Source organism: Dermacentor variabilis, chromosome 4 (assembly GCF_050947875.1).
Source record: "Dermacentor variabilis isolate Ectoservices chromosome 4, ASM5094787v1, whole genome shotgun sequence".
Classification (NCBI taxonomy): domain Eukaryota; kingdom Metazoa; phylum Arthropoda; class Arachnida; order Ixodida; family Ixodidae; genus Dermacentor; species Dermacentor variabilis.
This window is the reverse complement of record NC_134571.1, coordinates 126,864,471-126,925,418: the sequence shown is the minus strand read 5'-3', so window position 1 is coordinate 126,925,418 and position 60,948 is coordinate 126,864,471. Positions and strand designations below refer to the sequence as shown.

At 47.0% G+C, this 60,948-nt stretch overlaps 3 protein-coding genes and 1 non-coding gene across 6 annotated transcripts in view; 1 reads left to right on the top strand and 3 right to left on the bottom strand.

Moving 5' to 3' along the window:
* Nucleotides 1-811: 811 nt before the first annotated feature.
* On the bottom strand, nucleotides 812-4,698 carry LOC142579732 (uncharacterized). 2 transcript variants are annotated; one of them, XM_075690241.1, is made up of 4 exons: nucleotides 4,545-4,698; nucleotides 3,058-3,145; nucleotides 2,662-2,761; nucleotides 812-2,302 (listed from the first exon to the last, which is right to left on the bottom strand). In XM_075690241.1, exons 1-4 carry the CDS (start codon nucleotides 4,568-4,570, stop codon nucleotides 2,118-2,120), a joined length of 399 nt encoding a protein of 132 aa, XP_075546356.1. In that variant the 5' UTR covers nucleotides 4,571-4,698; the 3' UTR covers nucleotides 812-2,117. The 2 variants fall into 2 exon arrangements, with proteins under 2 accessions (XP_075546356.1, XP_075546355.1); XM_075690240.1 differs by having other exon boundaries at nucleotides 812-2,305; nucleotides 4,545-4,697.
* A 1,373-nt stretch (nucleotides 4,699-6,071) lies between these two features.
* On the top strand, nucleotides 6,072-27,148 carry LOC142579731 (glutamine amidotransferase-like class 1 domain-containing protein 1). The gene is made up of 7 exons (XM_075690239.1): nucleotides 6,072-6,238; nucleotides 6,858-6,934; nucleotides 9,638-9,743; nucleotides 13,163-13,270; nucleotides 15,860-15,954; nucleotides 23,173-23,266; nucleotides 25,531-27,148. The coding sequence occupies exons 1-7, from the start codon at nucleotides 6,184-6,186 to the stop codon at nucleotides 25,674-25,676; spliced, it is 681 nt and encodes a 226-aa protein (XP_075546354.1). The 5' UTR covers nucleotides 6,072-6,183; the 3' UTR covers nucleotides 25,677-27,148.
* A 16,608-nt stretch (nucleotides 27,149-43,756) lies between these two features.
* On the bottom strand, nucleotides 43,757-43,955 carry LOC142580663 (small nucleolar RNA U3). The gene has a single exon (XR_012827811.1). It is a non-coding gene; the product is annotated as a small nucleolar RNA U3 (small nucleolar RNA).
* A 10,667-nt stretch (nucleotides 43,956-54,622) lies between these two features.
* LOC142579729 (glycoprotein 3-alpha-L-fucosyltransferase A-like) overlaps nucleotides 54,623-60,948 on the bottom strand; it is a 104,302-nt gene continuing 97,976 nt past the window's right edge. For both annotated transcript variants that reach the window (XM_075690237.1, XM_075690236.1), the window contains exon 8: nucleotides 54,623-54,946. In XM_075690237.1, coding sequence (XP_075546352.1) covers nucleotides 54,637-54,946 — 310 coding nt within the window. In that variant the 3' untranslated portion in view covers nucleotides 54,623-54,636. The remainder of the gene's footprint in view (nucleotides 54,947-60,948) is intronic.

The following is a 60,948-nucleotide window of genomic DNA, read 5'->3' as shown; positions in this document are numbered from 1 at the left end:
GCCATTTTGTTGACGTTGTTGCGATCAACAAATCTGCAACAGCACTAGCCTCCGATATGTATGCAGAGGTCATCACACTGAAATCTCCACGAGGACCTCTCGCAAACTATCAGACATGTAACCCTATAAACTACGAACTAGGTTGCAGAGATGCTCCCTATTGATCCTCACGCATCCAATTTTGCAGCATGCAGTGCATAGCATCAAAGATTTCCTGGCTGAAGTTGTGGTTACAATTCATAAAATTGTGTGCAAGGCAGGTTTGGTGGAGAAAGGGGAGAAGATATCGCCCAATTTTTCTTGACTGCCATTAACTCAACCTCAAGTGTAGTCTGTCGGGGACATGCATGGACCCCAGTAATGATGCTACATCTTTAGATGCAGCAAACTTGAAACAGCAACTAGTGACTTGGCAGCGAACTGTTTTTAGATATTTTTCAGTGGCTTGTAAATTTCCCTATTAACGATAGTATCCTTGCTTATTTGCACTACAGAAAACCTTGCAACTGAAAGTTATCATGTGGAGACCCAATGTGCAATACATTCCTGCAAACATATTTATAAATCTTGATGGAACAAAAAAATGGGAGTCTGCAGGTATGCAAACAAAATGCTAATGATTAGAATTTTATCTTTTAAAAAGTACCTGGAATTTTATATACTTGCTTGGATACTCGCATGTATGATGTACTCTTTGCCTACCGTAAAAAGCAAGAAATCAACACTGAAAGCAATTGTGCTACATGCGCAAACTTATGCTAGCATTGCATGGGTATGAACATGGCTCAGCCAGTTCAAAGAAACAGTCTGATAATGTGGATATATACTGTATTTTAGTGCTTGTAATATGCAAAAGGTACCAGCATCGCAATTCGAAATGTGTTGCATGAAATACCAAAGCTGCTTATGGACATTTTACATAAAGAAAGCAGTATTACAAGAGCAGGAACGACATTTTTGGCAACCTTTAATTCAAGTGGAGCTGATGTCTTTGGCAGCATTGTTTTGAAAAGCACACTGGAGTGCAACTAGTGGATGTTTTTGAACATTGCATTTTATCACTTCAAGTTAATGGCAGTGCTTTAAACAGATAATAGGCCTTCCCCAAACCACCAGAGCACAAATATAGAACACTCATTCCTGTAAAATAGTGAACACATTTGATTTCACAACCATTCCAATGCCAAATGGCATGCACAAGATTTACCAGTGCACTTCCCATATTAATGTTGAACTTTAGCAAGCTTGCTGTTGAGCAAGTCAAACTATTCTTGTAATTGACTAATCACAAGATTGTCACATTCACTTCAGAAAGACTAACAAATAGGTGGTGTAGGTCAATTTCTGCCTTCTTACATTTCAAGCTTTACACTGTCACACTTCCAAGTTGCACATTGCTGGGCATGCATAATATGACCAAGCACAATGACCACCACACAAAAATTACACGAGCGATTTTACGAGTCAGCTCAAACCAGTGCCTTTACAATCGCACAAGTGTGAAATTTACAGCAGAGAACATTTCCTAGAGCCAAGGTATATACAGCCAAATTCCGTTCACTACACAAGGTTTCACTGCCACCGAACACACTCCACTCGCACATCGTACATCACATTCACGCACCAAAAGCAGCACAGGCAAAGATTTGTGACGATGAGAAGAAAAATTTATTCTTTGAACCTGACAAACTGTACAACCAACTCTATATTAAGTTCTTTACAACAAATGACAGTATGTGTGGTGTGTCAGAAAAAAGAAACAAAAATGTGAACTTATCCAAAAACGAATTTTGACAGCACAAGGATAAAGGGCGCAGAGAAGAAATAGCAGAAAAAAAGAGAGGGGGGGGGGATGGGAAAGATACCACTGGGTAGGGAGAGTACACAATGCAGGGGGATGTCTTTGTACATCAGTCCCAACATAAGTTAAAGCAGGAATAGTGGTGCTGGTGGCAGCAGTAGTAGTAGTAGTAGTCTCGGGAACTGCTTGGTCCCCACGTACATGTGGTGAACGGGGATGGTGGTGGGATGAAGGAGGGGGAGCTTTTCCTCTTTCCGTCCTTATGTCTTTGCGCACTTGGTGGGGCGTGGCGGCTGGGCGCTTGAAGATTGGCATCTCATGCCGCAGCCTCCTCTGTGGGCGCTTCCTTGGCAGCCTCTTCTTCCTTCTTGCTCTCCTCTACCTTGGCCTTCTTCTCGGGAGTGCCGCTGACCTCATCCTCCAGTTTGTGCTTCTCGGCCTTCTCTGTGGTGGCATCGGACTCCTTCTCGTCTTTCTCAGGCGTGGCAGCAGCAGCAGCAGCTTCTGTGAAAGCAAGAGTAGTTGCGTGAGAGAAAGGAATTGAGTCCTACATCCTTGCCTTCATCAAACATTGCTGCACTTGCGAAGTGTATGAGACAAGCAATTAGTACACAATCATGATAAAGCTACAGATCAAGATGTCAGCCACAAACTTAATTCATGCATTTACAATTATTTCATCAAGGTAGTGCAGTTGCCCCTCAGACTTCAGGCTAAATCAGTCCATGACTTGCTACAAACACTGAATGGTCATTGAAAGGCCTCCATTGTTTTAGCCATGCATGGCAGCAACTAAAAAAGCAGGTACGGTAACATTTCATGCCACGAGTTGTGTACAACTACTGAGCACACGCACACACCTCCATTTGCCTTGGGGGCCTCCTCGGGAGTCTTCTCTGGCTCTTCCTTAGCTTCCTCTGCACTGTCGCCCTTCTCTTCAGCAGCAGGCTTGGTCTCCTCCTGAAACAAGTGGTCAGCATTATGGATGGAACCACGGCCAAAGCTTTTGCACTGCGACGGCAGCAGGGTTGCACAACAAACGGACAATACTTGTACAATGGCAAATGTAAAGGTTTGCATTGCAAATCAAGAAAAGGATAAGCCTTTGAAATAGTGACGTTTTCCTACTGCAACAGCACTCTGCTTCACTGCAATAAAGCACCTACATGACCAGCATTAACGCGCGCTTCGAAACGACTCGCCAAAAATTGGCGAAATCCTGCCTTACGGGCAAAACGTAACGAATCACTAGTTACCGTTTTCGTCTCCGCCACCTTCTCCTTTACTGGCGACGACTCGACGTCCTTCTTCACCTCCTCAGAAACCACCTCGGCTTGCTCGGTGCTGCAAAAAAAAAAAAAAGTAACTATTGGTTTTGCCTTTTCTATCTCCCTCCCTTAATTCCGTTAGGATAACGTGCGGAATCTCACAAATGTGCTCGCTCGTATGACTCGGCGGCGCAGATGAGTTTACGTGGAAAAGCAAAAAAGAAAAGGGTCGGCGCGACGGGAAATCGCTCAGACTGCACCGCTCAACACGGAGCGAGTAACCAAACAGCGGCGAGACATCACACGATCGCGGCGGCACGACGCAACGTGTGCTTGCGCCGGCGGCATCAAGGCCAGACGCATAAGTTACGCCGAACGGCTATACCTAGCTAGCGAGCTGTCGCTCGGTGCCGTGCGCAATGCCGGACAAAAAGAAGGGTAAAAAACAAAAAACAAATTATCCACTGACGCACGCAAGGCTTCGCTCCTCATGCTCCTGCACGTGTATGCAGGCAAAAGCGGCTCCAGCAGACGACCAATATGGACCTCCGAAACGCCGCTGCCGACCGCGCACGTTGCTTCCGCAACCGATTTACGGGGCCCACATCCCCCTCACCCTCGAAAGCAGACAGAGTTGGCGCGCGCGCACGCTTTTCAAAATGGCAGAATAGAGCGAAGGCTACAGCACAAAAAAAAAGGGGGGGAGGAAGAATAACAAGAAAATAAAGCGACCCGAGCCCCGGTGTTCGACTTGGCGCCAAAACGCGGCAGCAGTGGTCGGCGAAACGCCGGCCGGCGAGGCTTAACGATCGCGCGCGCCGGGGCACGACGATGCAACGTCTGGCTCCGTAAAATGCCCCCGTCACGAATGGCACCGCGGGCAGCTGTCGCGCGAAAAGGGCATTCCAAAACCTGTCCGCCGGGAACACATGCGTCGCAGCAGCTCTCCGCGGACGTCAGCGGCAGAAACAATGGGCCGCCGTTTGCAGCAGCCGTCTCGCTAAACCGGTGTGCACCCAGTGGCGCGTGGTCGTTACCTGGTGCGAGGCTCGAACGGCGCTCCACCGGGCCGCGCTAGGTTTTGCTGTACTATCGTTACTGGTCACGACCACGACGTAGCTTTCGCATCGGCCGGCCGCTAAAAGGGCCGGCGAAGTAGCTCCGCGGATTCTATCCCTCTCGCCTTTACCGCTCGGCCTGCCGCACAATGAAATAAGTGGGTCAAACGAAGCCAGCGCTACCGCAACGGCGCGTATTTACTGCCGCACGAAACTTCCCTGAATTAACAGCAATTTTAAGTTAACGAGAGTGCCGGGAACAAGTTTGAAGAGTGGGAACTGACAAAGCACTTTGTCCCAGCATTAGGCCTAGCTGCCGGTCGCGCCGGTTCTACTGTGGACCCGGCCGGTTTTTTTTCGCATAAATGTCACAAATACGCGATGATTGCGACTTTCATCGACTTGAAATCAACTTACCTGGGCCTGGAGCGTGTGGCTGGCATTTTCTGGCTGAAGATGCGGAATAAATAATGCGAATAAACGAAGCACACTCAAACCAACGCGACGGAGCTACGCACACACACGTATCACACTGTCGTCACTTGAATGCTTCACAAAATGGCGGGACAATGCTTTTATACCTGAACTCACGTGGTCGATAGACTCCAATCAGCGACGAGCCGGTAACCTCGGCCGTCCAATCAGCGCTCGGAAGGCTTCGCGCCAAACGCTGCGCTATGAATTACAAGCGGTGAGGCCGGTGAGGCCAGTGGGGAGGTTTGTAGAAGAGCGAAAAAGAGAGTGAAAGCGGGACGGGATGCGGAACGCACGCGCACTCCCTCTTGCGATCCTTGCTCTCCTCCTCCACCCGAGCTGCGCTATGCCTCTTCACCTATGCCCTTGGGGCAGCGGAGCTTTTTTTTCCAGTCTCTCTCACCTTATTCCTTCTCCCACTGTGCTGGTTTCTTGAAAGACATTCCTCCTTTCTTAAGTTCTCCCTCCTTTTTCTGATACTTCCTTTCTTTTTTGCAACGCCAGCGTTCTTTCTTTGCGTTTTCTAGTTTTCCCCCCCACTTCTTTCTGTCGCTCGCTCTCCCGTCAACTTTCATATCCTTTCGCTCTGTCGTGCGCCGCGCGCGCGCGCGCGTTTCTTGCGGAACAGGCACGACATGCGCGGAACATCTGCCGGTTCCTGTTGCTTGCGAAACTTTTTTAGCTGCTCTTGCTCTTTGCCTCCTCCCCTCCCGCAGCGCGCGGGGGCAGCGGTGAGATGTTCCCGCTGCTGTCTCGAACGTCACGTGGTCGATTCCCTTTTGCCTCGTCACCGGCGAACACTTTGCCGCTCGCTCTACGACACCTTTTTCTCTTTCACCCCTCCTCAAGCTTTCTTTCATGCTTTCTTTAGATCCGGAGTCGGTCGCGCCGCTTCTGTTTCGTAACTAGCCCCTTTTACACGAGTGGAAAACTACCGCCCGCCCACGTAACCAATCAACGTGTTCGCAGTGGAGTGTCGCGTTGCTGGCGCGAAATCGCGCGCTCCTTTGACTGCACTTAACAGAATGAGTCGGCCTATTTTAAAATAGTGCGACAGTAGACGTCACAGTTGCCGTTCGCTAGTGATTGTGCGATTGAAATTTGCGCAGCCATGCACACAAGCACGTGTGTGATAGGGTTCAATTATTCGCCTAGTCTACGCGTAAGGAATAGTGACGAATCCAATGCATTGTTTAAGTTTATTTTTGCGCAGCGAGACATATCCGAAATAGAGCCAATGATAGAGGACACACATATCGTCGAAGAACTAGTTTACTAGCGCTTGCGGGGAGAAAGATGATAGATCCACAAAATCTATTTGTCTAACGGTAAAAAAAAAAAAAATTCTCATTGAAGTGGCATATAGAATGTTCGCAGGGAAGAGCTCCCGCACATTTTTTTTTTTGTCACATTTTGTTTCGTTTCGACAGCGACTACTTTTGCGCCGCCACGCCGCCGTTGGCTCTGCCGTCAACCCTGCGAGTGCATTGAACCCGCCGCCGCCAAGGGAGCCGCGCTTTGCGGTTTTTGCGGCGCGCATGTTACTGTTGACTCGTGGAAATACTATGAATCTGCCTGAACCATGTCCACAGCACCTCGTTTAAGCTGCCTCATCGTCTTGAGCGGCTCTAAGGATGGTGAGTACGGACTCCCGCGATCCGGGCGTATTTTTCGCGGCTTGACGTGTACGGCAGCGGCGGCCTACTTGAGCTAGACGGGGGTAGACGGCGATGCGTAAAGGGGGAGTGCGCTTCCTACTGCCTAGGCCTAAAAGAGCGCAGACGAATTCTCGCGGTTCACCTTCGTTTCCTAGGACAACCAGTGTAGCTTTGTGTAGAGACGCTGTTGGAAACGTTTGCTTCGATTTCCCTGTAGCCTGCTCACAGCGACGGCCGGTGAAGGTGCATCGCCGGCGCTTTGAACTTTCGGCGTCTGCGATGAACTCCGCGTGAACTCGGAAGGCTCGGAATCCCGTCGTCCCATTTCCCACCAATGCGCGCGGCCGAATTGTTGGGACTGCTGCGAGGCTCGGCGCCTTTTCGCATTTCGTTGCGCGCGAGCTTCCTGCTGCGCATCAGAACTATAGTAATAAATGGAGCAAGTGCCAATCTCACGATGTTGTCGTCTGATAGTATATGCGCGGTGCTAAGTTAGCGGTGCTTATCGCGCACACTACCCGAACGCTCGCATGCTACGCCGTTGTTGACAAGTGTTTAACCGTCGCTGAAGTATGCGTTTACGCCTTCGTTTTTGCAGGAAACTCGGCGCCATCGTTTATTCAAACCTTCACTCTACTGCACAGCACGTTCACGGTCCAAATAGCCACGCCAGGGGTGAGTTGCGATAGCAAGCCGATAGTGCGCAACTGAACGTTGCGTCGCACATCTAACTGGGTTCTGGCCTGTGTGTTGCGTACGTTGAAGTGCAGCGGGCCGACGACGACGATGATGTTAATGGTGATTGCATCTGTGCCCAGCAAATAATTGCTTGCTTTATTGCACAACGAGTCAAGCCGCGTGATTACAGTCGAACTTAAAATTGTTGCCTTCAAAACATGCGTCTAGTAACATTCTCAAAGAATGCGCAGAATTCTGTTGCTCATATATTGTGTAGGCCACTTTTCTTCATATGGGCACGACTTCTGTCTGCTGTTAGGAATAACATTTATTTCTCATACGTACTCTTGTTAATACAAGTCTGGTTATTTATGTGAACATTAACACCCACCGAGTGTCTGGAGCGAAGTCTGTCCATCAGTATTGGCCAACATAACTTGCCGTCTGCCATCGAAATCAAACCAATTGTTGTAAACATAGTCTCAGAGCTTGTTTATCTAGAGTTAATGAAGTCAACAATAAAATGAATCTTGTAGCATAATCGTCTAATTGGTTTTTCCCATTGTGGTGTTTTATTTGGTCATTTTAAGTTAAAAGTAGCTATGGCATGACTGTGGTGCTAACTTGACACACTTCTTCATTTTTGTGTTTAGGAAACATACACTTCCATGTTACAAAGCATTGCTATATTTGTGCAGCATTTAATGTTACTTTTTATGTTTGTATCTACTTTATAATATCAATGTATAGCAAGCAGCCTTGCATGTGGCCGACCTCTTCTGCTACTACATACAAGAGGGCAATATGTTGCTTTTAGCAAGAAGCTGCAGTACCGCACACATAAAAAAATTTTGTTGCGGCTGCAAAAGTGAAACATGCCCACTTGCTTTATTCCCCTGTAACAGTATGTTGCAGTCACTTTATTCAAACAAAGGTTGCTGCCTGGCTGGGCCAGTACACAATTTAGTTGAAACTGAGTTGACATTAATGCAACTTCTTTTTGTCAATTCACTTATGATCCCGTGTTAGATTTTGTGATGTATTGAGAAACAAGAAAACTTTTGTGCGGTGAAATCTTGCCACAGACTAGGCAGAACATTGTGGCATTATTTCGACTCTCGTTCATAGCATTCCAAATATGATTACTGTCGTGAGGAGGTCCTGGGAGCTGATACAACACTTAAAAGACGTCAAGTTCAGCTTCCCACTTGCCTTTTCTTTCTTTTTTACTCATCTCATGCGCCGTCCCTCCTCCACGCAATAATTGCTTGAGTTTGTTGAGGATTGTTCAAGTAGGTGCATTGCCTTTGCTCAGTACAGTTGGTCAGTGCATGTGGTGTTCGGCTGCTCATCACAAGAACACTTGTTCAATTCTTAGATGTGACAGCTGCATTTTGATGGGGCAGAATGCACACATGCTTGTGTGCCAAGCCTCGGATACATGTTAAAGAAGCCTAGGTAGCCAACATTAATGGAGATCTCCCCGCTAATGGCATCTTTTGTAGTTTCTTTATTTATTTATTCATACCTCAAATACCCCAATTGGGGTTTTACATGACAGGTGGGCATATTTAGGTCATATTTTCAATGAATGCCTTGACCGATGAATGACTGGAGTGGTGCACCGCTTCAGCAGGTAGATGATTCCAGTCTTTGGCCGTTTGAACGAAGCAAGTGTTAAGATGAGCGGTGGTGCGAGCTGGAACAGCCTTTGAATGGCTATGATGGTATTCACATTGCCTTGGATGGTAAGCCCAATCATTCGACTTTGCTACCATTTTTGTCTCGTGGCAATAAATGTATGCATTGTTGGTTCCACATCAGCACTGTGTAGTCAGTCACAAGTGAAGAATTCAAGAGAGGATTCTCCCAAAAGGTGTGATGCGCCTACCATCCAGGCCTGGACGCTTCGGGAAATTGTGCACCAATAGTTGCCGCTGCCACAAAGAGGGAGAGTCTGAATTTTTTCAGCACAGTTGAACACGCCACGGTCGCTCACCGCGCTCACAGACAGCCAAAACTGCAAAGTGTGGGTACCAGAAAGGATCTCGTCCACGCTCTAAATGTTTGTAAACGCTGTAATGAAGAGCAGCACAGTCAGCGGCATCGTGAATGCATGGCTCAAGAGGGAGCACTCGGACTTGGACTTTGCATTGTCGTTGGGTCTCCTACCAGCGGCTGCTCATCTGGTGCAGTAAACACTATTTTAACAGGAGCACTACAACATCTCTGACGTGCGTGTGCATGAGTTGAGAAGCGCCACCCTCTTGTTTTATGGTTGCAGCAGCTTCATTCGAGGCTGCAATAATGTGTGACTTAGGCAGCTTTTTATTCCAGTAAGGGGCCTAGAACGACATAGAAAATACTATGCAACTGTTGGACGTGGTTGATGGCATGTCATTAGTGGTAGGTGATGATCGGCAGCTATCTTGGGTGTTGCAGAGGCCTGCAGTGAAGGGGGAGGGGTGTGCCACGCCCCCCCCCCCCCCCTAACGTCACGGAGTGCTAAGTGATGGAGTGCCTCTGCACCTCCCACAAAAAGGCAGAATCGTGCTCTGCCTTCGCCCCAACAGAAAAATCCTCATGCCGCTCCTGGCGTGCACGAGTAGCCTTTGCACCCTGCATAATGTTTTCGTTTTCATGTTAGGTTAGTAGCAAAGCTCAGTGATGTCAAAACAACCCCCATTGTCTGCTTGGCAGGGGCGTCCTTTGGAGTTCGTTAACCAAGATGACCAAAGCCGACGCTGGCTGAATGACTTTCGCATGAAAGTCTTTGCAATCCCCATTGGACTTCACACTGTAGACCGTAAGTATGAAATCCACATTTTGTGTTCTCACTTGCCTTATTTGTGAAGATGGGTGGGTTGATTGGTAGTTGCACATTTTTCTTTGTGAAAGTGCACAGCGATTTATTTATGCTATAGTTGACAGCTTACAGTCATATGTATGCCAGAATATCAGCTTATACACAAGCAGAAGTGCCCGCAGTGTTGGGCTGTAACACTTTAACCAAAGCGCATTCGGAACTTTTACTGCAGCTGTCAGTGGCATTCCACTAGTTGGCTGGCATAAACGTATTGAAAATCTTTCTTTTTCTCTTCTTTTGATCCTTCCACAAATGTCTTTTATTTATTGACTTTTGAATATCATTGCCTTTTTGTACTACTTGTGCATGCTTGTCAGTTCTAAGACGTCTCGTGGCTACATGGTGCCGTCTAGACAGGAATCGTAAATTATCTGTATTTGTGACATAAAGCAATGATGATGGTGCTGCCTCTGGTGTGATCCACTTTAGGGTACAGTGATGCTTCTTAGGGTGAAAATGTGTCCATCAACACATTATTCACGTGCCAAAGTAAGATGTACACCAGCACAAATTCAAACATGAACAGGAAAATATGTAAAATAGAAGTGAGGCGTGCAGACAGGACACAAGAGTAGAGAAGTGGACAACACGAACGCGTTCGTGTTGCCCACTTCTCTACTCTTGTGTCCTGTCTGCACGCCTCACTTCTATTTTGCATAATGAATCCTTACCAACTAGCTCAGCTTTCTGTCATTCTAAGGAAAATATGTCTTGTGAATTTTGCTATCTATGATGTAACTTTACAAGCATAAAGCTTTTCCAAAATTTCATTTCCTATACTTGGAAAAAGTGGTTCTGTGAACAATTCACACGACCAGTTATTCCACTTGCATGCCCCTTTGTTGACGTGGATGTCTTGTGAAATTTTGCAGCTGGAAATTATCCTGAAATTTCTGCATAGAATGAAATCAGAGTTGAGATAAAGAAAACAGTAATTTATAGTGCTTGAGCATTCAAGCACTGCAGGTTCAGTTATTGAACATGCTGTTAACCTATAACTCTGTATTTGAAAATACGTTTTGTGAATATGAAACCTACACTGGCAAACATATAAATGGTATGTTTTGGCATTTTTTATGTATGTTTTATTTTCTGGAATAGGAATGTCCGAGGCAGAAGTCTGTGGCTACCATAGCAGCTGTGAAAAAGCAGCACTTTTCTTTTTTGCGACTTGTAAATGTGGCATTGAATTTGAAATTCTATTTTTTGTGCCAATTATAGATCTAGGGCCAGATCTAGGTTCTCTGTATGTCACCCATAATGAAAAGCTTGGTTTCTATATCATCATCATCAGATAAACTGCATTGGTTTTACTCTGAAGTAGAAACATTTTTTTTCTCATACCAGAACATTACGATTCTTTTTTTTTGTTTCACTCCGGAACGAAATCTAAAGGAAAAAAAATAATGGTATTCAGTTTTCGGACTTCCCACCTTTTCTGGAGTTCATCATCCATGCATTGCCTGCACTTGTGGTACAACTGTGCCACCTTATTTGTAAATACACGCCACCTCCCTGCGATTTTAAATGTAGCAGCACCGTTGATATGCTTCTCGGTGTATTGGGCCTGAGGGAGGACTAGATGTTGTGTTAATGCAGCAATGTTTGCATCGCATCAGACCCGTGGACTCTCCATACTGTGATGCGTGCAAAGTACCTGCTCCTTGTCCCTCGTGTGACTGCAAATGGCAGGCATTGATTTCCTTGTTAGCACCAATTAACAACAGGCCTTTCTGTGAAAAAGCGTTGCTGGGCCATTGACCGCCACTTACCGGCCACATCAATGAAGTGAGCCGTCAAGGCTGTCTTAGAGGATTTAACACAGCCTTAGATTCGAGGCTGTGAATGGGTCCTTCAGACACGAATGTGTACATGATTGCATGCTACTGCCTGTCCTCGTCATTAATCCTCGTCCTTCGTTTTTCTTCTTTTCCTTTTCCCACTGAGCCGAGTAGCAGGCTTGGAGGACTCCCTGCATTTCCTTGATATATTCTCCTCTCTCTCCCTCAATAATGCTTTGCTTCACGTAGATTCCAGAATTGGCGTTGGATCTGCATAATTCTTTTGTAACTATGTGTGACCTGAAGAACAAACAACAAGTGTTATCTCTCAGTACAGCTTAGCAGCATCGCATTCTTGTAAAAAATGTTAATTTGCACTGTTTTCCTGTAAATATTTTTCCGTTATGCAAATGAATCTGAACCAGTTTGAACATTATTTTGGTTCCGGAGTGGAACCAAAACGAAAACTGGGACGAAAGAAGTTTTGGTTCGACACTCTGTTTAACACACCTCTGCTGCTGCATTGTAGCGACTGCTAAACTGCTGTTCTTTAGGGAGAAGGGGTTGGAAAGGAAAATTAAATTTTTTTTTTAGTGCTTCGTATGCGGTGTGTATTGCCGAGTAGATGCACAGGATAGTGCGATTCAGAGAGTGAAGCTTTTGACTTGCTTGAGCAAACACAGTTCTTTTTGAGCTCATAATTTCATGACATGGTGCTTTCAGTATGCCTTCAATAGGTTTGTTTACATGAACTCAACATGAGTGTGTCAGCCCTCAGCCCGACCCAACCATGTGCACATGTCTTTCCCAGCAGGTTGGGCGAGTCTTACCACCCCTTGCAATCGGGTTGACTGAACTCGCCTTGCCTCTAGCTCAGCCCTACCTGCTGGTGTTCAGGTACATGAGTCTGAGGACTTGTTTTCAACCTGACAAGCTGACTTGGTTATACTAGAACGCCAGCAAACTTGAAGAAGGGCGATAGAAAAAGTGGCTGGACTTAGTGGCTGGATGAGTTGTTAGTCCAGCCACCTTCCTGTCGCTTTGTCTATGTCTGCTTCTATATTTTTTTTCCCTTCAAGTTTCCTGGCATTTTTCTGGTGTAACCATGTACCAACTAGCCCAACAAGCCACTCTTATGAAGCTAACTTGACCCACCTTTGTCGGGCTCACACAAACAGAAAATGTAAAGTACTCGCACGGTCCAAAGATGGCAAGTGTAAGCCGTGGTAGTTGAACAGGTGCCTAAAGAAAGCTGTTCATGAGGACCACCTGCTGAGCTGTCACTGCGTAGTATTACACAAGTTGTAAAAGTCTTCACATTTTTTTCCCTTCACATGTGATGGGACCCTAGAAAACTGGCCTGCCCATGCAAGTCTGTGATGTCGGATGAGCAGCACAAATGGATACTGCTTGGACTAGCGCGCACTAGTGGCGGAGTGCGAGTTAATGTGGTCGATGTTCGCAGCAGGGTGACGTTATCAGATTTGTGCCGTCTGGAAGTGTGCCTTGGGCCAAGGTTGCTCGCCAAGGTTTTAATGTTTCTGCCGAGAGGCTGAATGGGTGCCTGTTTCCGTGCAGCCAATCGGTACTCCTGCCTGATTCTGCCTCACAGTCCAGGAGCAGTCCATGACCTCTGTGAGAACAAAGACTTGGGTCACATCCTCAGGCATTTCATCCAAGAGAAAAGTGAGTTCCTTGCTTTGGATTGGTGCTTGAACTTGAATGCCCAAAGAGGGGCAGCGGAGGCCATTTGAATGAGATTTATCCCCTTGCGCGTATCCCATTGTCCCAATAGAAAGAACAGTGGAAATTGACTGCTATCGGGGTGGACCAAGGTGAATGAGAATATGGTATCTCTGTTAGTGTTCCTATCAGACACGGAAAGTTGGGTCGTGTTATTTGTAGCCAGTAATTAAACGGTTATATGCTTTGGCACTCCATGATTCAGAGGTGAAAAACATTAGTTCGTACAATTTTTATTGGTGTTAACCGTTCTGTTGGATAACTTGGCGCCTTTGCATATAATGCACGATTGTCATTGAATAAGCACAGCAAATGGCGCACACATTTATAAGAAAATTAATAGACGTGGACAAATATTCAAAGTTTCAAATACGAATTGAATATCAAATGCTACCTATTCATATTCGAAAATGATCTATGGTATTCAGTATTTTCGAATCCTCAAAGCCAACTGAATATTTCACAACTTACTCCTTGTCTTGCTCTGTTCTCTGTCTGCTAAACAAATTATTGCAAATTATCAAAAGTAAAACAATGACAAATGTTTTGAAGCAGTGCAGATGAAAAATGTGTAATGGAAGCTTTATTTTCGGGGTTGCAGTGGAGACATGCACAATCGTAATTTTTGCTTGTAGTCTGCCTTTTAGTGTTCTTGAAATTCTGCTCGTGCAGCAGTTTTATCTCTTACGCTACAACCAATGATGTTTTGCTTGCAACTAGCTCGTTTACTTGTGTTTGCGACTAAGGCCTTCAGCAGAGCTTGAGTTTTTTTTTTCTTTTTCCACAACTCCAGACTTTTTAGATTTTTTTTAGGTAACTATTTTTTCCACATTTTTGGAGAGCTAGTCATTCAGCAGCCACTTATTCTTGGGAGGCTTGCATGTAATCGGGCTCTAAATATATTTAGAGGCCTTCATGCAGCTTTTTTAATAACAATTAGCAATCCTATGTTTAAACTTGATCCTTTGTCCATGATAGTGAATTGATCCTTTGTCCCCAGTAGTCGTGGTCATGGGATCGAATCCCGGCCATGGTGGCGGCATGTCAATGGGGGGGAAGTGTGAAACACCCGTGTACTTAGGTTTGGGTGCGCGTTAAAGAACCCCGGGTGGTCCAAATTTCCAGAGCCCCATTATGGCGTGCCTAAAAAATAGATATTCCTGCTGTAAATACTACATGCATACGCATCTGAGTATTTGATATTTGATTCAATATTTGAGACTAACTATTTGTATTAGACTTGTATTTTAAAATGTTGATGTTTGCCTATGTCTAACAATTAATTTAGCAACATTAGTCTTGTGTAATGTACTGAATGTTTCATATGTGCACACACTAAAGAGTAACTCTATATAACCTAACAGTAAGAAGAAAACTTGTTTTATACTCAGACCAATTGTAAACACATCCTTTGCAGTAGGGAAATCTTGCAGTGATCGTCAGACATTGTCATACTGTTCGCACCGTGGTGTTAACACTGCTAAAGAAATGCAGAATATTTTTCTTTATCAGAGTCTCAGTTACTTAGCATTACTGTGCTTTTTTTTATTGTGCTGTGATCTTTAGCGGCCATGCAAGGATCAAGGAAGCAAGCTTGCTGAATTTTATTTTTTATGTAGTAGACTCAGCAAAACTTTCTGTTGTTTCATCTTATCAGCGCATTCTGTGAGGGAATATGGGACCAAATTTCTGTTTTAATTAACCTCATGTGAGATTATAAAGCAGTATATCTATGTAATTGAGTATCACCACTGTGATGCCCATGGAAGCAGTTTGTCAGAACCTGTGGTAACATTATGAATATGACTTTGACTGAGACTTCTTACCTAATTTCAGGTTGGGCCAGTGATTTTCTCATGTTAAGGTAATGTGTCATATATTTAGAAACATTGTAATTGTTGCACTGTTTTCATTGTTTGTGCTTGTTCCTAGGTATCTTGTGTTTGAGGCTGTTTTGGTAATGAATTGTGGCGTAAGCTCTGGCACAAATGTCTCGCTTGTTTAGGTAACCAAAGCTAACTACCTTGATATATACATGGAGTCCACCTGCTTGTGCATAAGTGCTGCGGGTGGCATGGTTTTAACCATATGAATACTGTGCTGAAGACATCATGTTACCTGCCAACGGTATTAAAGCTGTAAGCAGCCCTTTAGCTCCAGATTTTTGCTGAAGTTGTGTAGTTGTTAACTGAATTGGCCAGCCTGTAGATCCTCTGGTAACTGTAAAACTAGCCTTCCCACAAGCCTCCAAACTAGTTGCAGCGCAGATGTGTCTCCTGTGATGATGCCATGCACATTTCACACTTTCTTTACATTTGAATGATGTCTGGTGGTACCATAAGTTTGGCGAATATGTGGAGTGGTGAAGTAGGCTGGCAGATTGGTAAAAGGGTCTGTTACACACCCTCCCTTTCTGATCCGGCAAAAACAACCCATTGTCCTTCGTTTTATACTTGAGCCAGGAGATTGCCTGCGCTTTTGGGTATATGCAAGGACACTGTGCAACCATCTGCTCCTTCTGCTCTTTGCCAGAACCAATCTGTGCCATTGGTATGGGAGTTGCCGGTCTCTTCTCTGCTATGGATGACTCCGACGTGTGGAGCTTCCGCCGATGCACCTTGACTGCAGTGAGTCCATTTCACCCTTGAGCATATGCCTCCAATGATCACTTATCCAGTCAAGCCATTTATCTCATTCGCATGTGCTAAATCCAATCCAAGTAAAATACATTGTAAAACGAATTAATATTGGTTTATTCTAGTAGTATGTGCCAAAGATATTTTGGTATACTGAAGGTGACGTTCATCCATTGAATAGCCGTGTCTGTTAACTTGGCTACAATGCCTTTCTGTTCTTCCTTATTACAGTCCCACTAATTATACTTTGTAAATGTGCACATGTACTCGCCGTCGACAGCTTTCATAAGCACTTGATTAGTGGTAACCGAATCTGTTGGTGTCCCATAGCACCTCTGCAGCGTTCACGATCATGCTGTCATCTCTTCACATACTTTCAGTATAGAATGTTAGTTTTTGTTTACTTTGCTGTACTATTCTCTGGTGTGACCAAAGCAGAACTGGTGACGTCCTTAGGCCTTTCCTTCAGTGCGAGAGAACATCCCTCTTCGGTTTGACGCGCAATAGTATAGGCATACATGCTGCTGCTGTCACCTGTGATTTCGAGTAGGTACCCAAGTGGGTTTTTAGCACACAGACCAGCAGTGGCATAGCCAAAAATTTTCTTTGGGGGGAACACGCACTTGACCAGTAAGAGGGCTGCCCGTGCGGCATCCCCTCCTGGCTTACACCCTGTTGGGAACTCAGCGCGGACGCCCGTTGTTGCACCTGGGTCGCAAGCCCCAAGGGTAGCGTTGGCCTGGCGGCCTGGGGCACAACTGGAAGCCTCCGAAGGTCCCGGCAAAGCATGAGTCGACAGGTAACAGAACAACTTGTTTATTCTAGCATCGTAAAAGAGCGGGCGGTCAGGTCGACCGAAGTGGAGAGACGGGAGAGCACGTAACTCAACTGAAGAAATCGGAGCCTCTCCCTTGGCGTCCGGGGGCAGCTGCTTTTATACTCTCGCAGTTGAGGGCAAGAAGGAACGCCTCTATAGATGCGCACGTGACTGTGCCGCTCGGGCACGTTGGGATGAGTAGGTGGCGCATCCGCCGGGCCGGCGCCGCTCGGGCACGTTGGGACGAGTAGGTGACGCATCCGCCGGGCCGGCGCCGGTCAGACCTCCTCGCCTCACAGTTGGGGGAGCTCCTCTCCCCGGCTGCCGCGCTTTGACAAGCGTGGGCACCAACATGCACACACACACACGCACACCGAAGACACGTGGCATTGGAACATGCCTGGACGCGCTTGGCGGGGAGGCGTAGCAGCGGCGCCGAACGGGCCAAAATGTCTGCCGTTTTGAACGAAGCCCCAGCGTCCGTTGCATCCGCGCCGGCTATACCGTGCGTCGTAGGCGAAACGTAACAGACCGCCCCGCCGGGGGAAGGAGATCCCGATGGTCAGGGGACTGCATCCGCTGTCCGGAGGGATGTCGCTCGATGATGCTCATAACCGAAGTCGGGCGTCCCTCGACGTTTCTTGAGCGCAGCGCACAGAGAAGGCCTCGTTCTCTTGTTCAGGTTCACACAGGACACTGCAAAGTGACTTCGGGAGAGTTCACATTTTTGTTCTCGTTCCCGGCAAGCGTTAGAACTACGCTGAAACTCAACCGCTCAGTCAGCAAGCACGGCACAACCCTCACTAAGCCCTGCCAGGCTCTTTCCCCTTCTATACCACTGCCTAGTTCCTTACAGTAGTCTAGCAGCACTCAGACCGCGTCCACAAATTGGAAAATTGCACTAGAAAGCACGTCATCACTTTGAAACACTAAACAAAAGCAATATGTTAAAAATCCTGCCTCAGGAAGAAAAACATCAGTAACAAACAATTTTGAGGCTGATTCCTTCGTTAGGGGCTTCGACTTAAGCCATCGGCGTTACCGTTGAGACTCCCCTTTTTGTAACGCACCTCAAAGGAATATTGTTGCAAAGCGAGGCTCCAGCGCAGGAGGCGGCCATTTTTGGGAGAGATGGTCTGCAGCCATTGGAGAGGGCAGTGATCCGTCTCAATGATAAACCTCGAGCCGGCTAGATAGCATGACAATTTCTGAACGGCCCACACGAGACACGCACACTCTTTCTCGGTGGCGCTGTACGCCTGCTCACGACTGGTCAGCTCACGACTAGCATACAGGACGGGGTGTTCCACTTCTCCATTTTCCCGTTGGCACAGTACAACGCCCATGCCTCGCTCACTAGCATCGCACTGAACAACGAACCCTTTTGTATAGTCTGGCGATCGTAGCACAGGCTGGCTTGTTAGGGCACTCTTTAGGGCGCTAAAAGCTCTTTCCTTTGTCTCGTCCCAGACGACTGTTTTTGAACAATCCGTGCTGGGCCCTCCCACTGCACGTCTAGTTTGTTTTTTAGCGAGGTGCGCAATATCATGACCTCATCGCCCACTTCAAAACGACGGGCTCTGGCTGTCCGATCATAATAAACCTTGGCCCTCTGCTGGGCCTTTGCCATTGCTTCACCTGACAACTCCTGTGCCCTTCTTAAGCGTTCGAGGAGCCTAAGCACGTACTCCACCACGACTGGGTCGTCGCCCCTGCCTTCCCACGATTCTCGAAGCATGCGAAGCGGAGATCGCAGCGAGCGATTGTACACCAGCTCAGCTGGCGAAAACCCCGTAGCCGCATGCGGCGCGGTCCGTAATGCAAACATCACCCCAGGCAGACACAGCTCCCAGTCAGTTTGATGTTCAAAACACAATGCTCTCAACACGCGCTTCATGACGGAGTGGAGCTTCTCAACGGAATTCGATTGTGGGTGGTACACTGAGCTGTGTAACAGCTTTACCCCACACCTTTCGAGAAAAGTTGTCGTCAAAGCGCTAGTAAACACTGTGCCCTGATCTGATTGGATTTCCGCAGGAAAACCAACTCGCGCAAATATGGACAGTAGTGCATTGACTATCTCAACTGAGCTGAGTTCTTTAAGCGGCACTGCTTCAGGGAACTTTGTCGCTGGGCAGATCACAGTCAAAATGTGTCTGTACCCCGTGGCTGTTACCGGCAGAGGTCCCACTGTATCAATAACGAGCCGTCTAAAAGGCTCCGAAATGATAGGTACCAATCTCAACGGCGCCCTCGATTTGTCCCCTGGTTTGCCCACCCGCTGACAGGTGTCACATGTCCTCACGAAATGGTCTGCGTCCCGAAAACACCCTGGCCAATAGTACTCTTGCAAGAGATGGTCCTTAGTTTTCGTAACTCCTAGGTGTCCGGACCACGAACCCCCGTGCGACAAGCGCAACAGATCCTGACGGTAGCACTGAGGCACGATCAGCTGATCGAACTCCACTCCCCTGCGGTCTAGATACTTCCGGTACAGGACCCCACCTCTTTCCACAAAGCGAGCATTTTTCTTAGCGATACCTTCCTTGATAATGCAGCATATGTTTTCTAGGCTGCCATCCTTCTTTTGCTCGGCTATCAAAGCCGACCGGCTGACTTTTAGCAACCTATTAAGTCCGTCTGACGTAGGCGCGATGAGCAAATCTGCAGATAGCTCTTCTAACTTTCCCGCATCGGGAATTTCCTCTCCAGTATCTGGTGTCTTTAACGTTACAGGCTCAATTTTATTTAGTTCGGGCGTGCTCTGAATATCAGCTTGCTGCGCCTCTGACCCTTTTTCATTGTTTGATAACGTCAGCCCCGCAACTACCGCCTTTGCAGCGAGCTCCCGAACCTTCGATCTGGTTAAGGCCTGAACGCTAGCCTCACCAAACAAAAGCCCCTTCTCGCGCAGGAGGTGATCGGACCTGTTCGAAAATAGGTACGGGTACTGGGGGGGCAGCATAGATGACACTGCGGCCTCCGTCTCAAGTGCTCCGAAAGGTCCTTCAATAAGCACTTTTGCTACGGGCAGACACACGCTATGAGCTTCCACGGCTTGCTTGATCCATGCGCACTCGCCCGTGAACATATGGGGTTCTACGTAAGAGGGGTGAACTACATCCATTGTAGCTGCGGAATCGCGAAGCACTTGGCACTCTTTCCCGTTCACGAGGAGGTCTCGCATGTAAGGCTCGAGAAGCTTCATGTTCTTGTCAGTGCTGCATAATGACAAAAACACAACTTTTGGTTTTGTTTCCGGACACTGCGCCGAAAAGTGACCCGGCTTCTGGCACGTATAACACACGCGCGCTTGCCTCGTCTCGAACCGCTTTCTGCGTTCGGCTTCGGCTGCCGCCGTCTCCTTAGGTTCGGTCGGACTGCTTTCACTCGCATCCGCACTACGTGTGTTCCCCTTTGCTCTCATGGGTGTGAACTTTGGCCTCTCAAACTTGGAGGCAAATTCACCCTTTTGACCGTCCTTAGCTCCGCGAGCCCGACGCGTCACAAACTCCTCGGCTAGCTCGGCGGCTTTAGCCACTGTACTAACGTCTGGCCTATCCAAGACCCAGTACCGCACGTTCTCAGGTAACCGACTATAAAACTGTTCTAGCCCGAAACACTGCAGAACTTTCTCGTGGTCACCAAACGCTTTCTCTTCTTTGAGCCACTCCTGCATGTTTGACATAAGCCTGTACGCAAACTCTGTGTATGACTCACTTCTGCCTTTCTCATTTTCCCGAAACTTCCGACGGAACGCCTCCGCTGACAGCCTGTACTTTTTTAGCAGACTCGATTTCACTTTGTCGAAATCTTCTGCCTCCTCTCTATTCAAGCGAGCGACTACGTCGGCCGCCTCGCCGGGTAACAAAGTGAGCAAGCGCTGTGGCCACGTTTCCCGAGAGAACCCCTGCTTCTGGCACGTTCGCTCAAAGTTAACCAGGAACAAACCAATGTCCTCTCCAAGCTTAAACGGCCGCATCAGGTCAGTCATTTTGAACGATACTCGTTCTCCTGCACCGTGTGCCTGACTTCCATTACGAGCGCGTTCCATCTCTACCTCAAGACGCTTCATTTCCAAAGCGTGTTGACGGTCGCGCTCTTCTTTTTTCTCTTGTTGCTCTCGCTCTTTTTGTTCTTTAAGTTCGCGCTCCTGTTTCTCTTTTTGCTCTTTAAGTTCGCGCTCCTGTCTTTTTGCCCTCTCCTCAATGGTCTCAAGGCATTCCGACAGCTCGTCATCCTCAGCCTCTAACTCAAGAATAGCCCTTAGCAGTTCTGGTTTTCTGAGTTTGTCTGAGACATCCAGACCCAACTCTCTTGCAAGCTCCAGCAATTTCGGTTTGCGCAACGACTTCAAATCCATGGCTGCTCTGAATGCTGCTTTCTCTACTGCCTACTATTGTCTTGCCGCAAACCAACCCTGCAGCAACGACAACCACAATTACCAGCTCTGTTTCTGACACTAACAAAAGCCTGGCAAAACTCAGAAGAAGAAAGTCCCGCACTCACCAAACCTCGCAGCCAAGAATTCAGCGCAGTCGTTCCGCTGCAGGCAACCAGTCATCACACAGGGCTCGTTGCACTGCTCCCTGATGGTCGTTGTGCTGCTCAGCATACAGTCAACTGCATATCTTCGCTGCTGGCCTCCGTTGTCGCGATCTCACCGCTGGCAGACAGTTGTTGGGAACTCAGCGCGGACGCCCGTTGTTGCACCTGGGTCGCAAGCCCCAAGGGTAGCGTTGGCCTGGCGGCCTGGGGCACAACTGGAAGCATCCGAAGGTCCCGGCAAAGCATGAGTCGACAGGTAACAGAACAACTTGTTTATTCTAGCATCGTAAAAGAGCGGGCGGTCAGGTCGACCGAAGTGGAGAGACGGGAGAGCACGTAACTCAACTGAAGAAATCGGAGCCTCTCCCTTGGCGTCCGGGGGCAGCTGCTTTTATACTCTCGCAGTTGAGGGCAAGAAGGAACGCCTCTATAGACGCGCACGTGACTTCGCCGCTCGGGCACGTTGGGACGAGTAGGTGACGCATCCGCCGGGCCGGCGCCGGTCAGACCTCCTCGCCTCACAGTGGGGGGAGCTCCTCTCCCCGGCTGCCGCGCTTTGACAAGCGTGGGCACCAACATGCACACACACACACACGCACACCGAAGACACGTGGCATTGGAACATGCCTGGACGCGCTTGGCGGGGAGGCGTAGCAGCGGCGCCGAACGGGCCAAAATGTCTGCCGCTTTGAACGAAGCCCCAGCGTCCGTTGCATCCGCGCCGGCTATACCGTGCGTCGTAGGCGAAACGTAACAACCCCTGCAGACAAGGCACAGAGCTCTTTTGGGCACATGTTGCGGCCTTGTGACTGCACATGTTTGCACCCGTGAATGAAAGGAATGCCTGCACAGCAGAATAGAATACTTTGCTACAGAATGCACTACAGACCACAGAGTTGCAGCCAAGCGTGTGGAAAGCTGAAAGACTGCAATCCAGCGCCTTGTTTGCACGGCATGCGTTGCCGTGTAAGCAGGGCATGTGGTGGCTGGCAAGGACACACGCTTTCTTCTTGTTTATTACATGACGAGGGTCTTGAATCCGGCAACATTGATGCCTTCAGGTAGCATGTGTGGGATTATTGACCGGCTGTCTTCACCCAAAAAGATCACGTTCTCGTGATGCCTGCGGCCGAAGTGATGTTCCATGTCTGCCGCCAAGGTCTGTGAGTGGTGGCGCTGGCTAACACTCCCAGGGTTCTACAAGGAAACATAAACACCCAAGAAAGTGGACAAGGAAATGGTGCCGCAGTAGCTCAATTGGTAGAGTATCGCACGCGAAATGCTAAGGTTGTGGGATCGTTCCCCATCTGCGGCAAGTTGTTTTTTCATCCACTTTCATTTCCATTAATTTATCGTTTCTTTTATTCATTTTTTAAGCACAACTAATTTCCCTAATGTTGTCCTTGGTGTCAGTGTTCGTTGGCTTCTTATGATAGAACTCTGGTAATGACACTTTAGATGAGAGGTGCGGGGTTGGTATGGTGGCCAGAGCATTTCACCGGAGCAACAGGCATCCTATCCAGTGGGTTAGCCAGTCTTATCTGGGGTATAGCAAGCGGGGCAGAACAGCAACGTAGAAGAGATGCCTGTCTTGGTTAATTGGTAGATGTAGGTAGTATGCCAAAAGTAATCAATTTTCCACTTAAAAGCCTGTTCTCATTGATTGATTGCAATTTGATTTTAACACTGTTAGTCAGTTTGCTTACTCTCTTTTACATGCTTGCACACTCGCACACGTACTTGGTGCAGAAACTTAGTTCTCGACAAACTATTGTGCCATGTGGTGTTGCAGCGCCCTTGTTTGCAGCACGGGGTGCAGTTTGGTCTTTGGTGTGCTTGTGCAGGTCTCTGTATTTGAGCTTGCCCGGAGCCCTGACTTTGCCAACCTTCCCGTGATCCCTGAGGATGTCATCAAGGATCGAGGGGCACTGTACAGCTGTGAGTAGCTCGCATGGTGCTAAATTCTGTACACTGTGTGTGTGTTTGTTTTTGTCAGGAGGACCAGCCTTGTTGTACCAGTTGTGCCTGAAATAAAAATTTAATATGTGCGTTACGGTTGTATAAGTGAGAACATTCTTTTTTCTGTTCATTACAGTAGCAACATGTACACACAGACTGGTTAAACTGTATGCATCAAAGTTTCTGTTGTAGCCAGGAAGGAAGAGCGAGACGGCCAGATGAGGAGTCAGATACACACACATTTAATGGTCTCTCAGACGTGTTCTATCTCCAGAAGAAGAGCACGCGCTGCCAGATCGCCGACCACGCGCAGTCATGGGGAACTATTTCTCCCCGCTTTCACTAGATGGCAGCATATGCAACATCTCCCCAACAGAGCAAGCAAAGCTCACTGCAGCAGGCGGCTTCACGCACCTCCAACTTCTAGCATGCATGTGGGAAGTGTCTTGGCATCACGAACGGGCGTCTGCTACACTGTCACTGATACAAACATTTTCTGCGTTGGTTTTAGCAGGGGAATAGCGAACTGGCTGGGTCCTGTTGCTGTGTGCTGCACCAGTGTCGGTGTTAACCCAGTAGGACTGAGGCCATAATGTCACTCCGAGGTGCACTGAGCCCTTCCGACCAAACCTCACATTTAAAGAGGGCCTCCCGCTGGCCCTGCCAACTGCGAATCGTTGACATCGAGCCACCAAGCCATGGCGGAGCTTCCGTCATTCTGGGCCATCAAAATTGCTCGTCTCTCGAAGCGGGCGTCATATCAAATGTGCTACGTTGACATAATGTCACGAATAAGCGAAGTTGAAATGCAAAAGACCACAAGGTACTGCAGCACTGCAACTATAACACAAGTACAGCGAAAATGCATTGATTCCAACAAAAAACAAGTTTCGAATGCGGCCAACTTGTCTATAGATTGGATTGAGACATAAAGGTACAGATTGCCACTGTAATGCTAAGAACCGTGGAATTTAGAATATTTGTTTCAAAATTGTGAATTTTGCCGTTATTCGAATGTAGCGTGAGGTTCGAATTCAAGCATAGAAAATCATTAAAAAACTTGTGTTACAATTGAGCAAATACGGTATTGCACACCCATTATCAGCTGGCTACAGTGTTCTCACGTGCCAGCCTGCATCTGTTTAGGGCTTTTCCTTTTTCTTGGACAGTACCAGACAGGCGTTGTATGAGGCAAGGTTGGCGTAAAATTGTCGCATAATCAAGGGTTTTAATACATTATTTTTATGGGGGTTTTACCTGAACCAAACCAATTTTTCGTAAAATGCGGTTCGTTGCATGACCGCAGGACATATAATTGAGGCTCCACTGTAGAGCTTTGCGAATGCGACCTGCAGCAACACCAGAAGCACTGGCTTAGCTGTGGCTTTTGTAGTTCATTGCGAGTTAGGTACACTAAAGGCAAATATTAAGTCTAGCTAGAGTAACAGATCAGTCCTAGCAATCTCCCAGCATCTGTTTTGCATCAAGTTGGCAAGGTAATTGCATTTGAAGACTGCAGATTGCCTGAGAAAATGGATGACGATACATCAGCCACACGTCATTTCATCACAGGAATCTTGTAATATGTCATGAATCTTGAAGGTCTTGCTTTGCCAGGCACTATCATTTCACATGAGGCAGAGAGTTGGCTGCAAAGCTTGGGTGCCAGAGTCTTGCAAGTACTGTTGACACAGGGCTCACAGTTATTAGAACTGAGAGTATTTTAAATGTTGAAATGCAATTTAATTAACATTTCTGTCTGATTGACTGCTGTTTATCATTTATGAATGGGACATAAGATATCGCAAGGAGCTGGTTTCATATTTTCACAGCTGTGGTATGCCAGATCTGTCTCATGTTTACTTCATGTTTTCACGAAAGCTCTGTTCTCAATGAAAGTAGCGCTTGGGTCATTTCGGAGCCTTGATCTATCAAATGTGCTCCACTTGGTCGTCACTCATAGCATAGAACTTTAGCATATTGGTGTACTAAATTATGTAAATTGTCTGTTTCTTGTTTATATCCATGTTTCTTTCATTGTTCTCGTGATTTGCGTCTATTCTGTGCTGTTTGTCTGACGTGGAGTTACCATACTGACCAGAAACAAGCTCAGCATGTGCGAGCTAAACCGCACCATTGTTGCAGGTAGCATGGGTTATCTAGTTTGCTTGAAGCTCGTAGCAGTAATGGCAAAGTGGTAGTGGTACAATTGAACGTCGGCACAAAAAATTTTTTGTTTCCAGCGAGTGACCCTGACGAAGTGCACGTGGTGGTAGACCGGCACCTGGTGACTGGCCAGAACGAGCAGTCCACACTGACCGCAGTGCAGAACCTGGTGCTGCTGTGCAACCAGAAGCAGGCGGCCACACGCAAGGAACGGCATCAATGAAGCCTCTTGTTGTACCTACTCTACATCTCTTATCTCATGCTTCTGAAAAATCGTTCTTATACCGTGCTTTCTGTACAGTTGCCCAGCATTTGAGTCAGTGTGATTGTCCGGTGAGGTCCATACGGTGACTATTTAGATTGAAGGGGTAGAGCAAAGACCAGGAATTTTGTCTTTAATGGATCACATTTCTTTTGCTGGGTATAGCTATGTGTGAGCTATAAATTGAGTTAAATGGATGGGTGGTATGGACACTTGCTTCTTGACATACTCGCATTGGGCCCGTTCTCAATGCAGAAGCAATGGATTATGTACGGGTGTTAAAACTTACTGCAAGCGCCTTAATTTTGCTGCGCGAAAGAACGTAAAGGAACAGGAAGAGAGGATGACAGGCATAAGCTGTTGTTTAGCCCTGTGGTTGCTGTTATTTCATCTATTTTGTCTTTTCTCTTTCTATCTGGTGCTGCAAACAGTACTATGTGCTAGGATACAAGAAAGTGCTAAGGACGCATGATTCACAACCTAATTACAGGTTAGGGTACCCAAGGGCATCCAATGGGGGTGCCCTTGCGGGTGTGCCTGTTCTGTCTCGCTAACTCCCTGTGGTACAGTGAAGGCACTGTACCACAGGGAGCCACATGTACCACATCGTGTGGGGTAGTCAATGACGAGAGCCAGTTGCTGACGAGAGGATTAGCAACGCACAATGATCGTGCCACTCCTTCTTTAGAACAGGAAGTGAGTGAGGGAGTGAACTAACATTAGTAGGTCCAGAGAAGACGCAGAGGAAAACCCAGTGCCACCTGGCTAGTCCCACATAGGGACATAGACATTGTGCACTGCTAATCCTCTCGTGAAGCTTCAGTTCAGTTGGCATTATGCCAGAGATAGGAGCCAGGCAATGGAGGAACACTTCTTCTGGGTCTCTATTCTGGTTGGCTGGCGCAACCCTACACTGTGCAGAGTTGGCAAGATGAAGTACTGTATGGTCCTAGGCACCTTTGTTTGCAATAGTACACTGAGAGTAGTGCATCCACATAGCTGAATGCAGTTACCAAATAGAAATTTTATCCGGGCTTTTAATTGCTGCCCGCTATTCTTCAGGTCTGGGCAACTCTTGGACCACACTTCCTTGTGGTCGTAAGCATGTAAACTGTGTTCCCCTTGTGGTCCCCTCTTTCTGTTTAGAAAGCAAATGCTACCTCCTGCTTGTGTCTCCTTCTAATTTCCCCGCATTCTGTAAACCCTGTAGTCTCTGTGCTCCCCACTGTTTGTACATGCAAAGTGCACTAATATATTTTTTTACAATTCTATCCTTCCCATTTGTTTGCTGGCTTGTTTACGTGTAGGAATAACTCGGTTGCAGTTCTTGTATGCCTGTCCTGTCCTTAAAGCATTGCCGCAGATGCTTGCCTTGATTGCATCGCGATGAATCAAAGCAGAGAATTAAAGAGAATGGCAGGAAGTGCCCTATACCTGTGTGCCAAGTGTCTTACAAAAAAAGAAAGTTGAGGAAATAACCAACAAAGGTGTACCTGGTTGTGCTGGCTTAAGTAGTTACATGCAGGGAGACGTCTATTTGGTTCTCATTGCTGCTGAAGGTGGCTTGCAGGCTACTTGAGGAACTTCTAATGTGTTGTAGTGCAGGCACAATGTCACGGACATGAAACGCATGCAAGGCAAGCACACAGATACTGCTGTGTGCAGTCTCGCGTGCCTTTATGCCCGTGTCGTTCTGCCTGCGTTAATACAAATTAGTAGGTGACCTACCAAAAAGTGCATATAGCTACCCTCATCAATTGCTTGAAGAAAATTTTGTTGCTTCTGAGGCTGGGAAACATTTACATGGCTGCAAATTGTAACGATAGCCTGTATGACTGTAGTCATCTAAGGGAAGTGGCAGTACACTGCTCTGCGCATGAAATTAACGAGTATGCTTTAGATGTTTCAAATGGTAAGAGCAAATTAACCTGTTTGCTGCAGCTGCTGGTTTATTTAGCAGCGAAAAAGGAAAAAAAGAAAGATTGGCAGCTACTCGCAGCACATGTGCTAAAATACTGGGCACTGTTTGTACAAAGGGGCCCTTAAACACTTTTCAAGACACCATCTTTGTGTTGCAGGTTGCATAGGCTGACAACTAGAGATGTCTTTAGCATAGGTCAAAGTGCCAATATTGAAATGTTGAATATTTTAGTCGTGCAAACGAATCACTACATTGCTGCTGACTGCATCATTGCCTAGTGGCATTCACCGGAAGCATCGACAACATTACCGCTCCCTCTTCTGCGATTGGTTAAAAACAGAGTTGCGGATAACCACTGCATTGCAGCAAGAACATAAATTAAGATTTCATTTCAGTTTTGTTTTCTGTTCTTCTTAAATTAATGCAAGCAGGCACAGTCGTAAAAAAGAAAGAAAAGGAAATTCTCTACCACTACAAAACACTGTAGGGGCACTATCTGTTCTCTGGCCGCTGGCCTCTGAGCAAAGAAGCTTCTCTTCACGCTTGCGTACGCTTGTGAGCAGACTTGGTGCCTCGTTTTGTGCGAGCAATACACTCCCGAGTGTTGATCACGCAGTGCATTGTTGTCGCTGCGCGCGGTTTCTTGTTTGCATTGTTCTGCTGAAAAGAGACGTTGCACAGTCCCAGGATGGTCAACCAGTTGTGGCAAACATTAAAGGTGCACACCGGATAGGTCAAACTACACATTACACCTGAGTATCCGCCGTCGGCGAAGATAGGACATGCAGGCAACGATGGAGTGCTAAGTTCTGCTGTGTAGGTGCATTGAGCTCTTACTATCTGCAGCGAGGGTTTGTCAGTGGGCGAGAGAAACGGTGACAGAAGACTGCAACATTTGAGTTCAGAGCTTTCATATTTTTTTCTTAAATTTTAAAATTCATCTGCCGAATAACTTCGGACTGTGTACGACACTCGTTGCCATTCTTGTTGCATTTATCTCTCCAACCATCCGTCTACCCAACCCGTGACCAAAAAACAGTGGCAAAAGGTATGGCACTCCACAGTACACTTCTTTCAATGCAGTGTTTGGATGCGGTAGTTGCCTGTTCTGCCCAGAAAAAGTGATATAACTGTGTGTCTTCTGCAGTGATGTGGGTCCATGAATGAACTGTCCCAATGAAGAGAATGGCGGTGCCATCTGTCACTGCTTAGACAAAATTTGGTGCACGCCATGTTTTGCCATAAATTGCAGCTGATGGCATCTCCACTTCGTTAGAAAAAATCTACACTATTCGCCTACTATTTGTACAGGTGAAATGCCAGCTTTGTGTGCAATTTTCATGTGTGTGAGTTTAGCCATGTTAGCCATGTAAAGGTCAACTGAACTTAAATTTCGCTTTGGCTAAATTTGTTATAAACGAGTAGTATACACCACTGAACCACTCTAGGAAAAACCACAGGGCTGGTAATTGTATAGTTGTTAGCAGTCTTTAAACAGCACCGAAGCAGATGATGTGTGCACCTGGTGCTTGTCGCTACGATTTAAATCCCAACACACTGCCTCCGATATTTCTCAACATGCCAAGGGCAGCTGCAAGCTCTGGGCGCTCTGGCTGGCTTACACTGCCATGCCTCTGCGGCTACGTCACCCACAGAGACCAAGTGGAGCATGCAGTTGCTCGAGCGCCTGGTCAGCAAACAGTCTCATCGCGGCACTCTGTGATGGCTGCGGTGTCTATGTTATGAGCAAACACAGCTACGCGATACTGCTGGGGTATGCGCTTGTGCGCTCCAGCCTGACCGTGCTCCGTAGTGCGGACCGGCCTTGCTTTGCACAAGCTTCACTGACGGATAGTAGCCAAATTCAGATAACACATTTTGAAGCACTATCAATGACAAAGGTGTGTGGAAGGGGCTTTGGTAGGGTAGCCACCCCAGCTTGGGTGCCATGCGTTAGGTCATGGATCACTTTTGGCAAGCAGTAATGGCGGCATTTTTCTCGGTTTTGATATCAAAAATAATCATTTTTTCAAGCTTTTCATGTCATTACATATCAAACGTAACATTTTGCACGGAGGCTCCTTTATATCTACGCTACCTTAAACTTGGCTTTTTACGTGGTCCAAAATTTCGTTGCAGTTGGCCTTTGAACTTTCTCGCTTAGTTATTCAACATTCAGTGCTGGTCCCTTTGCCATGCTGCTAGTAACAATATTTAGACTCCTCTGTATCCCAGAAAGTAATTTTCATGTTTATGGCATAAGGCAACACGTTAAAGTAGTAACATTTGCTCATAGAGTTTCACAGGTCAGTGTCCTCATGTCTTTTTTTTTTTTGTCTCTTGTTTTAACATGTCCACCACGTATACTGGGACATCATTTATGTTGTTCTTTGATTTTGGGATCTAAAGTTTCAATTACCTGAGCAGAGTGCCAGAGAGATAAAAGCTGCATGCACACACACTGTATTTTCATGCGTTTGACCAGCCCCTGCGTGTAACCCACACTCGTAACTACAAAACTTGTAAAGATCATGTACCTGCTGCGTTTCTTTCTGGTTACCAGTTGCAGCGGGACCTATTTTGTAGTGGATTCAACCAGCTGTACTCGAGGCGATTTTCAGTGATGAAGATTGTTGAACCTCATGCATCAGAGGCTTTATTTTTTTTCAAAGCTTATTGAGCTGAGTAGAAAGTTTTAGGCTCTTTGTAAAACTATTAGTTTACTGAATACTGGAACGCTGGATACATACAGCATCGGCGCAGGTAGTGCCATTTTGTGACACCTTCAACTACGCTAAGTTGGAAGCACTTTTGCATTGCATAATTTTTCTTGTAGAGCCTAAAGAAAGAAGTTGCCTACACAAAGCTAATTATTGCTGCTGGTGCCTTTGCACCAGTGGATAGATAAGACACCATCGTTTCAATCATAGCTATGCGTGTCTAGTTTACATTAGCCCCACAAGGTGGCATAAACAGCGCTAAAGTGAATGTGTTCATGAACTCTTCGATATTCATTTACTGCTCTTGTGACCAATTGCAGATGTGTTGTGCACCTCAATGTATGCACACAGCTTTTTGATTCTTTCCTCTTCTGTACCTTGATGCATTACTACTGCTCTCACTTTTGCTTCCTGCTGAAGCGTGAGGCGATTTCTTCCCCACAAAGCTCTGCATTGCCACGAAGGCACCCCTTACTTCCAGAGAGTGCTTCACTGCAGTACGAGGCGAGTTGCCATGAAGCCACATGAGACAAAATTATAATTTAAGTCGCAGTCATGGCTTTGTGCTCCTTGGAATTTCTTGTGCTGCTAACTTGTGCTGGAAATCGGCACCCTTGAAAACAAAAGCAAGGTGTCAATACAAGCAGAAAAGCTGGAAAAGTATGCGAAGTACTTTTTATTCGACTCATTAGTATTCCAGCCTTGATCACTGCTCAGTTTTGACATGAAAAATCTGGATAATTTAGTCGTGAAATGTGTTTCAGTTTGGTCACCATATGGGGGTCACTTGCTAAAACTGCATGTACCAGAATCATTTTATTCTATTATCACTTTTATCTTAGTTACTGTGCTGCCCACGTGCCTTGTGCCTAGGTACAGGCACCCATGCGCAAGGCATAAGTTGTGCATAGGTACAACTCTGGGGCTTTACAATTGAGTTCGTAAAATCTGTTGCTCAAATGATGCATTGAAAACAATCAATAGTTGGCCACCCAATCTACATAATGTTTCATGCATCCGTTTGGTATACGATCAGGGCCAAGAGGCTTTTTTTGTATGGATGTTAAGCAGAAGCAAAAATATTCCTTGTTCTGATAATACATCTGGCATGATTGACACTTTATGAATATTTTCTGTAGTGGGATGCACAGGAAATGGCTCCAAGGGTGAAAATACTGAATGAAAATACTCATTATATTTACTGGCAATTTCTGAAGTGATTGTAATAATGGAGTCGTCATCAATCTGTCCTACTATGTCATGCAAGAGAGCAAGGTGATGCTAAAAGCACTGCAGAGAGGATTTCAAGAAGTGGTTCAGTGGAAGCGTGTAGTAGGTTTCTTTTGCGGCTACCACTTTCTCATTCACTGCCGACAACAGGAGTGATATTTACTTTTGCGCTTTGTCTTCCCCTCTAACTGTAATTTCACGATCACCCGTATTACTTTTTTTTGCTGTATCAATTCGTTCTGGAGCAAACTTTTCTAAACAGTAGAAAATTCTTAAATTGATCCCACAACGGGTTGACGTCCGCCACCCAATTGAATGAATGTAGTCCCATTTTTAATAATCTAGGAAGCTAGCATTGTTTGCTTTCGAAAAATCTCTTGCATTAAGATTTTCTCCCTTCCCATTTTCGATTGGCAAAAACAGTTCTACAGAAGCAGGACAAGTTTGTGATTGGAAAGCTTTTCACAAACGGTCACGTCAGAAATGGTTATTAAAGAATCTGTATTTGTTCCTTTCCAGTCTTGCACAATCTCTCCAATGCTATTCACTGCATGCTTGGAAGAAGTATTCAAGCTATTGGACAGGGAAGGCTTAGGAGTGAGGATCAACTGTGGATATCTCGGCAACCTTAGGTTTGAAGATGACATTGTCCTGTTCAGCAGCACTGGAGACGAGCTACAGCAAATGATTGAGGACCTTAACCAAGAAACTAAGAGTAGGGTTGAAGATTAATATGCAGAAGACTAAGATAATGTTCTATAGCTTGGCAAGGGAACAGCAATTCATTATCGCGAGTCAGCCTCTAGAGTCTATACAGGAGTATGTTTATTTAAATTAGTTACTCACGGGGGACCGTGGTCGTGAGAAGGAAATTTACAGAATAATAATTAAAAAAAAACTTGGAGGACGCTTAAGCTTCACCTTTAATAAGAGTGGAGCGCGAGAGCATTCAAAGATGCCCAACTGCTTCTCACGCTTCCTGGGAACTACAGCTTATGTAGCCGTAATGTTTACTGGGAAACTCTGGCAGCCAACGCTATGCACGAAGGTGAGCTTTCTACTAGAAACGTGGCCTCTTGCATGGGCCGATCCTGGAGGTTGTGCATAGCCGCGCCAAAACAATTACATCATTTTCAGGTTTCTGTTATTGTTTCGCACTTTTAATGTTTAAATCTTGGAAGATTTAACATAAAGGTCATGCGTTGTCAGTGTTTTGTTTCATGACATTTGTGGGCTGCCATTGTCAAAATTTTGAGGAATAACTTTGTCATAAATGTAAGACAAGGTATGAGCCACTTCAGTGATCAATTGAATGGTGTGACAATATAACCTGCATACACCGCACACCATACAGCAAGGCGGGGCATACACATGCACCTAAATATGTACGGACATCTTTGCCCACGGACAACTCCGCCTACACGGATGCCGGATTTCCTGCAAAATGCAGGATTAGAGTGCCTACGGCAGGCATTACAAAATCCGGACTGTCGTTGAAAAGGGAAAGTGTACAATCATTGCATTCTAGCAGTGCTAACATATGCGGAAGAAACTTTGAGTGTAACAAATACATTCGAGAACAAGTTGAGGATCGTGGAAAGAGCGATGGAAGGAAAAATGTTAGCCATAACAAGACAGGACGAGAGTGGTGTGGATCAGAGAGCAAGTGCGGATAGCCAATATTCTAGTTGGATGGATGGATGCAAAACTTTAATGAAGGTCCTGAGGTACGCGACTCAGCACGCTGCGGGCCGCTCCCACGTTGGGACAGTCAGGCCATGCCCGACCGCCGCATCGTGGGCCCTCTGGACAGCCTATAGTTGCGCCCCGGCATCGGGGCTCTTGATAGCGGAGAGCCATTTGTCCGCATTAATGTGTTCTGTGCCTCGTAATGAGGGGCAACGCCAGAGCATATGGTCTAGGCTAGCGATGTCATTGCAGTGCCTGCAAGAATCAGTGGCATAGGTGTCGGGATAAAGCTGGGCTGGGATACGAGTCTGTTTGCAATAATCTGAGGGTCAATGCCTGCGCTCTATTTAACTTCTTGTGTGGAAGGGGAAAGTCTCTCCTGCCGAGATAAAGTGCTGCGCAATTTCATTGTATGTGGTTGGTTGATCTCTGTTCTCCACCACTGCGGGCTGGCGTTGGAGTTCTCCATGGTCGCGGAAAGCGAGACCTCGCGCCTTGGAGTGGGCCAGCTCGTTGAGGTTTGTGGGGTCTCCCACGATCGATCCCATGTGAGCGGGGAACCACGTGAGGGTGTGGGTAGCGATGCTTTTGCCGTCGAGGATGCGACAGGCTTCCTTACACACAGCGCCGACGCTGAAGGCGCGGATGGCTGCCCTGGAGTCGCTGAAGATATGGGCATGTTTGTCGTCCAAGAGGGCCAAGGCAAGACTTTGGGAATGGGATCTCCGCACTTGGTGTAGAGATTAATGTCAATTTCAGTGGGGGGTTTCCAGTTATGTGGCTTGCGGCCCTTTCTAGTTGGGCAGTAGAGAAGGAGCTCCGATTTCTTTGGGGAGCACCGGAGTCCCGTGTCAGTTAGAAAGCGATCTGTAGTGTCGACAGCTTCCTGGAGAGCGGCTTCGACTTGTCCGTCACTGCCACCCGCGCACCAGACAGCGAGTTTGGAAATGGCGTCGAGAACGAATATTCTAGTTGACATTAAAATTTAAAAAATGGACATAGGCAGCCCATGTGATGTGTAGGGTAGATAACCGATGGACCATTAGAGAATGGGTGCCAAGGGAAGGGAAGCGCAGTTGAGGACTGCAGAAAACTAAGATTGATGAAATGAGGAAATTTGCAGGTGCAAGTTGGAATCTGCTAGTGCAAGACGGGGGGTAATTGGAGATCGCAGCGAGGGGCCTTCGTCCTGCAATGGACATAAAGATATGTTGATCATGCTGATGTCTTTTACCTAATCTAGTTGCTTTGACGGCTTGTGTGAAGTCATTGTTGAAAGCAAAGTTTCACAGTGTTTTGCGTCGGTTACGCCTGGATCTAGCAAATCCCATTTGTTTCTGGGAAGGTTGAAATCACCTGCAACGATAACACATATGTTGGCTAGCTGTTACGTCAGTACAAATATAATCTTGAATTGACACGGGTGTATTGGGAGACATCTATAAACAGCTCCACTCACAAAAGAAGTTCCACCTGAAGTTCCTTCTGTACAGTCTTTCATAATAACTAGTTCGATTTCTTTTTTATTTTTTTTTGTATGTATATATAAATTATTGCTGCAGCCAGCACGAACTGGTCAACTGGGCGAAGTGGATGGCTCCGTGCAAAGGCTTTGAGCCTTCCTGGACTACGGAGGCGTCCCACCATAGGGAGAAGATAACAGTCTGCTCAATAAAAGTTTATCCATCAACCACCAGCGCATGCATCATCGTCGCTGGAAATTGCTTCGTGTGAAGGAGGAATCATTCTACACAGTTGCTTATTTCAGGTCACAGCCAGGTTTCTGTCACCACTACAATATTAGAATCGTACCGCATCAGTAAGTGTTCCGTTCAACTGTTTTATTCACAAGGCTTCGCGCATTTATTTATTTGTTTATTTATTTATTGTCATACTCTCAAGGCCCGGAGGCATTACAGAGAGGAGTGGTGATTAGTACAAACATATTCGTTAACAATATTCTTGAAGTTTGTGGCGTCAGAAATGGCAGTGACGGAGGCAGGGAGGCGGTTCCAGTCATTCGTCGTTCTTGGTATAAAGGAATCAAAATAAACGTTCGTGCGACAAGTTGGGACTTCAACCTTAAAACTATGATCCGTGCGTGACGATATGTATGATGGAGGGGAGATTAGTTCATCCTTAAGTGTTTCGTTAGAGTAATAGATCTTGTGAAAAAGGCATAGGCGAAAGTATTTACGACGTAACTCTAGGTTAGGCAAGTCAAGGGTTAGTTTCATTGATGAGACACTTGCATGACGAGAATAATTCGAAAGAATAAAACGAGCAGCTCGGTTTTGAATGGATTCGATGGTGTTCTTTAGCTTTAGAGTAGAAGGGTCGAAAATGGAGCATGCATATTCAAGTTTAAGCCTCACTAAGGATTTGTACAGAAATAACTTGACAGCTACAGATGCCGATGAAAAATTACGCCGTAAAAACCCAAGCATGCGATTAGCGTTACCGTAAATGTAATTTATATGAATATTCCATGTAAGATTGTGCGTAATGTAGATACCAAGATATTTATATGATGATACATTTTCTACAGGTATGTTGTTAATATTGTACGTAGGAAGGGTGGTATTTCTTACAACATGGGACACACGCATCGCCTTACATTTATTAGAATTGAGCTTCATTTGGGATCTAGCACACCATGATGTTACTATGCCAATGTCTGATTGAAGAGTATCGCAGTCGCCAGAGTTAGAAATGACACGATAGAGAACACAGTCATCGGCGAATAACTTAATTGATGATTTAATTTGGTCTGGGAGGTCATTAATATAAATTAGAAATAATAATGGTCCTAGAACCGAGCCTTGCGGTACACCGGAGGTTACTCGACCAGTGGAAGAGAAGTATTCGTTAGCATAAACAAATTGGGAACGGTTAGACAAAAAACACTTGATCCAAGCAAGCATGTTAGGATCAATGTTGAGGTTACTTAATTTGGTTAAAAGTAATTCGTGTGAAACAATATCGAATGCTTTGGCGAAGTCTAAAAAAATGCAGTCAATAATAATGTTAGCATCCATCGCCTGGAATAAATCATTAGTGAATGACAAAAGCTGTGTTTCGCAGGAATAGTATTTTCTAAATCCATGTTGGTAGGGGGTAAAAAATAGGTTTGACTCGAGAAATGAAACCAGGTGTGAGTAAATTATGTGCTCCATTAATTTGCAGGGAACGCTGGTTAGGGATATAGGTCTGTAATTAAGTGGGGAGTACCGACTGCCAGACTTATGTACGGGAATCACCATCCCTGCCTTCCAATCATTCGGAAGGATGGTGGTTTGAAGTGACTGAGCAAAGATTTCGCTCAGAATTGTAGATGAATAAGTAATAGTTCCCTTAAGAAATTTCGTGTTGATACCATCTACTCCACTGCATGCAGAAACTTTTGAGGTCTGTATCAACTTTACAACGCCATCAAAGTCAATGGTAATAGGAAGCATTGGAAAATAATGCACATCAGGAAAAACAGCGCTTGCGCACAGCACAGAATCCGAAAATACAGAGATGAACGCGTCATTCAACACTTCACAACAGACACTCCGATCGACAGGTTCGTTGTTAAGGTCACACAGCTCAATGGCACTAGATTTTTTACCGTTGACCACACTCCAAAATTTCTGTGGGTTGTCTTTCAAAAAAGAAGACAACGTGTGCTCATAAAATGTTGTTTTGGACTCTGCTACAGCATTCTTGTAGTCGCTCAGTGCTAGTGTGTAAGCATTCCAACGATCATGATTGCCAGTTAATTTTGCTCGTCGGAAAAGCCTTTTCTTTTTGTTCAGTAAACGTTTAAGACGCGAGTTGAACCAGGGTGCGCGAGAATTGGAATAAATACGTTTTTGCGGGATCTACCGGTTAATGAAGGAGTTGGCTTTCTCTTTGAATATTGACCAGTTTTCTTCAACCGATCGAGTGTGGAAACTTGGAATGTAGTCAGTGATGAAAGTTTCTAGTTCGTTATTAATTGCGGCAAAATCAGCATTTTTGTAATCACGTATAACTTTCGACGAATTAACAGATGGGATGGTTAACATCAAATTACACTGGATTATACAATGATCGCTAATACCCGGTAGGTAAGTTAGGGGCGAAACAAATTCCGGGGATGTAGTAAGGATTAAATCTAGGATATTAGCCGAGTGTGCAGAACATCGAGTAGGCTTCAGGACAAGCTGGTGCAGGTTAAAATCGAGGCAAAGGCTGATGAATTCGGAATATTCAGAACAACACTCTTGGGTTGAAGGGGGATCAGTATGCCAGTTAATGCCAGGAAAGTTAAAGTCCCCAAGGAGTATTAGTGGCGTGGAAGGGAACCGTAAAATTAAACTATTTAAGGCATCGTGAAGGTCTGAACAAAATGTGTTAGGTGTTAGGTTTCCTTCACGTCCCTTCAGTTGAACTGCTCCATCGTTTTTTTTAAACTCCCTTTCCTCATCTCTTAAACAGTACCCCACTATTCGCTAATGTCTAAAACCAGAGACGTGCCAGAAGAAGAAAAGCTTGCCACATGTTGTTTAAAGTTAAATCGCCAACATTCTGCGTGGGTGTTAATTGTCGTGTGAGTTCACTACTATCTAGTCTGGCATTCGCGTCAAGCCTGAACCCGCACAGTCTTTCGTTATCCAAGGTGAATGCTTCACCGTTGATAAAATTTTTATCGCGCGATAGTTGCACCTTCGAGGTCTTTCCATATCCACTTTCGCACTCCGTGTCCCGGAGATTTTTGTGCTTATTCAACGGTTTGAAAAATCGTTTGATACCGAAATCGCTCTGCCTTTCCGTTTCTTGGTTAACAAAATATTTTCATTTTTTTTTGTTTAAATAAAAGTCCCGTAATAATTACTAGCCGGGTCTTGATCTTTTTGCCAAGTCTGTGTAGTCTTTCAGTGGTGTTAACTTACACTCCTAGGCGCTCGTCAGATAACTCAATAAAAACCTTTTTTGAGTTCACTTGTACTTTCACTGCAATTTTCAGGAATTCTTAGCTCAATTAAATTATTCCCTTGATACCAGTCTTCCAGGTTGACGATCTATTAGCTGCTGTGAATGGCAAACAGTATCTAAACTTTGTACCGTTGCTTCAAGTTATAGTCTAACCTCTAATTTCTTGGAAATCCTTTGCGATATTCTTGAGTTGCGATATCTTTTGAGTTTGTCTCTAATCATTTGGCAGAGTCCTGACTTCCTTTGGCTTAACATCTTCGAGCAGAGTCTGTCCCCTCAAAGCTCGTCCAGCATCGGGATCAGGATTCGACTCGGCATCGCCGGCGAGCATCAACCACATTAATACACATTTCAACACGCCATCAGTTCCACGCTTCAGGCAATGCAGGAGAATATCAAATATATCCCTTCTGAAACGTTTTCCGTACTTGCTAACCTGTAGAAAAAGATAATTGGTTGATGCACCTTCATTCTTGCAACTTCGCCTTGCTCACAGGTGGCTGGGTGTCGATGGTGCTTAAGTAGCTTGCACGCTCTATTGTAGTTACTGCAGAGGGCGGATTTCCACATGCATGCTGTAGTCGATCTAGAATACGAGCGTGCCACATGTTAGAGTGTGCAGCTAGGGTGGCTAGCCACCCTACTGTAGTGACAGAGCAGGTACCTGAAGCTTGCGTTGAAATTGATAGACGGCACAGAAAGGCCTGTAAAATAACTGATTCTCCAGTTGAGGCACCTTGATTCGTACACCTTTGTCGTGCCCACCTTCTTCGGGACTGGCCCGTATTTTCTGGTTAGATAGCGGAAGGAAAACTGGTCTGACCATGCCAAGAATGCTATTTCCATTATAAAAAGACATTGGGCTTACTTTTATTCGCTATAATCACCCTTTATCCATGAAATAAGTGCATGCATTGTCTTGAAAGGGTACTACACAACACTGAACATTTTTATTGGGATAGCGATTAAATAGAGACTCCAGGTGAATTTTCAGTGCCGCCGTGATGTTCAGTACAGGTGAGTTCAAGTGCGAGAAGATCCTATTGCACCCCGCAAGCCGTATGCTGTGGGTGCGTGGGAAGCGTGCGACGTGAACGGAGAAGGAAGGTGATGACATGGTCCTGCCCTTTATATCGGGTCGCCGTGGTTGACCATGTCAAAACAGGTGTGACCACAAAAAGAAAAGAAAAATAACACCGAAACGTCTTTTCGTGAATTTCAAAAAAAAAAAAAAAAAGTTTGCACTAGTGGTGCAAGGCTGGAGTCAACAGCAGAGCTTGTGATCACCTAGCTTTTACATGGCTTGCCTAAGTTTGTAGGTTTTGCGAGGTTATGTTAGGTTTTGCTAAGTTGTCTCTGTGGGCTTGACACTCGAAGTTTTCGAGCAGTCGTAGGGCGGGATCGCTTTCTAGGCGACGTCGAGCGTTCAGGCGCCGACTCTGTCGTTCCCTGGACTGAAACTCGGGATTCTCGATTCGGCGTCGCCTCTCAGCCGCAGCTTCGGCGCGACGCATCGCTTCTCGCCTGGCAGTACGGCGCTCTTCCTGGTAAGCCGCTTCTTCGGGCGTCCGCGGACTTTCGTCGGTCTTCCCATGGCAGCAGCACGTACGCAAGGAGTAGAGCAGGCGAGAGGTGTGTCGCCACGCCGGCTGTTCCGAGCTTTTACTCGCCTGTGACGTCACGACTCCGCCCTACGCGCATGGGGTGCTAGGAGGTTACATGGCTCGGTGCTCTCGCAGGTGGTTGCTAGGCAACGCGAGGCGGGGCACAGCTGGGCTGAGTTTTCTGGTAACGCTCCACGGCAGAACTAAAGCTTTACCAGCTCCTCTGCTAAACGTTCGCATAGCCATCGGCGCAACGCCCCATGCTGCCGCCGAAACTCGTGGCGTCTCTTGGTCACCGCCCCGACCTCTTTCTCGTCCTCCCTCTTGAACCCAAGTGCGGTAGGGATATTGGCGGCGAGGCGTTACGGAGTCGCCATCTATCGGAAGCGCCTCGCTGGCGTAGTATGAGGGATCACGCGGCGCGACCCTCATAGGTTTTGCTGTCAGCGCTCACTGAAGACACCACGCGGGAGCTCTCCCGGACATTTCTGTAAATACTTTCGAAACGAGAGAAGTTTTTTACTGTCTAAATATTAATCTTGGTCAAACTGAACGCACAGAATCGTTTAAAGACGCTATCTCTTTACCGAATACGTACAGTGAACGCCACTGCGCGCGCGTGGTCGCCGCGATGGAGTCCCCCGAACCGGCTTCTTACGTGAAAGGTAGGCAAACGCTGAGAGCAAACTATGTGAAATATGTTCTTATAGTGTTTGTATAACTAAATGGAGCGTAATAGAATGAAGCCTCAATGCAGCGATCGCACAGGTTCGCAGCTACCGACTACGCGTCTGCATGCTTGTCCGCGCACTGTTTCGCTTTCGCCGCGTGCGCGTTTTCGCACCGTGCCATGAGATTTAGGCCGCAGAATATGAGCATTTGACAGTATACAAGCAATCATCTTTGCTTGGGCGCTATCAGACCTGTTCAAAAATAATTTCATTGTAGAGACTTCGACGCCTACGGGGACTGTGATGTGCCGTCGCGACGATTCAATCTTCTTTTTTCGTCTAAATTCTTGGACGTTTCAATATTATTTCTCGAGTTGCGTCGCATTGTATGTTTATCGATGTTTTCAGCGTGCCATTTCCCGCTGCTTCTATTTTGTAATCCGGTGCATTAATTCATAACACAAACATGACCATATGCCATGCTTTTTTAAAAATGTGCTTCTTACCACTCCCTTTCCACTTCAGTGAACTTGCCAGTATCTATAGCATCGACAAGTTCATAGAATAAACCGTCATCACATTAGTCGGGCAGCGGACTCGGCGGAGCGTCTCAGTGCGCGTTTTCCGAACATCGCAGACCCGGCGCCGTAGCAGAAATCTTCCTCGCGTCTGTGCTTGCTGCATACCCGATTTGTAGCCGATGATTGTTTGCCGGTTTTATGTTTCGTGCGCCAAGCTCCACGTAGCTTGTTGTCCTGCGGCTACGTGTGAATCAGGCTGACACCGGGCTTCGTTGCGTACGTCCGGCAATGCGGCACCGAGCAGTAGCCTACCATGTTGCGCGCCTTCAAAGGCAGTAACTACCTATAGTGGTGCTTTCAAGTGTTGTAAAGGAGACACTCGAAGCGGTAAAATCTCTCCACTAAATGAGGACCGCAGCGTACGAGGGAATTTAAACTCTCGTTTTCAGCTCGCTTCGGCGCGCCCGAAGCAGCCGACGCGGCCGCTATGTCCACGTGATCCCTCCTAGCACGTCACGCCGACGGTGGCGCCAGCTTTTCCAGTGGTGGAGCTCGAGGCCAATAGTAGGCAGCGCCGGTCTGACAATGCAGCAATGGTGACTTGATGCGCGCCCAATATTGGCGTTCACTTAGCGCGCACCAGTTGGGGAGGGGGCGTGGAGATCGCGGGTCTCGATGTCTGGCCCAGCCTCTAGCTCTGACGTGCGCAAAGGTTGGGCGTGCGGGGATGGTTGCAGGATCGCTGCATGTGCAGTATGTTCCCGCGCGCCTAGTGTTGGAGGTTGCGTATGCTCTCATTTCGCGGGGACGCGTTGAATGTATAGAAGCAGCAGAATTGTTCTACACCCCTCTGTTTGCGTTCTTTGTTGTGCCAGTGAGTGTTCGTAGTCACCGAGGGAGATTATGATGATGAACCTGTCGTGGCATGCATCCATGCACTAAGGGGGATAGGCCAAGAATCGGGCGGCAGGAGGCAGCTAAAGGAAATTGTTTATGTCGAGGTTTGCCTGTGCGCGCGTGACACCATGCCTGCTAAACTAGTAGTGAATGTTTACTTACGATCGAACCATTCCTTATGCAGTTATACTGTGCAAATATTTAGAGAGCTCTAGAATTGGGGCCGCGTCGCGTTGATTGCTCTTGGGTTCGAAGGAGCATCACATTTTTAGAATTGGGACAAATGCAGCGTTGGGTTGCGCGCTCGGAACGCCGCAGTGCTGGAAATAGAAGCCGCGCTTGTAATCGAAGTCTCTTTAGAAGTGAAACCTAAAGGAATGTATTTTTAAGAGACAGGGAAAATGCTTTGAAGAATTTGTAATAAAAGATAATGACTGTGTTATTATTAGTCATACTTGTTTCTGGTCATTAAGAGGAAGCTTTAGCTCGGGAACAGCTCCCACGCGGCCTATACAAATACATGTAAAACGCAAAAACGCTTTTTCTGAGATAACCCCTGGACCGATTTTAATGGAATTTGTTGCATTTGAGAGAGAAAGTTGCATTCTGCTGACTGTTGGAGGCGGAATTTCGATTTAGAGCCTGAGTTTTGTTTCAAACATTTTTTAAAAATTCGGAAGTCTGACAAAAATTGAAGCACGAAGTTTACAAATTGATATCTCTGCATCAAGAAAAGATATCGGGGTTTTGTTAACGGCATCCATTAGATAATTGAAAGCGGACAAATTCCATATGTAATTTTATATCTTACGTGAATTTGTTACGTTGTTTACAAGGGTTCTGCAAAAGCTGTATTTCCACATTACAAAATTTGTTTAGGTTCATGTGTAACATATCAATTTTGTCCGCTTTAGATGTACTATTAGATGCAGTTCACAGAATTGTATTATCAATTTTCGTTGCTGAGTTACAGCGTTGTAAACTTGCGTTACGTTTTTTAAAAATTTTCGATTTTTGCCAATTTTTAATAAAAAATTGACGACCTAAATAAAAAATTCGAAACCAACAGTCACTAGATTTTAAGTTTTTCTTTTAAATTCAACAAACCTCGTCAAATATGGTGCAGTAGTTGCCTAGAAAAGCGAATTCTCCTTTCACATGTACTTACATAGGAACACCCGAGCTCAGATAGCGTCTTCTTGCGCTGCATTGAGTCTCTTGCCTCTAAAATACCGAAAATCATCCGGAACACGGGAAGTTTGCTCTGCAACCAATTTGACTGAGCTATATTAGATTTGGATGGCTGCAGCTCGTATGTCTCTCTTAGCTATCTCGTGATTTCTCGTCGTTGAAGAGCCAAAACGCGGGCACTGGGGAGTCGCAAAGAATCACGACTCGGGTATCCGGGTGTTCCTCCGCCAGCAAGTCCTATGCCAGTGGGTGCGGCGGGCACTTTGTATATGTCCACCAAGCGGACTGTAGGCCGCCGCTGATTGGTTGGATATGAACAAGCGAGAAGGAGACCGACTGAGGGCGACCCAAGACGGCTTGGGGACCCACGATAGTTTTCGATATTGTGTCTTGGGATCAACGTGAACGCAAGAACCCAAAACGGGCTTGGGTTTTGCGCATGTGCACTTGCGGCCCGCAGTTTTCTTGGATCCTCAATTCTTCTTTTTTTTTATTGTCTTAGTTTGGCTTACGGCATCAAAAGGAAGTGTTACACAATTACAAAACTCTCTACTATTGCTCTCTATTGCGAAACGCGCCATCGTCAACGTAACAGCTTTCTCATTTAAAGTTGCTCAAACAAATGACTCCACCTGGCCACTCAGACTGGGTCTGCGCCCTCCTACCAGCCAATCAATGCCATAGGAACGGTCATCAATGGCTCGAATCCGAAGCGCCAAAGCCGGCTTCGCGCTCGGGTGGAGACCCTAAACTCATCGTGGTCAAGTGTGTTCCGAGTACGCGGATGCATCTCGGTGATCGCGCTGTAGAAAGGATCCTATGAGGCACGATCTTAACTAGACTGAGCGCGACGATCCTACCCAACTTGTATATAATAGTATTTGGGGTTTTACGTGCCAAAACCACTTTCTGATTATGAGGCACGCCGTAGTGGAGGACTCCGGAAATTTTTGACGACCTGGGGTTCTTTAACGTGCACCTAAATCTAAGCACACGGGTGTTTTCGCATTTCGCCCCCCATCGAAATGCGGCCGCCGTGGCCGGGATTCGATCCCGCGACCTCGTGCTCAGCAGCCCAACACCATAGCCACTGAGCAACCACGGCGGGTCTACCCAACTTGTAGTGTACTTTTCAAGCGTACAAGGAGTAGTGTTACCTTTATTGCATATAACGAAAAAATAATTCGAAATTATTTGAAGCTATAGGAAACTATAAGTTTTTCTCACATTAACCTTTCATGTAAAAGTTATATTTCGTAAATTTTCAAATTCGGAAACTGCAATAGAGTTGCGGAGTGAGAGGAACTCGTACAAAATCAGTCGACGGCTTTAGCGATTTTATTGCCTCTGTTTAGCGCCATGCTTGTAAAAATGATGGCAACACTGCCCCCAGGTTTGGGCATCGCAAACAAACACGCGCGGCCCGCGGTAAACTACGCAGTGCCAAACCTGCCTCCGGAGTATCGCATGGCACGAAAATAGCTGAAATTTCAAGCGAAAGCCCGCGCCTCTCGAAGAAGCCCCGGTGCTTGCCGGAGAATCTATGGGAAAACCAACGTCACGCGCATACGCACCTCTACGTAAGACGCATTGCCTACAACGTCAGCGATTATGTCGCGTGACTTCAGTAAATCATCCAAAACCTCCACTGTAAGTGCGCCGCGCAGCAAGTAAAGGGAGGGAAGACAAGATCATAAATAAAGGGAGGCGGGGCTAGTGATGTAAACATGACGGTCTCTCGGCTTGGCTATGGGAGAAGGCAGGGAAGGAGGGGAAGGCGAGAGATACTGATTGTGGAGGGGAAGAGTGCGTTATTTTCTGCAACTCTTTGGGGTAAACGGTTAGGGGGAGGGAGACATAAAAAGGGGAAGAGCATAAAAAATCACCGACGAATGATACTCCCTAAAATTTGAGCGCAGCTGTATACGTGTTTTCATTTCGTGATATTTTGGCTGGCGCGCACAGTCTGTATCGTGCGGCACGTCGCAAACGGCGCGAAGTGTGGTACGACTCCCTCGCTAATCGGGAGATCGCGAGAGGAAGCGCGTGGGTGACGCGTGAGCGCGATTCACCGCAACCGCCGCAGACAATCTCCGCTCGTGCAGCGCTTTGTTTCCATACTGACGACGCGTGCTACTTTGGCGCCATCTCGTAACCATCGTCGCCGCAAAGACCCTTGTGCGCAGCACTACGCTTTTCTTCTCGCGCTCTCTTCGCTCTAGCCGCTTTTTTCATTCCCCGCTGGGCTCCGCATTCGCTCTCATCTTTCGCTTTACTAGTTCGATCACGAGCTAGGACACCGACGCTCGTCGCAGGAGCGGGCGCCTAAGAGCTGCGCTCTAAAAAGACAGACTCGAGAGGGAAGGTCGTCGCGACGGCAGCACCCACATGGCTGACAGCGACAAGAAACGCATCTATAAGTTAGACCTCTGTCAGCGTCCTCCAAGAACGTGAGGAGGTGCCTGAAAGCGGAGCCGTGGTGCTGTTCGGGGAACAGCATGTGAGGCGGTGAGATGGCAGGAAGGCCCAGGCGTCCAAGCTATATCGAGAGAGAAGCCCTCTCCTTGGAGTACGCGGGCCAGAGGTAAAGTAGGTGCTCAATATAGTGTCTGCCGTGCGCACGCGGATCAGGCTAGGGGTGGTGCCAGCCCCTTGCTGTACCTCCGTGATGCCATCCGATAACAGCCGATCCGGAGGCGCAGCAGGAGAGACCGCTCCATGCGTGCCTTCTGAGGCCGTAATCGGGAAGGGGACGGGGGCGTTAGCGACGTGCTCGTCCGGGTGTGGCGCCGTAAGGTGCCACTGCAACGACGTGTACCTCGCATAGTCGAAGTACGTTACAGTGGTGCTGAAGTGTGCATTGGAGTGGTGTGAGGGCGTCCACCTCGTCGTTGCCCTGGATGCCTACGTCAGGCACGTAGCCAATATTTTTTTCGAAGGTGTGGGGGGGGGCACCAATGTTCTATTATTCCCTGTTAAGTTTCCCCGTGCTTGGTGCATAATAATACGACTATTATCTTGAGCAGGCCCTTACTCCGTCTGAAGGTGTGTACCATCATGTACTTGTCCGGGGCGGGCGTTCGAAGGATATGCGCCTTTGTTCATAGGCGACGTGCCAGGCATAAAAGGGAGCAGGTCGGAAAAATCCCGGAAGGGGAGGGGGGCTGAAGCCCAATCAGCCCTTCCCCCCTCCCATCCCGGCTACCCCACAGGCCGACGTGGGAAGGAAGCCACACAGCTTCAAACCACTCGAGACAAGGACACAAAGCCTTTCCGCCAGCAGGGCGATGAAAAGACCGGCGGACTCCGGTCGTTGAAGAGTCGGAACGCGGCCACTGAGTCGCAAAGAATCACGACCGGGTTATCCGAGAGTCCCAGGCCCGCAGGTCCTACGCCAGTGGGTGCGGAGGACATTTTGAAGATGACCACCAAGTGGACTGTCGGCCGCCGCTGATTGATTGGATCTGAACAAAGGAGACTGACTGGGGGCGCCTCTCATGTTCTCACTGGCACCATATTACTGACAATGAACACTTCAGCAGTAGTCGAAATGGACAGTCCACTAGGTGGACACTTGCAGAATATCGAGCGCCAAATGGCCTACATCTGGCATTAGGCTGTGGCACAGTCAGAGACAAAATGGACGGAGCCGTCCGTGTTTATGCGGAGGTGTCTGTCCTGCCGGTCCTGCATCAGGGACGCCGACTCCTAGTACAGGACGCAGGACGGGAACTGCATTTTTCGAGAGGCTCTTCAGCGTATTGGACATCTCCAACGGTCGGTCGTGTGGAGGAGGCAGTGGGACGGCCAGCGTGGGAGGAAGGTGGACAGCCTCCTCATATGACTGGCGCAGGCTGCCCAAGCGCGAGTGGGGTCGGCTCAGCAACCTTGAGAGCAGAATCCTGCTACCTGGGACGCACTGTAGCTTGTTGAAGTGGCGGAGGCCACGCTAAAACAGGGGCAGGGACAGCGGTCACGTCACGGCCTCGTCCAGAATGACAGCATTGTGGGAGCTCTCCGACAGGCCAAGTATGATCCGGATGACTTTCCGGAGCTCTAGTTTAAGACGGTCCAGGCGAGACCATGGTGGGGCCGCTTGGGGATGCTATTCGAGGCAAATAGACAGTGCGTCCCTGTTGACAGTGGAGCGCAGCGCCAGAAATCATGACGACGCAACGTTTCAATTTATCGTATCTCCTATAATAATGAACCAATTTGATAAATATCTTGCGGCAAAACACCCCGCGGACGACACTTTACAACTTCCCGTATATAACCAAAACTTCCTATGGGGCATGGTGAGGGGCCTGTAAAGGTTGCCATGCCCCCTCCCCCTCCCTCTCTCCCTTCCCCTTTCATGAATAGTAAACAATACGGTGCACAAACATAAATATTGCATAAGCTTACACGCTGCATAGGAGGAAAATAAACGCAATTGTACGCATCGCATTTAGTTACCAACTTCGAAAGCTTCGCGCCTCATGGATGGAAACAACTTTATTTTGGAAACAACTTTATCATCGATTCCAAAATGTGCGTTAGATCTGCACAGTAATTTTGCATCAGCAATGTCGTCCTGTTGCCTGTAAAGCGTGCACTTCCGCATACATATCAGGGCAGCGGCGAAGCCATCACTAAGAAATTACTGAGGAACAGGAAGAATCATGTGCAGCAAGAAAAATAAATAAATAAATAAACGGCACGACGTTCAGAGATATAGTCTTAAAAAAGCAGGAAATTTAAGTAGGACATGTCTGTGAAACTTGTATGTGTGAAGCACAATTTTTATTTTTCAAGGGTGAAGTGGAGCTGGCCCGGTTATACATACATATATCATGCGTAGGGGAGGTGACCAGGGGTCTCATATATTCGACCGGTCGTCTCCAGCCTCCGAATCAGAGTCAGGTAGATGCCGCGTTCCTCGAACTCGGACAAGCAGGCAAGTCGAACGTGTGACTCGCTCTCGGAAGAGGAAATGGCAGAGGCGAAAGCGCGTGACTATATCAAACATCCGATTTCGCGGATCCAAAGCTTCCGGTGCGATAGTGGTCCAGCCGAAGATGCCAGTCAAGTAACAGAATGCGGCAGCGTGGGAAAGAAAAAGGTTGTCGAGAGTGACAGAAGATTAGGTGGGAGTGATGAGACCAGTAAAGTTTGCAGGAACGAGACAGAACAGCGTCCGCTGACGCAGAACATGGGCGACTGGAGAAAACTGGAAGGGGGCCTTCGTCCTGCGGCAGACCCAGGTGTGCGACTTCTGATTAAAGCTGCGGTGTGCACGATTCTGCACGTGACTTGGTTTTCCAGTTCTGTCTAGCAGTGGCAAGGGAAAAGCCACGGATGTTAAGAAGTTTTACTTCGGGGCCTACTCCGATTTTCTTATTCAAATTCATTTGAATGTTAAACGCAGAAACACTCTGATTAGACCACGACTGAATCGATCAGAAAGAAGAAAATGCGTCTAAGAAGGAAAGCTAAACTACACCGATTGTAGGGAGAAAATATTGGTTCAGTTAGGGTCCCATATTTCTTTTATTAATAAACTTGTAAGCACAACTTTACAAATCCATAACTTTGCACCAAAAACAGATATAGCAGTTCTAATATAAACTGCATCTGCTAGAGCATTTAAAGCGGACAAATTTCATACATGAACCTACGACATACGTGAAACTTGTGCAATGCTTACAAGAGTTTCGCAAAAGTCCTTATAAACAAATTAGTGGTGTATTTCGGAATGGTGCATAGCGCATCAATTTTTTCTCCTATAGATGTTCTAATAGGTGAAGTTTACAGAATGCGATATAGTTTTGTATTGTCGAGTTAAAGAGTTGTAAACATGATTTTGGAAAGTTTTGGAAACTTAAACAATGATTTGTAAAAGAGTGGTTAACCGCAGCTGAATGAAATCAATGCCATTTGGTTTGCCGTCATGTGGTGATATTTACAGTAGTATTTGTAGTCTGCTTAATTAGTTAATTAACTAAGATCAACTATACAAAATTTTTAATCTTGGATTGTAGCGCGAAGCGAACACGGACACAGAAAGGAGCAGACAGGACGTGTGTACGTGGACCTGTGTCCGTGACCTGTGACCTGTGTACGTGGACCTGTGTCCGTGACCTGTGACCTGTGTACGTGGACCTGTGTCCGCGTTGACTTCGCTCTGCAATCCAAGATCGTGTCACCGTACCAACTCGCCCAACTTTCTATCCTTTTGCAAAATTTTTAATGTTCACTTTTGGGCCAAATGCGTTTCGTTGCGTTGTAGAGGGGGTTCAGAAACGATCGATGCAATTATTTCGTTGCAACGTAGGTGCCGCGTGGCGATATTTTCCGGCGCTTAAAGAAAGCCCGCGAAATATGAAATGAAACCACGTGACTGCGCTCGTGCGCTATCGCATTGCAGCGCTCTCAACCGTGCGCCGAGCCTATCGCTTATCAGGGACGACGGCGCCTCGTTTCTGTGCGCCACCGTTAAAGATACTGACGCACTGTGAAGGCGATGCTTAGAGCCGCGGTAGCTCACTTCGCCACGGTGCGCGCGCCCGGTTCTTTCGCACGAAGCGCGGTAGAAAGATCGGCAATACGATAGCGCGTGAACGCATCAGCGAGGCGGAGGTCCGGGCGGAGATTGCCAAGCTCAAAACCAAATCAGCTTCAGGCCCGGATGGCGTTAGCAATAAAATGCTACGCAATCTAGACGATAACTCTATAACTGCATTAACTAACTTTATGCAGAAGTGCTGGGAAGAGGGTAAACTACCAAATCAGTGGAAAACCGCTAAGGTGGTGATGATCCCAAAACCAGGCAAGAAACTCCAGATAGAGAACTTAAGACCTATCTCTCTAACCTCTTGTGCAGGCAAGCTTTTGGAGCACGTTATTCAAACGCGGCTCAATAACTACATGGAGGATAATGACCTCTATCCGCATTCGATGGTGGGCTTTAGGCCCAGGCTCTCCACCCAGGACGTGATGCTGCAACTAAAACACCAAACCATCGATGCGGGAACGGGGGACGCAAAGGCAATCCTAGGGCTTGACCTAGCGAAGGCTTTTGATAACGTCACACATAAAGCCATTCTTGAGAACCTTCAGGACTTGGGAGTAGGCGTACGAACCTACAATTACATTAGCGACTTCTTGTCAGACGGAGAAGCAAAAATCCAGATTGGAGAATGCCAATAGGATGACATTAGATTAGGCAGCAAAGGGACCCCACAGGGCTCTGTGCTCTCGCCCTTTCTTTTCAATGTGGCCATGATCAAACTCCCTGAAAGACTGGAGGCTATTGAAGGACTAAATCACAGCATATACGCTGATGACATTACGTTGTGGATATCTAGGGGCAGCGATGCCCAAATAGAGGAAACCCTCCAAAGGGCTATCCAGGCAGTTGAAGGTTACGTCGGACCTAGGGGACTTAAATGTTCACCGCAAAAATCGGAACTGCTTCTATACCAGCCGAAAGGCAGGGCCAGTAAGGAGGAACCGCAAATCTCTCTCACAGCTGGGGGGATCCCCATTCCAAAAGTGGACAAAATCAGAGTTCTGGGACTTTTGATTCAGGCCAACAGCTTTAATGGCGAAACAATAAGGAAACGAGACGGCTGCGCACTGCAGACCATGAGGCTGATCCGCAGGATCGCCAACAGGCGGTCCGGGATGAGAGAAGCGAATCTAGTTAGGCTAGTCCAGGCCTTTGTGATAGGTAGAATAGCTTATGTTGCTCCCTTCCTCAGTTTTAGGTCATTCGAGAAGAAGAAGATTGAGGGCATCATACGTAAAAGTATAAAACAGGCGCTGGGGCTTCCCATCCGCACTGCAAATGAAAAGCTTTTAGCTCTAGGGCTCCACAACACTCTTGAGGAGATTATTGAAGCAATGAGGATCTCGCAGTATGAGAGACTTGCGGGAAGCCCTACTGGCAGGAAAATCCTAGCTAGGCTAGGCATAAACTATGAGGGGCAGGAAGGCATCAAAGTCGACCTGCCGCGAAGCGTGCGGAACCGACTAATAATCCCACCACTACCTCAAAACATGCACCCAATCCATCACAAGGAACGCAGAGAGAAACGGGCCGAGGCTCTTGAGAAGCGTTTCAAAAACTCGAAGGACGTGCTCTACGTTGATGCTGCAGACTATGGCAACGGCCGCATGGCCCTAGCTGTAGCGAGCGCTGAAACTAGATTGATAGCCAGTGGCACAGTTCCAACGGATTGCTCTCAGATTGGAGAAGAATCTGCCATAGCACTTGCAATTGCAAGTACTTCAGCCAAAATTATAGTCAGCGACTCTAAGGTTGCGGTGATGAACTTTGCCAGAGGCAGAATTTCTCCCGAGGCGAACAGAAGCCTGCAGACCTGCAGAGATAGCAGGAAAATTGAAATAATCTGGGCACCTGAGCACGCCTCCCTCGCTGGGAACGAGGCGGCCCACGAATTAGCTCGAGGACTTACATTCCGAGCTGGTGGGCTGGCCGAAGGCTTCACGGGGCGAGACCGCTTAGTGTGCTACAGAGAAACCACACAACACTACAGACTAGGGCGGGTTAAATATCCTCCGGCTGATGCATCCTTAAACAAGAGCCAGGCCTCCACTTGGCGTCGCCTGCAAACCAACTCGTTTCCAAGCCCGGTGTCGTGCAACCTCTACTACCCGGGTCAGTACTCCAGCCAGTGTAAGCTATGTAAAGCCAGGGCTAATCTTAATCACATTCTGTGGGAATGCCCACAGGCTCCCTCTGAGGGAAGAATAAAGTCTTTAGAACAATGGGAGACCTTATTACTCAGCTCCGATCCGGATATTCAAGTGAAGACCGTCCAACTGGCCGAAATCGCCGCTAGGGTCCAAGGACTCCTGGCCGTCGTCTAGGTGGGAAGGCTTAAAGCCTTCCCTACATCTGTTGGACAAATAAAGTTTTACAATCCAATCCAAGACAGAACAAAGAGAAGAAGAAAGAAAAAGAAAACAGCAACACATATATTTACAGCCCATCATAATAGACGGATTTTACGTCGTGTTTAACTGCGGTGTCCCAGTGCCGAAGGCGTGTCGCCCGCCGTGGTTGCTTAGTGGCTAGGGCGTTGCGCTGCTGGGCACGAGGCCGCGGGATCGAATCCCGGCCATGGTGGCCAATGTTCGTTGTTGCGACGGCAGTTACTGGAACCTCGATTGGTTGACTTCTACCGGCGTTTCTTCTGGGTACCGTGGCGTTGTGGGCAGGCTGCAGGCCTCCGGTAGACCATCGCGACCAGGCAGGGGAGAGACGATGCGGTGCGTACGCATTGTGATTATAACTGGGGCCGAATTGGTGTTTTATTGGATTGATCGGTTAACATAGTTTAACGTCGCAAAGTACGGAGAGGTTATCTTAGAAGTCGCGTGGAGTACTCTGATTAATTTTGACCGCTTGGCGTTCCTCCTGTAGTATCCACCTGGGCCCGGACGTCAGATGGCGCTCACACCAATGAGCCAAGAAAAAAGAACAAAGACACTCACAAGGACGCGTGCTTAATAGTGCCCAAGTATAGTCTTTACCTTGAAGCAAACATGCCAGATTTAGCGTCAAGATTTCAACTGCTAGCAGTGAAAACTCTTAGAGCATACGAACATGTTCTAGGGACACGTTACCAGATATTGGTCTCACAACCGGCACTATGTATTATTCGATTCAATGTGGCTTAGATTCAAGCTTTATCAGCTTGCGTTTACGCAGTCTTTTAGAAAAGTAAGTGCTGACCTATGATCAAAGCACCAGTTTTATTGAAGGTTGTAATAAATGTAAGGCTGTTTTCCCAAAGTATGCTAAGCGAATTATAATAGCCTATCAGATTTTTCATTCCACCTCATGTTAAAGAAATTCCGTTTCTGTGGATTCCTGGACACTGCGGACTACCGCATGGTGAGATTGCTGACAATTTGGCAAATATGCGGCGCTTATTAGACCTGTAGGTTTCTTTATATAGCGAACCTTGCCGTGCTGGCTGTGACCAGATTCCGCAGAGAACAACAGCTTGTTGGTCGCATAAGTGAGCCAGCCCTTTCTTGCTGCAGCGGTATACTGACATTTAGCGTTCCCTCCGGAATGTCCCGTCGCTTCCCTCACGACAGCGCGAAGCGCCGATGACCATTCTACGGCGTCGAATGCCGCAATTAACAGTTATATGAATGCTGAGGTGTAGATTCGCACCATCGAACCTTCGTGCATCATACGGGGAGGTAGAATCATTGGACCATTTCTTCCTCTTTTGCTGGAAATATAATTCCGAAAGGAACACACACATAACACAAAATTTGTCGCGTATTGACCTTAGTCTCTCAGTACTTTGTGCGAGCACCCATCGTTGTGCACAACAGGAAAAGGTACCCAGGCGCGCTTCGTCGACGAGGAGGGCGCATGGGCTTTTGTTGCAATTTTTCTGCTGTTTTCGCGCCGTTCACACGACAGCAAAAGTCTGCAGACCATTACAGCAGGAAAAAAAGAAAAAAAACCCTTCTAGCACGGCCGGACAACGTTGAATTGGCGTAATGCATGACATTGTTTTGAACAGGCGCACGTAGGCTCTACCGCCTGATTTGAGCCTTCATGCCAGTATATAGGCAGCGACCCAAAAAGACAAGTTTCGTGTCACCTGTCGTCCCCAGACTTTTTTGCTGGCGACTGCACATCGGTGTAGCCTGAAAAGCAGAGATTGTTTTTCGGCCTGCCGCAGATTGGCTACCACCGCGGAACGCAGCTTCACATGCATGGATGGCAAAAGCGGCGGCCTGTGTTAAAAGCAATGGCTCCTTGTTGGCTCTTTCGCCCATTTTTGTGGTTGGCGGCGGTTTTCGATCGGCGGTCTGCGGTGATCGATGCATAGTTGACTGTCGGTGGCCGGACTAGCTGTTCCAATGCGCCGTGAGAAAGGGCATATGATCTCACGCAACCGACTTGCGGGGAGGGAGGGAGGGAAGGAGGGAAGAGTGGGGAAGCGGGGGAACTGTCGAGCGTGTTGCGAGTAAAGGGGAAGGAAGATTATCGCGCGCTCGCTCGTTCGTTTCTTCGTGCCATTTGCTTACATTGACAATCATTCTCGATTGTTCCCGCACACTTTTATTTTACTACCGTTTCTTTCTTTGTTTTTAAGAATACGAATCTATCTACATGTTTTACGGTGCTCAACCTAAATGCACGTTCATAACGCGTGCAAAACTATACCGAGCACACACGCAACACAGGCGGGGCAAGCAGCGGCGAGAAAGGCAAAAAACAAACAGACGGGAAACAACTAAAGTTCGTGAAGCAACAGTAGAAAAAAAAAGTCGATACCGGAAAGAGTTCACGGTCGATGTCGCAAGCCTGCGACGACAACAGTCGAGACGCGCGCAGCATAGTTCTCGAAAGTCCCGAGAGAGCGGCAGTTCTCGCCAGGAACCACGAGCAATGTGTAGTAAACACGCTGTCCCACGAGCGCGAACAAATGCCATTCGCCCCCCCCCCTCCCCCTCGTGTGTTTGGGCGCTCGCACTACGCCACCGCCCTGCACGCTCCGTCGTGCCACCACTCTTGGACGCTCTGCGTGCGCCGCTTCGCCGGGGCTGGCGGCGCGTGCAGCATGGCGCACAGGCGGCACCAGAAGTACGTGTTCACGAACTCCCCGGTGCCCTTCCACTCGAAGTACCGGTTGTACAGCGTCCGGTTCCGGCTGAGCAGGTGCAGGTACTCGGCCAGCTCCTTGGGCGACGCGAAGTCGTCCACGTGGACGTACGAGTGGTACGGGGCCGCGGCCAGGTACTCCTCGCGGGAAGCGCCCATCACCACGGGGACCACGTTGTGCCTGCGAAGGGATGAGAGACGTTGGACCGCGTGTGTTATGTAGGGCTGCGTGTCTCGCGCCGAGTCGGTGAGGCGGGTGAGTCAATGGAATCCCATCCCGTTTTGGGGGTAATGATTCCTCCCGATTTTTCGCACCCCGAACGGATTTTATTAAAATCGGGATAATACCCGATTTCTCTCCCCCCCCATATTTCGCTCTTTCGTAAAGGATAACAATAGATGCTGGTGTTACAAAAAGCAACGAACGATGTTTTTCTCCAGCGTATTTGACACGGGAAAGAGAATAGGCGCACACTGCGCTTATGAACGAACGCTGGCCGATCGTGAGCAAGAGGTCAATATATATATATATATATATATATATATATATATATATATATATATATATATATATATATATATATATATATATATATATATATATATTAGCATCTGTACTATAAGTATGACATACGCTTCCTTTTTGTTCAACACTCAGGCCGGCATGTGTAATGCATTCGGTGCCTGCCGGCCTCGAGCGAAGGAAAGATTGCTGCTCATTTAGTAGCCGTGTTTACGTTAATACCCCCCAGGTAGTGTTATTACAGGTAGTGTATAATTACACTGGCGCACCGCAGCGCAGTTTCCGCACTTTGCATACATGTAAACGACGGTGGTGTTCTAGAGGAAGCGAAAGAATCCCCAACGGGAGCTGTGACTTTGGAAGGAGGTTTTATAAGCTGAATCACACTGAAAGAAGCGTGCCAAAGTGCAGGCTAGTTGGTACTCGACTAATTTTTTTGCTATAGGAGGGCGTACAGCGCGAAATAATAAAATGGGACTGCAAGGACGAAAGGCCCGGCAAGTTAGAGATGGACAGGAAAATGCTAAAATGTGCACGCGACGATGTCATGCCGATAAGAACTTGTACAATATAAGAATGAGCATTACGCCGCTTGAAGAAGAAAAGTTTAGTCACCCATTCGGACATATACAAACAATTTAGTACATACGCTGGTTGCATTCGAAGAGGTGAAAAAAAAAAGGCAACTAAATAACTGACAATGTCACAACCCCATCCGCCCCGCGTAACAACCAAATTTCACAGCGCGCGTCACATTGGGCTTCAACAATATGGTAATGAGAGAATCGAGTTTTACAACTCAAAAGGAAAAAGAAAGCGCACCGTAGAATGCGTTTCTCAAACTGTTCGTGCAAATGCGTGGAAAATGGCAAGAAGCTTGATCCCAAAAATAGTGTCCTAAACCTCTCAAAAAATAATAACAAAAGACTCATTAGAAAGCAGACCATGCGATTTTAAGAAACATTGTGACACTCGCCCGCGCTATCGCACATTGCACCGATGTAAGCAGCACCGTTTCTAAAAGAACAGATCGCGAGAATATAAATTCACATCTGAAGCGCGAGCAGATAAGCATGCGTCTTCTATTATAAAACGCTATTGATCGGCTTTCATTTTTTACCACGCTGCCATAATCGCAGCATGCGCATTCAGACGCTGTGGAACCGTGAGCGCCTCAGTTTTTTTGCCGTGCCATAGTTTGTCCCTATATTCCCTCACTATTATAGTTACAGGTAGTACGACTAAATCTATATGTGCGTTGTTTCCGAAAATAACCTCCACAGAATGCGTCCGTGTTCGATTTTATTTATTTATATACAATTGTCGCTATTTTTTTTTTTTTGTGGCAAATATTTTTCAAACGTTAGGATGTTGTGCTTGCGCGAACAGAGTGGGGAAGAATGCGTTCGGCGTGGATACGCATTTGGTGATGCGTACAATTTCTCCACGAATACGTTATTTGTTGTAGTCGGCGTGCCCCAAGTTAACGAACAGTAATGGATACGCGAGTACAACATCGTGTAATAAAGCCGCTTTATTGTTGCCTAGAGTATGGCAAGAGACACTCGACTTTATTGATTAGATCAATGGACCATCAAGCATCGGCCCGAAGTTGGTTGATGTGGAATGACAGATTCAGCGTTTCGTGGAAAGTTATTAACACCAAGGAACTTCTGACATGCGGCCCGTTAAATCAAAACGCTTCGAAATGTAGCGCGAGTTTCACTGAGTACACACTTGTTTCGTGGTCGAAAAACACGATATTTAGTTTTTGTCAGTGTTTGTATAGCTCGAGTTTACTTGTTTCTTAGCCATACTGACAAATGACTAAACCATTTATTATAGGTGTGTGTGTGAATATTCGAAACTTCTGAATAACGAATCGAATAGAGTGTCCCATTCGATTTGGTGTTCGAATCGAATAGTCCTATACGTAAATGCGAGTATTTTTCCAATACATTTCGAATATTTCAGAACGTCAGCTGCGCCCAATTAAACCTAAAATTGGCGCAAAAGTAGGTAAATTTTCACCCCCGCGGGCATATGGTAGACATAAAACATGAGAACTTCCCTAGTGGAGCAGGCTACGTCGCATAGGTAGCCATACGTTACACGCTATACAGCGATCATTCGCACCATCTGAAAAGTCCTGTGGATGTGAAGAACCTGCCCGTGTGCTCCTTAACAACGCTCCTTAACAACGCTCCTTAACAACGCTTCTTAACGTACAATGTAATGAGAGAAACTTGCTAGCATTAAGAATGCTAGGGTGTGAACATCGTTTTATATTAATCTTCATAACGGCTGTTCATTATACGAAAAAGTATTCGAACGCTATTTGATATTCGATTCGATTCGCCCCTGGCACTATTCGGTTCGTATTCGATTCGATCTCAAAAATCACTACTCGCACACCCCTAATTTATTTGGTCACTGCTTGAAACCATTGTTTGTGAATTAGTCACCGAGAAAATTCCGCACTTTGAGCTTCTAGACAACAAAAACCAAGATATCTCCCGAATATCTGCAAATGCCGACGCAGAAACGAAGCATGTTTGCTAAGCTCTTCTATCACCTGTGTGTTCACCTGCATTACTGTTAATAACACAGTTCAGTGTTCTTTTCACTTTTGAGCACGTTGTACGGGTGCATTCATTTGGTCAGGGCCACTGATTCTTAATTTATGGGAAGCGTTGCCCACATACATAGGTAATAGGTAGCGGACTTCAGTAAACACAATGCAGGCCTCGTAGCTGACGATAAAGCACTCGCGTGCTTCTGTTAACAGTTTTAAGGGCTGTACAGAACGCTATACATAGCGGGCGCGTGTGTACCTCAGGGAAATGGGCATACCCGCGCTTCGTTCTTTATTTTTTTTCTTTCTTTCGGAACCCATATGCTAGAGCTATCGCTTAACCGGTATGTGTTTAGACCACGTGCAATAAATTCATCCTGTCTCGCCGCTAGACGTTTCGCGTTTTGTTTGCTGCAGGATACTTTTCGTACGATTTAGTACGCATTCCTTCTGCTTGGAACGGATCTATTTAATCTATACAATCCTGCTGCTGCTGCGAGGCTGAAGCTTTTCCATTTATACTCTGCTGCAGTGGTTGCTGGCGCTTAATTTCCTGTCCGTGTACGCTTCCGCGTCTGCCTGTCAGTTATGTACCAACGGAACTGTCCGCGTACGATTTTCAATCATATACGCTTCGTGCACGTTTACTATATCTCTATGTACGCGTATACTGCGATGCCGACTCCACTTTCAGAAATTAACGTTCTCGTTCAGGACGTCATCTCATTTCATTCAGCTCACGTCTCTGTAATGTTGTTATGGTTTTTACAAACAGTGAAATCATGGCTATCGGCTCGTCTATCTGTGGAGAAAAGGCGAGACACCTGTGTTTTGTAAGTTTTGCTTGAACGATCGACTCTGCAGTGGCGGCGGCCTGATTCGCTCGGTTTTGTCATTTTTGTTTGAACGATTTTGTTGAACCGCGTGGGGCGCCTGATTCGCTTGGTTTTGTTGCTTGGTCTTTCATTAGCGTAATGTGCCCGCTACGATCTATTATTGGCGTCCCTTTCTGTCTCTCCCACTTGATTAAGGCGGCCCAATTTACTTTTCTTCCTTTGCTTCTGTTCCGCTTGGTTATTCTTTAACGTCTACAGCTGCTATAGGGAGCGAGCGTGCCGGGGCGCTTACTGGTTTTTATAAGCGCCCGGTCGCGTTGGTTTGTTAACAGTGTGGCCATATACCTAACAAACACGAAGTTAAAGAGAAATCCTTCTCAGACGTATGTAGGCCAATCCGAGCAATTCGTACATCAAAGGCAGTGAAACTGCGTATAGTATAGCTGGTGCTCCCACCATTCGCAAAGCTTAGGAATCTTCTTTGACGCTCAGGTGATTTCGCCGTAATCAAGAGCTCCACTGCATACATCCTGCGCGAATAATTGGCTCGACGCGAGGTTGTTTGGAACGTCTCACTGTACGTATATACCAACCGTACTCGTTCGTTATATCCGGCGTGTGCACAGTTTTTAAGAAACTGCCCGACGTCTGTTTCAGTCTTTGCGGACGCTTCACCATATCTGACGCAATTAGTTCGCTACGGCCGAGGAATTTCCATTTCTTACTGTATCTGAGCTGCACTTTTACAGCTGTCTATTTAAGGCTCCATGTGTGCTGCGTGAGCTGCGGTTCCGCACTGTTAATTACTCTACTACATCCAGTGCAACCAATTAACTGTGACCGAGCTGTAGTGAAAAGTTTCTATAGTGACCCTACATTAAGCTCACCATATTCACTGTACTCCTTCGTTGCACTCCAGGTGCGCTAGTGGACACGCAAAAAGAAGGAGGAAAAAAAAAACAGTTCTAAATCTACCCAAGACTTTGCAAACTCTTGCCTATAACCGGTGCAGTTCCTTCGCTACATACGCGACTCTTTTCAAACATATTCGCTATAATCGGGCTTAGTACTGCTATTGTACTCTCCGCTAATACTCAATGCGTGTTTCCTGCCGTCTGTGCCATATATGCTGCGGCAAACCCCGTTCGGCCAGCGCCCCGTCGCACGAAAAAAAATATGCTAGAACTCACTAATCCCCATTAGACGCGCATTATGCTGCACCAGGCACGTACTCAGGGGGGGGGGGCGCCCCCCCCCCCCCCGAAATCAAGTGGCATACCCCTCCCCCCCTCCCCACCCACGCCACCACTCCTCACACATTCCTAAAGCGCCGCCAGATCAATGTTGAGACTTGGCAGCTATTCATCGGTCAGCATTTTGGGGCCTTTTCCCATCCTTTTGGATGGCGGTAGTTATCGGCATCTCTCGGGATGTGAAGGCCAGTTTTCTCATAGATTCGGCGCCCGCGCGATTAACTCGAGATGCGTTCAGTTGTCACCATCTATTCAACTGACACGCGCATAGCTGTTGCTTTTGTTAGCCCAACCTTCTTTGTTTAGGCTGATCCTGGCACCAGGAAAGGGATTCGGTTGTTAGTCAGCTGGTCTGTACTCTCGTGGAACGAGTTGCGGCCGGAGAAAACGCCATTTGCGTTTAACTTTTCCTTTTGCTTCATTATTTCCTCGACTGACGGCTCGCCGCGACGCTGGCAGATACCCGGAACCATATACACGTGATATGGGTTAGATAAGGTGGGAATTAAAATAATGTGAAACAGCGTCCATCATGAAACCCTGCAATAACCCTGAAACCCATAAGCAATATGACTGTCACCCGTTACCTCGTCTGTTTTTTCCCTAATTGTAAAGCACTTTTCGGGCAAAATTGGCAATTGGAAACAAAAATCGCAAGGAGTTGATAAATTAAGCGATCTACTAAGGGAGAGAGCCAAGGGAACAACTAAACTGCAAGGAAAAGCGAATAATAACAAATTTAACCGTTGTTTATGAAAATATTTAGGCTCAGCATCTTTTTATTTAATAAGGCAGTAGAGAAAACGCCGCCGAAAGTGGAGAACAATTACGTGTTTTGAATGACGCTTCTACAGTTATCGGTCGAACCGCCTCACGTAGCCGCTTCTCTGTTGTGCTTATGTGGGTGTTTTTCTAACCTTTCGCGGTGGGCGCAGTACGTCTAGAATCGCAGTGTCCTGCGCTCTACGCGGTTGTATGGGACTGGCGGCCACACCA

Bases quoted from the DNA above. Each gene is read 5' to 3' on its own strand.
- LOC142579732 (XM_075690240.1), bottom strand. From the start codon at position 4,570: ATGCCAGCCACACGCTCCAGGCCCAG. The intron at 2,762-3,057 runs GTAACTAGTGAT...CACTTGTTTCAG, and splicing joins AGGTGGCGGAGACGAAAACG to GAGGAGACCAAGCCTGCTGC. The intron at 2,306-2,661 runs GTGTGTGCGTGT...TTGCTTTCACAG, and splicing joins GGCCCCCAAGGCAAATGGAG to AAGCTGCTGCTGCTGCTGCC.
- LOC142579731 (XM_075690239.1), top strand. From the start codon at position 6,184: ATGTCCACAGCACCTCGTTTAAGCTGCCTCATCGTCTTGAGCGGCTCT. The intron at 6,239-6,857 runs GTGAGTACGGAC...TCGTTTTTGCAG, and splicing joins CTTGAGCGGCTCTAAGGATG to GAAACTCGGCGCCATCGTTT. The intron at 9,744-13,162 runs GTAAGTATGAAA...GTTTCCGTGCAG, and splicing joins TGGACTTCACACTGTAGACC to CCAATCGGTACTCCTGCCTG.